At 31.6% G+C, this 60,948-nt stretch overlaps 3 protein-coding genes across 4 annotated transcripts; all 3 read right to left on the bottom strand.

Moving 5' to 3' along the window:
• Window positions 1–23,940: 23,940 nt before the first annotated feature.
• LOC129983678 (N6-adenosine-methyltransferase TMT1A-like) lies at window positions 23,941–26,039 on the bottom strand. The gene is made up of 2 exons (XM_056093255.1): window positions 25,445–26,039; window positions 23,941–24,356 (listed from the first exon to the last, which is right to left on the bottom strand). Exons 1-2 carry the CDS (start codon window positions 25,988–25,990, stop codon window positions 24,120–24,122), a joined length of 783 nt encoding a protein of 260 aa, XP_055949230.1. The 5' UTR covers window positions 25,991–26,039; the 3' UTR covers window positions 23,941–24,119.
• A 5,581-nt stretch (window positions 26,040–31,620) lies between these two features.
• LOC129983681 (N6-adenosine-methyltransferase TMT1A-like) lies at window positions 31,621–38,571 on the bottom strand. Its single transcript, XM_056093264.1, has 3 exons — window positions 38,468–38,571; window positions 33,682–34,214; window positions 31,621–32,711 (listed from the first exon to the last, which is right to left on the bottom strand). Exons 2-3 carry the CDS (start codon window positions 34,198–34,200, stop codon window positions 32,475–32,477), a joined length of 756 nt encoding a protein of 251 aa, XP_055949239.1. The 5' UTR covers window positions 34,201–34,214; window positions 38,468–38,571; the 3' UTR covers window positions 31,621–32,474.
• A 1,791-nt stretch (window positions 38,572–40,362) lies between these two features.
• On the bottom strand, window positions 40,363–51,499 carry LOC129983680 (N6-adenosine-methyltransferase TMT1A-like). Of its 2 annotated transcripts, XM_056093263.1 has the most exons (4): window positions 51,361–51,473; window positions 46,750–46,832; window positions 42,868–43,453; window positions 40,363–40,822 (listed from the first exon to the last, which is right to left on the bottom strand). In XM_056093263.1, the coding sequence occupies exons 3-4, from the start codon at window positions 43,387–43,389 to the stop codon at window positions 40,586–40,588; spliced, it is 759 nt and encodes a 252-aa protein (XP_055949238.1). In that variant the 5' UTR covers window positions 43,390–43,453; window positions 46,750–46,832; window positions 51,361–51,473; the 3' UTR covers window positions 40,363–40,585. The 2 variants fall into 2 exon arrangements, with proteins under 2 accessions (XP_055949238.1, XP_055949237.1); XM_056093262.1 differs by lacking the exon at window positions 46,750–46,832 and having other exon boundaries at window positions 51,361–51,499.
• Window positions 51,500–60,948: the final 9,449 nt, after the last annotated feature.

Below are 60,948 nucleotides of genomic sequence, written 5' to 3' on the forward strand. Positions count from 1 at the left end.
TTAATGAATTTTTTTTAAAAAAATATTTAAATTATTTTTACTAACAATTTATTTCGGACAAAATAAGAATAAAATTTAATCTGTAAGAACATGTTACACGTGCATGTGAAAAATTAGTTTTTATTTATTGTTGCTTTCACGGTGATAAAAGCTCAGATTAATTAACTCTTACCGCAAACTAAACCTAGAAACGTGCAATTTTCAGAATGTGGCTGAATGAAATAAAAGAATTCACAGTCCAAGTCATTAGAAATATTTAATTGAAACTTTCCGGTTGTTCCGGTTGGTCTCCAAAGACGGCTAGTATTAAATAAAGATTGGTGAAATTCGTGGTATGATTGGGATTAGATCATATCTTCCTTTTAGTATAGAGAGTGTACAGTGAATTATAGTGTATAGAATGTAAGGTGTATATTTTCCCTGGGGTGGGGCTAGTGGCGGACAGATAATCATGCATGAAATTATGAAAATGGGATTGGTGGTTGGAGTTGGAAGTATTAAAGTAGTATAAGAATGAAACAATGGAAGTTCTGAAACTCTCACTAGTGTGTTGTAAAGTTTTGTTTAACAGAAAACAATACTCAGAGGATGATATGGTCATAAGATACTGCCTTTAAATTTTCAAAATCCATGTTTTTAATGACTCAAGATAGTTAATTGAAGACTCGAAAGAAAATTCAATATCGCTATATTCATACCCTTTTGTATAAGGATGTTCAGAAGCAAAAAATGCCGCATTTTTATTTTATTAAGAAAGATTACGAAAAAATATAAAGGACACAACAAAGTTCAAGATATTGCATACTCAGTAAGTTTGTTTGCTTAAGTTTTTATATGGCACAAAATTTTTTTTATCTCATAATCATATGCTTATAGTGTTAATTTATTATATTTGAAAAATAGAATATGAAATAAAGAGTGTCCGAGAATTTTAACATTATAAAATTTGAATCATCACATTATAAAATTTGAATAATAGGTAATAACGACACTTTTTCTATACTACATATTTACTAACATGGCTCATAAAGTTATATTTTACAACATTATTATTTCTTTTAATTCTATAGATGGCACTGTGTATGGGCTGATGATAATTTGATGAGAAAACTTTATTTAATCATATCATATGGATTACAAAATAAAGATTTTTTTAAATAATAGATTGCGTGTGTGTATCATGCAATTCACGCTGCTTTTCAATCTATAACTCTTCAAATGTTTGAAATATCTCTTCGACTGTTGTACATAGAAAAAAAAAATCTTACATTGAGATTTATTGACTATAGATATTCTAGTGTGAATAATCAAAGAATTTTATTTCTATTATATGTTACAATTTTTGTTTTAGATGATTTTTCAATTAATCCATGATTTCTCGGACACCTTGTATAAGAAATATTCAGATGACTACATGGTTTTGGCGATAAAAACCATAACAAATACTTATTTTTAAAATATCCAGAAAACTTTCATTTCGAAAATGATGTGAATTTAGACTGTATTATGTGCGTTTTTAAAGAAAATAACATATCACATCGATCACTTCTTTGAAATCGTGAGTGAAAAAAAAAGCTGTAGCAAAGAATGAAAGGCGAAGAACGTCGATTTAAAGTCAAACATTCGCACGTGGTTTGCTCGAGTGTTGCAACATTGAATCTGTTATAAAAAAGCGTGATGTACGGCTAAATAATCAGCGAATCTAATATTTTAAAGTTTGTGTAATCATAATTATCATCTCGGAATTCTGAACAAGTAGCTAACAAAGAGCATTTATAATCCGAAGGGGTCGTGTAGCAACTAAAACCCTTAGATTTTTAGATCTGTTACTTGTTTTGTTTCGTTTAGTTGCCAACTAATTAAAAATTTTCGATGGTTTTTGTTTACAAGCGTCTCTAATTCTTTGTACAGTTGGAAAATACACAGAGGAATATTCTTTGTCTAAATGTAAAAATTCATTAGAATCTTGAATGATTTATTATGCTTTCGTGTGTTTTTTGATCTATTGGTGAGGGCCGCGGTGGCCTGGTGGTAAGGTCTCGGCTCGTGAGCCGTAGGGTTTCAGGTTTGTGACCCGATTCCACCGAAGAACCGTCGTGTAAAGGGGTCTGTTGCACGTTAAATCCGTCAGGCCAAACGTCCTCCCGCTGGTGTGGTGTAGACAGGGGGATGCCAGCTCAGGTGTCGTCCTCGTCATCTGATCGCGGTTCAAAATTACGAGGTCCGTCCCTAAATAGCCCTAGTGTTGCTTTACAACGGGACGTTAATATAACTAAACTTGATCTATTGGTGTATATTCTTTTCCTATGAGGGACTTATGAGAAGGATAATAAGTGTAAAGAAGTCCGTTTGTTCAGTTAGAAAATCGCTTTTTCTTTTAAAACCAAAGGAAATTAAATCTTTAGTCTTAAATCTGGTAGCATAATATTTTAGGCATGATTCATCTGTCTTATAATTGATTGATTGTATTGATTAATTCAATATGTAAAGTATTTATATCACCCAAATTACAGAACGAATACTGGCCTGAAAATATCATGTAATTTGGACGAAAGTGAAGATTTTGATTTGGAATAAAGTCCAAAGTAAGAGATTTTTTCTGATAACTTTGAGACCGGAAAAAAATATGAACAATTTGTGATCATATGTGAAAGTTTATATAAGATCTTATTTTATATTATCTTATTAAGATTATTCAAGACTTTTAGATTATTATTTTAAGACTATTTGATATCAATTTTATTGGATTGGTTTGAAATACATTGGAAAGATTATAACATTTACAATATATGTCGTAATATTGTACATACTTTTTGCACTGCATTGTTATAAATATATTTGAAATTAATTGAGGATCATTTTAAAAATTAAAGAAAAAGCATTATATAGAAATAAAACTGGTATTGAAAAGCTAGTTTTTTTTATTTTTAAGTTCTGTAAAAATAGTTTTTTGTGCTGTAATATGCTCTGAATTATAAAAGAAACCGTTAAAATTTTAATTCGTTTTAACATTTTAATTAATTAAAAATGTTAATTAATTTATGATTATTTAAAAAAGCCAAGTTAAATTCTGATGTAAAATTGAACTATGAGCGAAATTTGATAGCTTCAGTTCCAACAGTATTCTGTAGACATTCAGTTCTTTATGCTGCCATTTTTAGATTACATAATTTACAAAAAAATATGCCAGCATAAAAACATTAACATGCTGAAATATCAATAATTCAATTGAAATTTAATAAATATCCCCAGATTTTTCTATAAATTTGTGCTCGAAAAGTAAAGAGCAAAATAGCATTTATGAGAAGATTAATTTGTTAGAGCAATAAAGAATTTATGAATTTTCCAAAATGAGGAGATAGTCTCTGCAGTTCAAACTTTTCTAGCTTCCCACAAAGAGGATTGAAAATTCTGAGCAATAATTTAAAGAAAAAAAGTGTTCAAATGTCTCATTTGTAGACTCGTAAAGTCAGTTGAATCAAAAGGATTCAAATTCTGCAACTCTGATTACTGGTAGTGTTACAAAATAGAAATCGATCTAACAATTGTTGCAATTGCAAAATCTACAACTACAGGACGTATTGTGGCTTTTGATTACCATGCAATAAAGATAATAAAATATACGCTTTCGAGAAATGTCTTTTTCCTTAAATGTGTACTGTCGACTTGTTATCATTCATACTAATAGACCATCAGACCTCTGACATACTTCTCTAAAATTTGGCATGGCTTTGCTATTATGGATAATTAATTCACACACTGAATTTCAGCCAGCACCTTGTATTTTTGACTTGCAATTGGAGCGAGTTGAAGACTCCTTTGACGAATTTCTTTACAATTTGGTAGAGAAATTTTTGGTACCCTCAATTTTTATTCATTCACTTTGTTATTTTTTGAGTTATTGCATTTTCTGACATAATTTCAAAAATATGTTTTCTTTGCACTCGGAGAAGTAGGTCTAAAATGTAGAGATTTATTCTGGAGGACGAAATTTTGATGACAGCAACAATTCCTGCTTGCATATTTCATATAAAAGAAAGTAAAGGCCGCTTATTTATCGTTCATATAAAAGGCGCAAAAATGTTCCAACATGCTGATTATTCGTTATTTGTTTTGTAGAGTTCTAGAAAAGGACACGTTTGTGAGATAAGCTGTTCAATATTGAATAGTTAGGAACTCTGTCATGCAGAAATTTAAGCCATGGTAAAAACATAGAAGTTAGTGCAACGGAAAATGTTTTCAAAAGCGCAAGGAAATGAATCCCATTTTTATAAGGCAATAACAGAAACGTAAGAAATTTAAAATTTTAACCATGTAGACTGATATTTAGAGTTATCAATTAAAATATTAAAAGATGAATAATTTGTTTATTTTTAAAAGGTTCTGCGACTAAGCTCTTTATAATAATATCCATACAGATTTGAAATCTATGAATCTCTTAAACAAGGGAAATTTAATTATTTTGATAACAGAGATAAAAGTTAAAAAGAAATTTTTAACTTTTTTTGTGCGTGAAAAAATTATTTAAGATAGCAAAACAACTATCCTAGACTGATATATTCATGTGGTGATGTTATAATACATTATATAGATATACAAAATGTCAATAACATTATTTTTGTTGTTAGTAGATTAATACATTACAAACAAATTTCGTTTTTTTTTTAAGAAATGGCGATTTTTACCAATTACCAAATTATCCAGATGGGATATAACTACAATGTATCCGCATAATTGATGGTTTACTGAATTTATATGCTTAAAGTCCTTAAAAAATGCAGAAATAAAACAAAAGGTGAAGTAATTACATGGAATAGATGTTTTTTAGGTCGTTTGAGCGTTACTTTTAAAATATCCCATACTGTAGCGGTTTCATAACTCTACTAATTTCTCTTTTGATGCAATAGATGGCGCTATCTTCTTAATATCAAGGTATATTTCCCATGATCTTTCTTGGGAATCATTATTAGATTGTAATCTAAGTGAGTGTAGTGTATTTTTCGTGTTCCCGTTTGTTTTGTATTGTGAAATGTGGAATTTAGAAAATAAATAAATAAATGTTCCTTGAACTCGTGTATTATTTCCATCTGCCTTATAATGAAGTTATAAAGAATCAATTCCTCTACAATATAAATGAATTTACGTCTGTCACGAAACAAGAATTATAAATTTAAGCGAATACAATACAGCCGAGAGGAGATTGTTTTAATGGCAGCTGGCGATGACTTTGGAGTAATTAGAAAAGAAACTTTCTTTCTTTCAACATACTTTTTTAAACAAAGCCATTCATTGGCAAAACAAAAAAATAAAGGTGTTGAATTCTGTTCGAAGCCTTGAAACATATGTCGATGTATCGGATGCAAATTAAGATGAATGTAGTGCTAAGTGGACCCATTTTCTCGGGAAAATCGCCATTAGATCAATCACGAAATCTCAATCACATCCGTGAACCGAATTCACAATCACAAATTCGTGGACCGAAGAACTCGATGGAATAATCTAAATTCTACTTTAACCCCCATCAGCTAACTCAAGCTTGTATCTTCTAAAGAAACATGTAATGCCAGAAAGTCACGACTTTTTGAACATTTCACGTATTCCTTCTTCTTCTTCTTTTTTTTTTCTTTTCACCTTCTTTCTAGAAAGAAAGAAACGAACAACGCAGCTCTTTCATCACCCAGAGAGTACAGCAAATCGAGATAAAAATCTGAACCTGATTTGGTGGAGGTTTTGTGAGCATTAAAAATTAGATGCCTTATCTTCATTTCGCACTAAATTCCGATGCCTCGGGACCGTGGCTTTCAGGGTCAGTAGCTGTCAAGTTCGAAAATTAAAAAAATAAGCGGAATCGTTTGGCAGTAGGGTTAATAAAACTGGGTTGAGCTGTTTATTTTTTTCTTTCCATCTTGCCTTTTGATTTACTCGCCATTTGTGCAAGAAGAGTGTGTTTGGTCTGAGGGCAGGTCGTAATGATTTCAAGGTTTCCGTTTAGGAATGGGAATTTGCCATGTACATGATTACATCAATCACAAGAATGGGCTGTTATGGTCCGCCCATGAGCGGTCACAGACTAAATTTATTTACCACTTTTTTTTACAGTTATAATGTTTTAATACCTGATAAGATCGTGCATTGAAATGAAGTTGGGGTTTCGTCTTTACCTTGAAATCTGCCTCGATGAGAGATAATAAAGGGTTTAACTGTTTTATGAGGGTTTGGATAATGATTTTTCATAATCGTTTATGTTTTTAGTATATTTTATTTAATTATTGCAGTGTTCTTTTTATCGCTTTTCATGCTTCTGTTTTCAAATTGGGGAGAGTAAGGAATCAAGAATTTCCTAGAGAAAAGATGAAACCTTTTAACTCCCTTTATAAAGATAGAATTAAATTTTTTTTTATCCACTTTACAGAATAAAGCATATAAGATTGAATTTAGCAAATGCATGATTTCGGAAATCCTGATATTAATGCATGATTTTGTCTATTAATCCTCTCTGTGTTAAACTTGCCTTTGATTGACGCTTAGCACTTCACTAGTGCCGCTATAACGACATTGGATTTAATGCATATTTTAGACTTAAAACACATATAATTAAAAAAAATATTCAAACAATATAGATAAGTCTTTACTGAAATCACAGTTACTGATTTTGGTTACTAATTAAAATAATTCCAGTGATCATGAATTTAAAAAATTAAATTATACATGTTTTAAAATAAAAAAAACAAACAATCCAATCTCGATGTAGCTACAACAGTGAATTGCAAAGAGTTAAATATATTTCTCTCTCGATAATTGCTCCTTATTTCTTTTTGGTGATTAAGCTTAAGAGTCAAAATATATGAACTGACTTCTTTTAATTATAATTAACCTTTAAGCTGTGATAAAGCATAAGTAATTTTTAATTCCCTTTGGTTTTCAAAATTCGCTCATGTTTTTTTTTTCATTTAATTTTTAAAAAAAATTGTATTACGAATTTACTACTTAATATGGGTTATTTATAACTTCAATTATTTTTGTAACAGTTTACTTTCCGAATATTGAAATAAGTTTACAACAAAGTTTTGACATAACACTTCAGGCAGAAAAAATGAAATCAGTGTTACGTTTTTTTTTTTGTTGTTGTTCTGTTAGAATATAGTTTGTAGTTATATGATAGTGCGCTCAATTAAACACAAAAATTTTGGATTCATTTTCTTCTGATAATTTTTTAAAGTTTTTTTTCTCATCTGATATTTATTAATAATTAATATAGTGATAATTTATAAATGAATCATAGCTTAATGATAGTCTACTACATTGTTTTTAAATTTTTGGGAATTTTCTTCTAGATAGAACTTTATTTATGATAATAACAATAGCCTCCTGCATTTTGTCCAGTAATCTGGAAAATTAAGGTATCATTATGTTAAATATCCCAAGATTTGTTTTGAATTCTAGTAATATCTTTATTAAGATCTATGTCTAAATATCCAAGCTTTAATTTATCTAAAATTTTATGTAGCTGGAACTCCACTGTCGATAATATAAAGCAGATTAAGTCTTGTATTTTCCTGCATATGACCCACCCAATAAAGAGAAGTTAGGAATATCGTTTGTTAAATCAGTATCAACATATTTGTGATGAACTACAGTAATGCCTTTATTAATATCTGGAACTAAATATTCCCACGCATTTTAAAACGCATTTAAATTCAAAAATCGTACACTTTTAAAGTCAATTTGCATCTACCAGTTGGAAAATAGGTTAAAAAAATTATTTTTTAATTAAGATATCAAATTTGTTGGCGAGTGGTTTTCTTTAGAATATATATATATATATATATATATATATATAAGATGATTAAAAAGTTCCAGAGAAATGGAAGTATCAATCCTTTTCAAATGAATTCTAACAGAGATGTTTGCACAGAAAGGTTAGAAATATTTCCTTATTCTTAATCCTATATAATATATATACAATTACAAATCCTGAGGTAATTGGTAGCATAATTTGAAATTTAACCCTTTCTAGGGCCGTGGGAAGTATGCTTCCCACAAAATTTATCAATCTTTGTATGAAATTCTGTAGGTTGGCATAAGTTCTGACAAATTTTTTTAGTAAGGCAGAAACTTAGATGCTTCAGTTCTTTATCTCAGACAAAATGATGTGTCTTGATTTGTTACTTAATTATTAATTAACCAAATTAAATTGATCTAATAAGCTAAATAAATCCCTTTCCTTATTCTGATTTCAAGCCTAAAAATATTTTAACATGATATGACTAGAAAAAAATGGCCCTTTAAAGGGTTAAATTAGTAGATGTTACCACTAAATATGGCAATTATCACTTTGGATAAAATACCGATTGCAATCTGATGTGTTAGTTACATGGAATAAAATACAAATCAGAGTAATTGATTGCAATTGTTCAATGCTCTGTTTTACATCCAGGAACACTTCTACAAAGAGGGAAATTCCCACGGTTTTACAGCATTGGTCAAATCATTGGAAATTATGCTTAAACATAAATTATAGAAATATGGTTTATTACTCTCATTCTTCGTTTGTAAAAATTGTGGTTTCGCGTCTGATTGCTAAGCTTTACATGCAGGATAACATGCTGAAAGATGGTAATCAGTTACAGCGATCAGTATCTTAACTTATGGGGCAAATCCCTCCAATGTTTATAGACACATTTGGTGTTTTAACACAGTGAGTGTCGTGTCGCCCATATTTGAGTGATAACAAATGCTCTCATTCAGTATTGTATTTTAAGCTAGTAGAATATATTTATGTTTTGTTTATTTTTCATTGTTTTATGCTTCTGTTCAAAATGTGAATCGCTTGTGATTCACGTCAACTATCTAATTAGATATTCTCTTCTGTATTACAATTAAGAGTAGTAGATAATAGTCTGAATCACAGATATGTATCATGGTTATGAATGTGTTGTTGTTGTTGATGATGATGTCGTGTCCGCGTTGCCACTGAAAAGGGGTGCAGTAGCTTCTGAGGGTAAAGACCTCTGAGCACCCGAGGGCAGAAGTCTGACTTCTAGCTCATATGAAGATGACACACACACATTCGCTTGCACAACCCCTTTTTACAGGGAGGGAGGCACATTCACACACCTCACAGATAGAACGCATATGAAGAACAACCATGCCTGAACCGGGATTCGAACCCATGAAGATGCGCTACCCTTATGCTAGGACGCCGACAGCGAATATGTTGAAATTTTAAAATGAATTTTTAATTTATTTTGCTTTTATGACAAAAGAAAGAGGCTGATTTCTGTTCTCTCTGTTCAACCGAACATCTTTTTATTTTCATTCGCTTGCGAATTATTTATTTTTGAAATTTCTCTGGATTTAGTATACAAATTACAACAAAATTGGTATGCCATCACAACGGAAAAACATCATTCTCCGATGTCTTTTGAACTGTATCAAAAATTTCAAAACAATCCATATTTTTCCCTTCAAAATCATGACTCATTCGTAAATATGAAGGCAAACTTATGACCTACGATGAAAAGAAGATCAGAAAATAAGATTTAATGTCACTTAGAGGTGTCATTATATCTCGTTATGTACATCAACAAAGAAATCTGGCTGTGTTCAAACACAGAGGAGAGCGAAATGAAAGCAAAGTTGTCGTGATCTTAGCTCAGGTCACGGTATCACCCTTTAAATACACGTCTGTGAGTGCCCTTCTTTTTTGTTGAATCGTGCATTTAGTGATCTTGATGGTTATCGCAAGCAGTCAAAGAATATAATTCGGACGTTTAAAAGCAAAAGCTGTAGAGGAAGATGTTATCTGGCTACGGCTAAGTTTGGAGGGGCATTTATATAAACACACACAAAAAGACTTTAGAAAGTTTGTGAAATTCAAATATGGCGTTAGATCTGTATGCGATTAAGCAACCTTCAGAAAATTTCAGCTAGTTCTATTTTCTCGGATATAAAGTGGAACAAAGAAAAAGTATAACAATCGTTAAGAATTTGTATTGGATATTTTGAAGAATCTATGAATTTCAGATCTCTCTGATTCCGAAAAACACTTTTTTGGAATTATGTCTGTCTGTGAAAACGATAATTCAACCTTTTTGAGTTAGATGAATAAAATTTGACCTACGTGTATTTGTAAATTTCTATAAAATTTTATAAGGAAACCATTCAAAGAATGTCTGTTTGTCTTGCTGTTGCAATAAATGTGAAATAAAAACTACAAAACGAAAAGAACTAGATGATTAATGTTTGGTATAAACATTTATCACATAAAATATGTAGATCCATATAAAATTTGGAACCTTGTACGTCAAGATGTTGACCGTCTATTGGTCTGTACTTTCTCGTCTATCTAAATGCCATAACTGAAAGACATAATGATTTAAATAAATGAAATTTGGTATGTGATGTCATGACGGTAACTGTAGTTCTATGTCAAATTTTGGTTTCAGTTGGTCTGAAATACGTATTACGTAATTTGTCGATTTTTTTTTAGTTATTTTTGTAACTTCCTCATTTCGCCACTAGGGTCACTGTGACTTGTCCCAAAGTCATTTTACTATAAGAACACGTTACTTATCTGGCTATACGAAACGCTGTTTTGAATTTATAGAGCTAAAAAGTACTTTACCGTTCACTCTGTGTATATAAATATGTAAACCTATTTTAACCATGCGTGGCCGAAGAAATGGCCCTTTTGGAATTTTAACTTCGATCTATTTCACCACGGAGTAATAATTTGTTCAAAGAAAAAGTGATAAGCGATGCTTCAGTCTACATCGTGACACAAGAGCAAAGGAGACGGAAATTTGTCCTTTTAGTGGTTTTGATATGAGATTCAGATAGGGATTTCTTTACCTCATGCCGATTTAGATAAGGGAATCTTAAATAGCTTTAAAATTGTTGTAAGCATTAGGGATTTTTATCTCATCGCTCTGAAGTAGAAACTGTAAAAATTATCAGTTTTCTAAAGCTCGTTTAGAAATTAACATGAACTAATTTAAGATAAAAATTAGGAAATTAATTAGATTTTAAATTAAAAAATATGTATAAGAATTCGAAAGAGAACTTTATAAGAAAACTCTAAAAAAACTTTTGGCATACATTTTTAATCTAGAAAATATTCTAAAAAATATTCTAGAAGATATCCAGATGGTCTAATTGTCTCTATTTTCGTGTTTCGAGGAATAATCACTGAAGACTATCATTCAATTTATGGAAAAAACTAAAGTAAGTATCATTCAAATACACTGGTGTGCGAATGCAGATGTCAGGAGCAAAACATCATAGGCGACATGAGTGTACGCAAGAGGCGTACAGTCGGCGCGCGCAGCTCAAGACTACAAGGAAAGGAAGAACGTTGGCGCAATTGAAGATATTCGCTGCAAGTGTAAGTGAGTTTTTTCGTGAAATATGACTAAAAGAAATCGCCTGGACAACTTCAAACATGGAAGAATGATCGGAAAGCTGGAGGAGGGGCGCAGTTTGACGAGTGTAGCTGAAGAGTTCGGAATCAACAGAAGTGTCTGTTCGTGCTCTTGGAAAGCCTTTCAAACCATAGGTACAGCTGTTAGAAAGGATGGTGGTGACCGATCTAGGAAAACAACTGCAGTGAATGACCGATATATCGTCCTGCAGGCGAAAAGAGCCTAATGCTAGTCAGCAAGTTCAATTGCTCATCAACTATGTACAGCAAGAAGGTGGCAAGTGTCGCGGTTTACTATGGCCAGATGCCTTCACAAAGGTGGCCTGTTAGACCGCCGTCCTGAACGCTGCATCCCATTGAAAGTTGGCCGTCGGCGGCACAGTTTAGATTGGGGTAAGGAGCACAAAAATTGGATATATCATCAATGGAGTCGTGTTCTGTCGTGAAATATGGTTAGGATTTCTCTTAACGGACGAGAGTCTTTTCAGTGTCTCTCAATGCCTGTTGATTTGGAGAGAGGGCGGGACACGGTTTCATCCCAGTAACACCACGGAAAGAGACCGTTATAGTGGTCTTGGAGTTATCGTCTGGGGAGCCATTATGCTGAACGAGAAGACTAAGCTTCATATTTTTGACATAGGTACTGTAATCGGAGATCGCTATTGTAAAAAGGTTATCCTTCCCCGTACGCATCTGTTCCGAGGTGATATTGGACCAGATTTCGTTTTTATCGATGACAATGCACGGCCACACCGAACTGCTGATATGCAGCAACTACTCAAAGTGAAGAAGATATCACTCGAATGGATTGGCTAACGATCTTCTCTGATTTATATCCCATAGAACATGTGTGGGAGGATTTTGGGATGCCTTGTGGCTCAATTACATCCTCCGGAAAGCACCTAGCCACTGAAACAGATGCTGATTGAGGAATGGGCATTCTTACCTCAAAAACTGATGGACAATCTGGTTCTGTGTATCGGGACACGGTGCGAAGCAATCATTGCAATAAGGGGAGGGCATATCCCATATTAAGGAATATCTGCTTGTTGTTTTTCCTCTTGGACAGACAATTATATGTAACGATACTATGAGTTGAATAAAGCCTTTTCTGTTTGATTCCATACTATATGCATAGTATTCAATTTTGCGCAACTATGCTTTAGTCATCGTCAAAAGTACAAAATGCTGTCTCTGATTTCTGAATTTCATGTCCCTCAGATGATTTCTCTCGGAAATATGGCAAAAAACACACATGTTGCTTAAGTTTGCACACTAGTGTAAGATGAGTAGTTCTAGATATCATTCAAGTGCTCTAAACTATATTTGATATATTAGAACTCAATTCTGTTTTAAAAACTATCAATATTTGGTGGAATTTAGTTATACCTTAAAATGAAAGATTTTGATTTTCTTGGTATTCTTTTTGTAACCCTAAGCAGCGTAAGAACACATTCTGTTTCTTCATACAATACTGATTTGATTATTTGTGCGCTATCAACATCCATTTGCATCGACTTTATATACTTTCTGCCACTTATATTCATTTTAGATTTTGGTTTTATTGAGCAAGTTCATTTTCCAGGACAATAACAACTGTTAGCGCTCTCCTGGACATAAATACTTCATAAACCCTTCCTCCCACTTGTAATAATTGTCCCCAGAATCGATGGGCTCTCTTCCAATGATACATAAAATGGCCATTTGGAAAGTTTCTGTGAAACGCGGGAAATAATGGCTCGAGCAGGAGAAGAAAGATTCTAAAGTGAGGTGGATACTATAACGCAATACATTGAAAATACATTCTAATAATGGCCTCCACCGTTTTATGCGGATCACGTTTTCCTATGAGCATCGATCTTTGAGTCAGATGTATTACAGAAAGTTTTGGGCTAACGTGCTTGAATTTGTTTCGTCTGCTACTCTAAATTCTTTTTTTGTGTCTTTATTACAGGCAAATTTATCATTTATCGAATTAAGTAGTATATATATATATATGTGTTGTTGTTTTTGTTACCTAAGCGTAGAAAGGAAAATCGTAAAATTTTTTTACATGAATCTGCTAATGGACCTACACGTTTTAGATTTCATCGAGTTCGAAAAGAAAACATCTTTTTAATAATTCTCTTGAATAATACTTGTGAAATACAAATGACATTATGGACATTATGTTTGCCATTTTAACACAATGTAGATGTATCAAATATTAGATAAAATTCATCAAAATTCTAATATAAACTGCTTAGATAATTAACAGAACATTTTTTCCTTAGTTTTTAACAATAGGAATCAACGTACCTCTGCAAATTTTGCAGATAGAAGCTTGAAACTTTGTCTATGCGAGTCTATTTTGTCTATTGTTTAGATGAGTATAAAATAAATATTTCGCTAACTATTACTTTTGCACTTCGGGAGCCGATTAAAAATGTAAACTTTTTAACTTTTTATTATTAGCCTCCATAGAAAATTTAAAAAAAAACCCTTCATGTCCACATTATAAATCCTCATTAAATATTTCTAGGAATATTGAGGAAAATAAATGCTTGTTCTATTTTTTGGGGGGAGGGGGTAATACCCTGCATATATATTCTATGCTCAATAATTATCTGGATTTATCGTATAAAACGAAAGTTAATGGTCAAAATTTATTGCAAATCCTTTATTACATTATTTTTTTACATCTGCGATCGCAATGAACTTCTGTCAACGTTTTTTCCAATGATCTAAGTATGCCTTAAAGTTGTTTTCGTGAAACACCTTCAGAGTTCGTAGCAAAATTTCTTTTATCATATTAATAGAATCAAAACAGTATCCACGAAGAAAAATTTCAATCATGAAAATAAGAAAAAATCACACGGTGCCATATCAGGTGAATACGGAATTTGTGGAGTCATACTCAATAATAATGGCATTGTGGAAAGAGGCATTATTGTGATGCAAAGCTCACGAGTTATTCCTCCACATTTTTTGTTCGTTTTGATGTTTTTCATATGTGAATCTCTAATTATTAAATGGCGTTCCGAAGTGCCAATTCTCTTATCTGAGCGACAAGCTGTTTAAAAGACGAAGTGGATGGTCTACGAGATAAGGGTTCATTACTTTTAGTTTCTCAATCTACTTTAAGCATTTTATTCCATTCAAATATTATTTGTTTTTGATAAGCAGATATCTTTAAAAGCTTTTAGCAATACTTCAAATGTTATCATCGGAAGAATTGCTTTGTGCAAACAAAATTTAATGCGTATTCTTTATTTAATTTTATTCGGAAAGTTGGAAATTCGACAAAAATGAATTTCGGATCTCATTTAAAACAAATTTATTTTCAGATTTATAGATCTAAATTAATTAATTCTTCATTAATTCCAAATATTTATAAAAGTATTAAACATATTTAATGAAAATTAACAGATGATATCTATTTAAGATATACTTTCCGGATACTTTTTGATCTCAATGTTAGTAAATTTTGAGATAGCCCCTTTACATGAGATAATGACACGGGTACTCTCGATCGCAAAATAAGACAAGTCACTTTGACCTGAGCATCGTGATTTTGTGGGGAGGAATCGTGAAATTCGAAACCAATTGAACAACCGTAGCATTGTTTGAAGAGGTTATTAAAGGTTTCTGTTGCAATTTTTCGGGTTCTGAAGTCAACGGACTTGTTCCGTGAAGAAAATTTAAGTTTTTCGAATTAAAAAACGCTGGAATAAAGGTCTTCTTGAATCATGGGTCGCGAGATAAATGAGAGCAAGTGAAGGAATCTGAGGATCGCCGAGTATTTGGAAGAATAGGCTTATTTTTGTAAATTGCCTGTTGTAGATTAGATTCCCTTTTACAAATGGAATTTGATTGCTAGAAAGAGTTTCCCTTTACCATAATCTTCGTAAAAGAGATAGAGTAAAGTATTCTAATAAGTTATTAATTTACAGTAAATAAATAAAACAATAGCAACAGTTTAAAAATTTTTACAAAAAACAATGTCTCACCCATGTAAATGTGAGATTGAGCTTAAGTGATGTCATTTATGAAGCATTTCACTCCCTATTTATTTAAATAAAACTAAATATTTTTAAGCCGGCGTCCTGGCATAGGAATAGCGCGTCTTCCCCGTTTTCTGGGCGTCTCGGGTTCGAGTTTCGGTTCGGGCATGGTTGTTGTTCTTCTTCTATGTTCTATCTGTGAGGTGTTTGAATGTGCCCCCTTGTAAAAAGGAGTTGTGCAAGCGGATGTGACACATGAGTAGGTAAGTCGTACTCTTGGTCCTAGATGACGCTACTTAAAAAACAAAAGACGCTCACTCGGCTTAAAATCGTTGACATCCTCAGCGTGTTTGTCAACAAGTGCCATTAGACACAACACACACATATATTATTAAAGAAAATACTTCTTTTTATGAAACTCTGTTGCTTTAGAATCACAATCATCCTCCAGCTGGTGTGGTATGGAAGTTTGGAGAAAGGGATGCCAGTTCAGGTGCTGTCTTTGTCAACTGACGGCGGTTAAAAATTATGAGGTCTGTCCCGAAACAGCCTTAGTGTTGCTTTAAAACGAGACGTTAATATAATTGAAATGAACTGAACTAGAACCAAAATCTGGATTCTTTAGGTTCATGTATGTAATAATAAATGGGAAATTTTGAAGAAACTATTAGGAAAATTAAACGAGCAGTATTTTTAAATTTTCTTTGGAGAATTTTGAATTTAACAAAAGCTGCCTTCGTCGTTCAGTTCTTCTTTCATCCGGTTAGTAGCATTAATTTAGTAAAGTCAGCCAACTTTAATATTCAAAATCTTGTAATACCGAATGAGAAACAGAATTGTTTTAAATTATAGTTGCACAATAAACATAGAGTATTTTGATTGGTTAGATGTGTATGCAATGTGATAAAATTAATTAGTCAAAAAAATCAGCAAAATCGATCCAGTTACTGAAGTAGGGAGGGGGGTATCAACTAAATTTTTGTATTACAATATCTAAATTTCAATCATCCCTCTGATTCTGTTTGTAATATTCTGTAAAATATTCTTGATTCTTACATTTCAAAGAAACAAACAAAAAAAATCCATTCTTCTGTCATGAAATGGATGGTCATGTTTTCAGTATTACCTACTATTTTAGACTTCAGCAAACCTTGCATGATCCATCCAAATTTGCCAATCAACGACCAGTAGTATCTTGAAACGGTCGTAGATTGACCTAAAATAAAGAAATGCAGAACTTGTTATTCAGTCAATTTTGATATAAGAAAAGCGAACTTTTGATATTTGTTTATGTATTAAAAATATTTTAGCAAATATGAATAAATGGACGAGAAATTGAAAAACTGTTTTTTGGTTATTTTCTCAACTACACCGTTACTGAAACGAATAACATAAAATATAATCATATATATATATCATTTAGAACTTTTTTTCCCATTTGATAACATATGCCTATCTCTAAATGGTTTAGAAATTATGATTTGAAAAACGATAGAGTAAACATCCTGTATATATAGAAGAAGATATTTTTAAAAATAGCATTTAGAATTTTTTCCCTGTTGGGTAATAGTCTCGAGTATACAGTGTGCTTTAAGTTTTTCTTTGGACATTCATTACATTTGTTACATGAACATTTCCTGTCATTTTCATGCTCATATTTTATATGCGATATTTATCAATCGGATGATAATGTTTGAGGCGTGATGACATCGATTTCTGTCTTCATAAAAACATATTTCTTTAATTTCTGCCATTGATGGGTAGGATAGTGGTAGATATAAATAATAGTGGGCCTTTTTCATAAAGCATACTAACACTTTAAGAAATAATTCTCAGATCTTTTTTCTCTCTCTTTTCTCATAAACTCTCTTTTTTCATAAACCATTCCTGTCCATGCAACAATACCTTTGCTGCATGACCTTGAAAATTTCGATAAATTTTACCCTTTGGAACTCCCAAATTTATTTTTACTCCTTTATCATATTTACAAGGGAATATTTCATCTAAGGCGCATAACTCTTCGTTTGCCTACGTAACAAAACATGCATCCTTTTCCCCACTTACTCATTCATGGGAGAGGCAATTTCTCGGATTTTCTACAGAGAAATTTCGCATTTCGATCAACTCCAGTGGGGTCATTACTTATTTCTTACCCTCAATCTCCGGAAGACCCCCTCTCCCGTTCTTCGCTGGATATTACACGGGGTCATCAAATCCGCCCCCACGAGCCAAATGGCGTGCTAACGGTTCGCCGCGACCATAACCGACCGATCCTAAAGGTGGCCATTACTTCCTGGAACCCCCTGTATCGGGGCGGCGTAACTCAATTAGGGCCCCTATGAGGGTAAATAAAACATGGGGCAAAGGCCCTCTTCTTCTTTCGAACATGCACAGGGCCGTGGGTTGTTAACGCCCCTTGGCTACTCCCGGGCCAGTCGTAAAACTTCCATTACTTAGATAACGTAAAGAAGGGAGGGGGGGTCTACAATATGGGGAAGATATGGCAGGTGTTTGTATCAGTGGTGGTGATGAACGATTTTTGGATTGCTTTCCTCGTGAGGTGATGCTTTAGCTGATAGATAGAATAGGAATAGGATCCCCAGTTGAAGAAAATATTTTTTAAATAATAATAAGATATATTGTGAATTGCATAGGAAATCAGGTTTTTATTCACTTCTATTGAGTTTATCCACAGGATTTATATATATGGAATAAAACTAGCTGGTGATCTACCCAAAAACTTTCAAATATCCTCTCCAAGAAAGATGTTGTTATAGTGAACGCCTTGCATGCCATTGGCGTGCAATAGTTATGAAATGTTAACCTTTGGTGTGAATTTAGCATTTTTGCCGAATATTTGGTGTGATCCTTGGCGAGTATTTTGGCGATTAATACCGCCTATGCGATCAAAAGTATCCAAAAATCGAATTTGGTTTTCAGATGCATTCTTCCTAACTTATTGAAACAAAAATTTGATATCAATCTAAAGAAAATCACAAAATAACGTACTAAATTTGATATATTTGAGTCATTGTATTTTTGAGTTGGATAGATGTCTAAGCTGTAGATGTTAATCATATGTATTGAATTTTATCCAATTACCTCTCTTCGTTTTGTAGTTATCATGTTAAATTATATTCGAACAACTGGACAGACAAATTTCCACTGAATAGATTTTGCTCAAAATTTGAGAGAAATATACAAATTTGGTTTTAAGACCGTGTACTAAATTTCATCCGTCTAGGCCAAAGCGTTTTTGAGTTCTTTGTCACAGACAGACGGACATTTTCCAAAAATGTGTTTTTCGATCTCAGAGAGGTATAAAACGTAGATTCGTCAAATCCACGAGTTCGAATTTTTTTGAAGATTATTAAGTTTTCTCTATACAACCTATACGAGAAAGTAGAACCTGGTGATAGATATGAAGTAACCGAGCTTAGGAAAGATAATTAAATTTTGATCATGTAAAATCTTTTCACTCTACGGTGATGGGGAAGTAACTTTAATGAGGAAAAAAGAAAGCTAAATTGTTTATACTTTACTTGTGAGTTGTTGTATGTGTTGTGACTTTGGGCACTTTACAAGCCCTCTGACAGTTATCTGTCAGCGATTTAAGCCGAGTGAGCGTCTCTTGTTTTTTCAGAAGCGCCAACTAGGCCCAAGAGTACGATTTAGCGTCAGATTTGCTTGCACAACCCCTTTCTACAGGGGGGGGGGGCACATTCACACACCTTGCAGATTCACACACCTCGCAGAAGAACAACCATGCCCCAGCCGGAACTCAAACCCGGGACGCCCAGATCAGTACCCCTATGCCAGGATGCCGGCGTACTTTACTTTTATCTTCAAAGCCTGTCTGAGATGAAGTTCAGGAGTAGGGGACATGGATTAAGATAAATATTTTATTTACATTACGTACAGGACAGTTCAATACGGTTTCCACTTAGGGGTGTTGTCGGAACCAAATTCTCCAGAACAGAGCATGAAGAACAACGAAGTTCTGACCCTAATGAACGGATTACTTTGATAGTAAAAACCAGACTTTGGAATAGCAGCCTGGTTTTTGGAATAGCCAAATTTTCCTGTTGTTGTGAGAGTGTAATCTTTTACCTTTCAATGAAGCATTATATACTCTGGAGCTGATTCCACGAACGTATAACGTATTGCAGGGCAGCAACCAAACCTGGCTAAGACGCTAATTGAATCTCCAACAAAACAATATAATAAAATTTTTAGGGATTAACTTTTAAAGTAGAAAATTCTTAAAATAATTGCCCTCGGGTGTAGTTAAGAAAACTGTTATTCCATATTCAACCTCAGGTTTTTCCATATTCGACCTCAGGTTACTAGTTTCATTTAAAGATACAATGGACGGTGAAAACAAAATTTCTCATTTTCCCAGATATTGCTTTGAAATTTCCATGACAATTTTATTATATCAGTCTTAGACTATAAAAATTTTCATCAAATTTCATTGTTATGATTGCTTATTCATTTGTTCATTATGATTGTTCATTGTTATGAAAAATTCATTGATTTTTATTGGTATTGGTAAAATGGATTTTTGATAAAAAAAATGAAATAAAAATATATTAAGATATTATAAAACTTGAAATTATTTCATGCTCATTAAAACAACATAAATACATTTTTTTACATTTTTTTAAGATAGATATTTTAATTTTACTGAATATTTTTTCATTCCTAACTTTATGGAAAATACAATTTTTACTTCAAAACTTGAATTATTTAATATTTTTGAAATTGTTTCAAAAATCATTCCAATAATATTGATCCAGGTCTTTAATAAAAAATGCCAAGAGTCATAAGTGATTTATTTAAGCAGAATTATATCATCATATGGTTATACATCATAAAAAAATATAGCTCGCATAGGGTATTTTAAATCTTTTGCACTTGATGAAAAACAAAACTGTGTCATACTGCAGCTGTCTAAATGCTAACAAATGGGAATGGCATCCTAATATCAATAAAAAATACCCCTTAAATTTTGAGCAACATCGAATAAAGATATCAAAATAATTCTTTTTGAAAACGATTGTTCGTAATCCAGCTATTGATAAAAGGAAGCTGAAACAATATTTAACATCTTAAATATCGCTTTTTTTTGCTTGGATTTTTGCACTTTCGATTTAAGAGAGCTACAAGTGGATTACAATTGCTTTTTGGATGATTCCTGTAGCTATATTGATTTTAACATTCCCATTTAGGTAATGTTTTGTAATTTAATCTCAAAAATTTAACACGCGCGCGCGCACACACACACACCTTTGAACTATTTAAATAAAATTATTCTAGCTAATTGTGGCCAAAAGAAATTTCCTTTTCGGGTAAATAATAAGAAATTTGGCTACTTTTAAACAGTATATAAACTAATGATTTTATGTTGAAATAGTTATTTCATGGTATCTAAATGCAAACATTTGTTATCTAATAGCGGTGCCTTTTCGTAAAACTGATTTCATAAACCGTATTGCTAATCGTTGCAACTCAAATCATTTACAGTACACTCCCGATTATCCGCGGAATTGGGTGGCGCGGCCGCCGCGGATAACAAAAATCGCGGATAATCCGAAAAAAAGCTAAAAACGGGTATAGCAAAAGAGAAAACAGTCATTCCAACTTTGAAAAATCGTTTTATGTACAATAAAACGTAAAATAAACAGCAGGAAATGTTTAACTAACGCTTAATATTTTAGTATATCACTCAAAACTAACCAAAAATGCATTTTGTTAATGAAAATAGAAAAGTGCTTTGTACTTACGAGAGGCGTCAAGGATACACAGAAAAATTAATACATCTGTACTGTTTTAATACTGTAATGTATTATGTAATTACAAAAGCATAACTGTAAAACTACACCTTTTTGAAGAAATCAGTCATTTGTGTTTGCTTCTTGCTTTGGAAGCATTTTCTCTTTGCTTGGAACAAGAAAAAAAACTTAGTGCGGCAGGCGCGGATAATCGGGAGTCTACTGTATCTTGAGCCTCAAATATTCAATAGAATTGAAATTTTGATATTGATCGAATCTTTCGAATCGAAATTCGATTTGATTTCTTCAAATTCGACAATATTAACGTATTTTATGAAGTAAGGATGGTGAAAAATATGTTCAATTATAAAAATTCACATCACGGTTTACTTTCTCGAATACAAAGTATAAAAACGTATCGTAACCTTCAAAAAATTCGAGCTACAAATTTTGGCGAATTTTCAGACCTTTATGAGTGTGAAAAAATCATTTTTCGAATTCTGTCTGTCTGTCTATGAATGTGATAACTCAAAAACGCGTTGAGCTAGACCGACGAACTTTTGTGCATGGATTAATGACCATATTTATAGATTTCTTATCGAATTTTGAGTGAAATCCATTCAGAAGAAGTCTATCTTGTTGTATCTTTAAAAGCGAAATCGATATCTATCTACCTCTTTACGTTTTGAGTTAAAATTTCGTACATGTATGTAGCATCTTATTTGCAGATTCTCATTAAACTTTAAATTCTAATTGTCAAAGGATTGACCATCTGTCTGCCCGTTCTTTCCCTCCATGTAAATGCAGTAACTCATAAACCCGAGGACTTAAACCAATGAAATTAAATACGTCATCTTGTGACTACAATTGTGATTCCATGTCAAATTTGGTACCTATTGACAGGAGAAATAGATATCCAAAATGCGCATTATCTCGATAAACTTAGTAAAGATTGACGCCAAAGATCTATATTTCGTAGTTATTGCATGCTAACGCCATGCAACGCACTCGTGGCCTTATCTAAGGTCCACAATTTTATGTGGTGAAAGATGGATGAGATGTTTATTTGAAAGCGGAAGAGAAAGTTTCATAGAAACATTTCTTCTGATTTTTTCCAATGCAATAATATACGATGTTGTTATTGGTAAATATAAATAATTTATTTTCTCTTTGCTTCTTCCATAATTTTCTCAAGAATGCCACGTCTTTTGAGATAAAAATGAACATCTCTATTTCACCATTAAGCTAGCTATGCAGCTGCTCTTAATTTTTTTAAAAATCCGACTGATTCAGCAAAAAAAGTAGAGCCTATCTTTGAAAAATTCGATGTATAGGATGCCGGGAGTTTTCTACTACCTGTAGAGGGATAGAATGAACAAAAATGAATGGTATATACAGCGTAAGAATATTATAATCTGCTGATAATTTGGAAGATTAGAAGCCAAGTCTCATTTTACAAATTTCAATTCTTTTTCATAATAAATTTGATTCAATTCCACTTTTCAATTTCTTTCAGGGTTTGTTAACATAAAATTTTCGAGCTTTAATACAGATTGGGTGCAGTTCTTATGTATCAAAAACAGAAACAAATCCATTCAAATTTATCTTACTCGTACTATATCAATTTTTTTTTTTTTAATGACTTATGTTTTTTTAAAACTTAATTTGATAGAAAATGCTCAATTTTTTTTTTTTTTATTTTGAAACATTAAATAAGTAATGCTTGACTTTTTATTTTAAAGTATTTTAGATAAACAAATTCCAGTTTATCTGCATGAGAAATAATCTTTTAATACTTTAATTGTCATGTTTGCGCGTCGTGGAGACATCGATTATCGCTTATAAAACTTAAAATTAAATCATTCAAAAATACTATTATTCGGTATGAAAATTGCACATAATCCAGAAACACTTCAAGAATTACATAGCTTCTAAATTAAGTTGAGTGTACTCTAGTTAAGTGTACTCTAGTATCATTAGTTTTAGGTGACATCTTATTACATAATAATTCGGAACAATTATAGGGTTAAAACAAGCAAAAATCACAAATCAGACAGCAGCCAATATACTAAGAATTTTATTTAAAACAGATTACCTATTACAAAACAATTTCTATGTAATAGATCTTTAGTAGTCTGTTTAATTTATTAAACAAAGTATCTTCCTGTTGCACAGTGCTATGTTATACCTATGGGATTATTTTGCTCTTATTACAAATACAAATATCTTTTCCGGTATCTATATCTAAAATTTTTACTGCAAAATATCAGATTAGTCAATGCAATTCTAACCCTTTCTTTAAAAAGACGAGATGCTATTCTTTAAGCGTGATCACTTGTAATGTTATTGCTATAAAAAAGAACGGTTAAAATTTCAAAATATGACTAATGACAAAAACAAACCGAAATATTAATAACTAATGAAATTAATTTCATTCACTTATAATTCGAGTTTATAGTCGAATAAATAGTAGCTTTAAAGGCCACTAAGCCGAAATAAATAGTTATACGACTGATCATGTACATAAAAAGTTAATGTATTTAAATTTACGGCGAAAACCAAAAATAGATATAGTAAGATTTAATGGCAGAAAATCTTGAGTTAAAGTGACTACATAGCCACATGAATGAGGATGAACTCATTTATGCCATCTTCCGATTATAGGATTGGTCGTAACCTTCAGTAAATTATCAACTTGATTTATAATTGGTTACAATAACATAAAAAATGCTTAAACTAAAGCATTGTTTTAATGCTCGATTGTTTTAATGTAAACATCGGAGAAATCCACTTGAATAATATCTTAACATTCTGTATGTGGTTAGTTAAAGGAATAAATTACGAATATTACCTAAACTAATCATAGAATTAAACTTTTTAAAAGATAATCAATATCACAAATTGAAAAATGGTATAATCGTATTTAGCTGAAGCTTCAAATTATTTGGTAGCTATTCCGATAATCATAGGCCTGACATACAACCACATGTCTTTTGAGTAATGCATTTTAGTCACAACATCCGAAAATCCAGCTCTTCTAATTTCTTCATCTTGGTTTCGGTTTATGTTGCAACCATCAAAATATATAGTCCAAACAGGATTTGCTAATCTTTGGATCAAGGCATTCCAAGTGCCCTTGGGATATATGAGGTGCTCTAAAAAGAGATACTTGCCACCCTGAAAAAGAATGCAAATCATTGGAAATTGAATACTGAGAAAAAAACATTAAGAAAATAAATAGATTGAATGAAATAAATGTTGAAGAGAATGATATAGTAACATTAAACTTTTGTCTGAATTTAAAGAACTCGTAAAATAGTTAAAGAATTCATGGTATAATCCCATATAGAATTCCAGTTTTAACTAGTAATTAACAATTAATGTGTCATTTAAAACAATTTTTTTCAGAAAAATTGTTTTAATTACATTTTTTAAAGAAGTTTTCAATATTTTTATTATAATTTTGATGTCTTATTGAGATAGCTTTATCTGACAAACAATATTTAAGCCATGTTAAAATTGAATTGTAAATAGTTACTTTAAGTATAAACGGATTTGTCTAATTTAATATTTTAAGTAAATTCTTCAATAAAATTATAAAGAGAAGAAATTTATACCAAAAACCTCAGTAATTTTTCTCTAAAATTTAAAAAAAACTCAACTTTGATACTATCCAAAAATTATGCATAAATGATTAGTTACTTCCCTATAATGGCTCTGTCCTCCGTTCCGTTTTACATTTTGCTTTGGCCTGTTAGATGACCAAATCTCCCCCCCCCCCAGAGAGCACATATTAATTATTACTGGACGGCAAATCCTGCAAAGATCATTGCTGCTTTGACTGAATACTACCGGTATGAAATTCCAGCCCACAAAATGACGCGTGGCACCCGTTCATATGGCAAATCCAACGTCATCTACCACCAACTACGATTATTCCTGCTTTGACTGAATGCTACAAGCATGAAATTCCATCCCACAAAATGACGTGTGGCACCTGTGCGACACAACGCGCAACTATTTGCAAGTTTGAATTCAAAATCGTGACGACAGCGGGAGTGATTACTGAACGACCATTTCATTTTTGAAATGGCTCTTCAGTCTCTTATTTTAGCTCGCGACATTGACATTTTAATAAAATATACTTAGGTAAGTGTTTCGCCTAAATTTCATTCCTCTAAATTAATCTTTTGTGACAGGATTTCAATTCTCGTAAGTGCGTTTTTTTAAGAATAGAGCATTTAAAAATGTTGAAATATACTTACAGGTTTCAGTACACGTTTGACTTCTTTCAGAGCTGCTCGAACGTTTTTCACAGAACATAAGACAAAAGTACTCACGACAATATCAAAGGATTCATCGTCAAGCTCGTGCATATCTTCGGCCATACCAATCACAACTTTCTTGTAATTTATATGAGCATTTTTCTGTCGGCTTTGTTCAAAGTACTTTAAGAAAGATTCATTCATGTCCAAGATGGACAAATTTGTATTTTCCGGATAGAATTGTAAATTGGATCCTCCTCCAAAGCCAATCTCCAGAATCTCGAAGTTAGTGTTCTTCTTTCTTTCCGGTAAATGCTCCTTAAGAAAATCGAAGGTGCATTTTCTTATCTTCAACAGTGCAGAACCCAGTATAACTTCAACGATTCTGACGAAAAACCACGAGAACCACATATCCCGACACTTTTTGCTGAACTTAAGAACGGTGACAAGTGGAAGAAGGAAAGAAACTGAGACTGCCCACCATATTATGGTCACTGCCGCGTAAATGATGGTATCCATATTTGAAAATGATGATTGTTGTAGCATTGGAAGCAGAGATCCGACTACCTTATTGACCTAAAAGCAGATATAAAAATCTCTAGATTACAATAAAGTCTTTTAATTAAAAGAAAAATGTACGAAGAACTTCTTACAATATATGAACTGCATTAAAAGCATCAGGAGGACTTTATTTCTATCATTGGGATAATACTGTGAAGCAAGGATTTCTTGCCAATCATTTCAAGAATAAGCTAGAAATTAACATATTCTAAGAATAAATGTGTATCGATATTGTGTGAATCTACTGATTCGAACCTCGGATTCGAATATCAGTAATTATTCACCATCATTCCAATTGTAATTTTTCATATCCATATATTAGCTATAACCGTAATTTGTATCTGTGCAATAACAATATTGGCAATAGCCTTGAATATATAATTCCTCATGTTGATATGAAATAAAAGCCTTTGTATTAAAGTGGTCCGCCTCATCATCGCCTCATACACTATAATATTATAATGTGGAAACATGATGTTTTTTTTTTGGGGGGGGGTTTAAGGCCTCAAAATATACTGGTCCGAAAACTGGCGATTTATTGCTTTTGAGACATCATTTTTCTTTTTGCTTTTCGGGTTATTAGAAAAGGTAAAGGAAGTTTCTCACATTTGGCGACTTATCGCCAAAAATCAACGTATTAACGCCGAATTCAATATTGGTTTCGGTTAGAAGGAGTAGATATTCGTTTTTATCTAGAAATGCAAGATAGAATCAATGAAGAAAGATTGCGAAGAGAAGAAGGTAGTTACGATTAAATATACATTAATCTTCATCGCTACGTTAAAAGAGATCAAGCGAGCCTGACTTTTATTCCTTCTAAAGCAGCTTTCACACGAGGCCAACTATTGGGCATAATAGAGAACCCCTCCTTCCTCAGGAAGATCATGTGACCGTAATGGGACAATGGCAAATAGTTGCCTCGTTTGCACGTTCCAGTCTCTTCGTTTTGCGGTTATCGTGCTAACTTATATTCGAACAGCTGGACAGACAGAGTTCCTCTGAACGGATTTTGCTCACAATTTGATTTTAAGCCTGTTTAACAAATTTCATCTGTCTAGCTCAAATCGTTTTTGAGTTATCGTTGTCGCAGACAGACAGACAGATAGACGGACATTTTTCAAAAATATGTTTTTAGAACTCAGGAAGGTCTAAAACAAAGAAATACGCCAAATTCTTGAGTTCGAATTTTTTTACGATTACTCTACTTTTCTTTTTTCTTTGTATACGAGAAAGTAATAACTGGTGGTACATTTGAAGTAACCGAGCTTAGGGAAGACAGCTAAATTTTGATCATATAAAATATTTTAACTGTGCTATGATGGAGAAGTAATTTTAATGACAAAAAAATAGTGAATTTGCTTGTACTTTACTTTTATCTTCAAAGACTGAGACTAAGTTCAGGAACAGGAGACATGGGTTAACATAAATATTTTATTTATATTATGTAGGCAGTTCAATATGATTTTACCATTTGGAGGGTACTGCCGGATCCAGATTCTCAAGAAATATTTTGACAACTAAGTCCAGACTTTCAAATACGGAAGGTCTTTGATGGCAAAAACCAGACTCTGGTGCACGGAATAGCCAAAATTTTCTGTCATTGTGAGGGCGTACTCTTCTACTTTTCAATGGAGCTTCAACTATATATTCTGGAGCTGATTCCACATATTTAATAACGCTGGCTAAGAGACTAATTGAATCTCCAACAAAGCAATATAATTAAATTTTTGGGAAATAATTTTTAAAGTAGAAATTTTTTTAAATAATTGTCCTAGGTATAGTTAAGAAAACTGTTATACTAGATTGGACCTTAGATTTCCAAATAAGTCTACTAGTTTTATTTAGGAGTACAATGGACGTTTAAACTAAAATTTAACATTTTCTGAGATATTTTTTTTCGAAATTTCCATGACAATGTTATTATATTAATACTAGGCTATAAAAATTTTCAGCAAAATTCATTGGTAAATTTTTGATGCTTTTTGATTAAAAAAAATGAAAATGTTATAAAACTTTAAATTATTCTATGCGCATTAAAATAAAACATAAATCCATTTTTTCTATATTTTTAGATAGGTATTTTAATTGTAAACAATATTTTGCATATTTAACTTTATTGAAAAGAACAATTCTTACTTCAAAACTCGAGTAGAATAAATAAAAAAAAATTAAATAATCATCGCAGTAATATTGATCGATGTCTTCAATAAAAAATTCTAAGATTCATAAATGATTTAATCACGCAAAATTATATCTTTATATGTTTATATAGCATAACAGAATAATTTCAAGGTTTTAATTAAAAATATCCTGCGCATGGATTATTTAAAAACTCCAGCACTTAAATGAAAACGAAACTGTCATACTGCAGCTGTCTAAATATAAACAAGTGGGAGTGGCACTCTAATATCAATTAAAAAAAGCTCTCATACTGATTAAACGAATAAAACCATCAAAATTCTTTTTGAAAATGATTACTCGTAATCTAAAAATTCGTAAAAGATTTTTTTAAAAATATTAATTTTAGTCTATTTTTTCATATTTTCATCGTCTATTGAACCTTTAACCAATAAAGATATTTTTTTGGAATCTTCAGATTCATATCAAAACATACTGTATGATACTAATCTTGACATTTTATGTATTATACCATTTATTCGTCCTTTGTCTCCTCACATGTGATTCAAAACTAACCAGGAAGCTGAAACAATATTTAACTTCTTAAATAGACTTTTTTTTTTTATTTGCTTGCCTTGTAGCGCTTCCAATTTGAGAGAGCTACAAGCGGATTAAAATTGCTTTTTGGATGATTCCTATAACTACACTGATTTTAACATTCCATTTAAATAATGTTTTAAAATTCAAACTGGAAAATTTAAAATAAAACACTCATCTCTGGATTACTTAAATATAATTATTATAGTAAATTGTGGCCAAAAGAAATTTCCTTTTTGAGGAAATAATAAGAAATTTGGTTACTTTTAAACAACATAAGAACAAATGGTCTTGTGTTAAAGTAGTTAGCTGATGGTATCTAAATCTAAACATTTGTTATCTAATTGAAGTTAAGTGTGGCCTTTCTGTAAAACTGATTTCATAAATCTTATTATTTTTGTAGCAACACAAATTATTTATTTTAAGTCCCAAATAATTAATAGAATTAAAATTTTGTTATTCGTCCAATCTAGATTTGAATAGAAATTAGATTCAAAAGATTCAAATTCTGCAATCTTCACGTATTTTATGAAATAAGATTGGTTGAAAATATGTTTAATTCTAAAATTCAAATCAGTTTTTTTTTTACTTTCTTTTTACAATACTTTTTCTAATACTTTGTATATCTTCAAAATATTTAAGCTTCACATTTTGACGAATCTCCACGTTTCAGGTCTTCACATTCGAAAAACTCATTGTTGTCTGTCTGTCTGTGAACACGATAACTCAAAAATGTTTTTAGCTAGACCGAAGACATTTGGTATATTGACTGATGACCAAATTTATAGATTTACAAAATTTCGAATGAAATCCCTTCTGAGGATGTTGTACCTTTAGAAGCAAATTCGATTCTATCTCCCTGTTTATATTTTGAGTTAAAATTTCGTACACTGGTGTGGCATCTAAGTTATAGATTCTCATTCAATTTTGTCAAAGGGTTGATTATCTGTCGGTCTATTCTTTCGCATGGATGTAAACGCAATAACTAATAAACGTGGGAACTTAAATTAATGAAATTCAGTACGTCATTTTGTGACTGCAATTGTTGTTCAGTGTCAAGGTTTAGTTATATTAACGTCCCGTTTGAAGCAACACTTGGGCTATTTTGGGACGGACCTCGTCATTTTGAACTGCGGTCAGATGACGAGGACGGCACCTGAGCTGGCACCCCCCTCTCCACACCACACCACACCAGTGGGAGGACGTTTGATCAGGACGGATTTAAGGTGCAACAGACCCCCCTACACGACGGTTCTTCGGGTCTTGAACCTGAAACCCTCCAGTTCCGAAGCCGAGACTTTACCACCAGGCCACCGCGGCCCACTTGTTCCGTGTCAAATTTTAGTTCCCAGTAATAGGAAAAAAAGGCGTCTAAAATGCATGCCCGATACTCTCAGCAAAATTGCTAGATTGGCGCCAACACTATACGACGCGCTCGCGGCTTTATCCCAGGTAAATATGGTAAAAGAGAGACGAGACCTTTATCGGAGAGTGTGAGATAAAGTTTCGGAGAGAACTTCCGCTAGGCTTCTACAATACAGTTAATATACCGTGTTGTTATTGGTAAATATACACGATTTATTTTCTCTTCGCTTCTTCCGTTAATTCTAAAGAATGCTGCTTTTCTTGATATAAAAATAAACATTTTTTTTCACTTTTGAGCCAGTTATACAGCTATTCTTAAATTTTTTACTTTCTAGCATACGTAGTATAGAAAAAGTATCGCAATCGTCAAAAATTTGAACTCGAGACATTGACGGAACTCCACGTTTTACTTGAGACCAAATTTGGAGATAATTCTGTGCAGAGGAAGTCCGTCTGTCCAGCTTTTCAAATATAAGTTAACAGGATAACTACAGAACAAAGAGGTTAGATAGATAAGATTTGGTACACACATTTAACATTAATAATGTACTCATCTGTCAAAATTTGGGACAAAACTAACAAAGATTGACCGTCTGTCGGTCTACACTTTCAGAAAAAAAATAATTCATAAAAGCAATGACTCAAATATATCAAATTTGGTATGTGAAGTTTATAATTCCAAATTTTGTATCAATCGATGGTGAAAACGTGTCTCGCGTACACATTCAATTTTCGGATGGTATTAACGCCATGCCAGGCATTAATCGCCAAAAAACTCGCCAAGGATGACACGATAAATGCAGTAAAAAGGTTAAATTCGCGCCAAAAGTTAATGTTTCATAATTATTTGTATGCCAGTGCCATGGAAGGCGTTCTCTCGCATGACAAGTTTATTAGAGAGTATGCGAGAGTGTTTTGTGGGGACCACTTCCACTTGTTATCTGATTTGGAGCAGCGAAAAAAGTATAATCTACCCCTGAAAACTTCGATTTATAGGTTTGCCGGGAGTTTTCTAAAACCTTTAGAGAAATAGATTGAGCAAAAGTAAATGGTATACACCACGTAAGAATAATATAATTGTGGATCATTTGGGAAATTTAGAATCCAAATTTCATTTTTCAAGTTTCGTTTCATCAATTTCAATTTTTTTCGTAATAAATGTGATCTATCAAACATTTTTATGACTTGTAATTTTTTTTTATGCATTGAAATATTAACATTTTTGTTTTAACATGTTTTGGATAAGTAAATGCCAGTTTATCTGTATGAGAAATAACCTGTTAATAAATTTAATTATCATGTTTGAGTCAATGAGGACACCAATTGAAATCGTACCGAATCGTACCATTTTTGAATGCAGTACTTCGGTATGAAAATTACACAAAATCCACAAACACTTCAACAATTAAATGGATTCTAAATGAAATCAACATACAATATTTTCTCGAAATGCAAGGTTCATCTGTCTTATATAATTTAAAAAATTCAAAACAATTATAGGGTTTAAAGAAGCAAAAATTAATGACAACACATAGTAACTGATACGATAAGAATTTTTATTCAAAGCAGATTACATATTACGAAACAATTTCTATATAAAATCTTTTTTAAGCTGCTTAATTTATTAAACGAAATATCTTTCTGTTGAACAATGTTATGTTATATCTTTGGAATTATTTGCAATTATTGCAAATACAAATATCTTTTCCGATTACTATATCTTATATTTTTCCAGCAAATGATCATAGATTAGTCAATATTATTATAACCCTTTCTTTAAAAAGGCAAGATTTTATTCTCTTTAAAAGCATGGCCAGCCATAATAAAAGCATTAAAATTTCAAAATATGACTAATGTGAAAAACAAACCGAAATATTAATAACTAATGAAATTAATTTCAGTCACTTAGAGTTCCAGTTTACAGGAGAATAAATAGTAAATTTTAAAGCCAATAAGCCAAGATAAATAGTTATAAGACTGATATTCATGTATATAAAAAGACGATGCATTTAAATTGAAAGCTAAAAACAAGAGTAGATAGTGCAAGATTAAATTGCAGAATTTTTTAAAGTTATTCCTACTTTATAATAACCACATAAGTGTATATGAATTCATTTATGTCATCTGCTGATTATGGAGTCATTCGTAACTTTCAGTGAATTATCAACTAATTAACTTATAATTAACTACAATAACATAAATTATGGTTAAACTGAAGCTTGATTATTGTAATGTAAAAATCGGAACAATATCTTAAATTTTCCTAGAGTGGTTAATGAATAGTTTAAATAATATTCGTAATTTCTTCTAATCATAGAATTAACTTTTTAAAAATAATCAATATCACAAACTGAAAAATAGTATAATCACATTTAGCTGAGGCTTCAAATTATTTGGTAGCAATTCCGATAATCATTGGTCTGATATACATCCACATGTCTTTTGGATAATGCATTTTAGTCACAACATCCGAAAATCCAGCTCTTCTCATTTCTTCATCATGGTTTCGGTTTATGTTGCAGCCATTAAAATATAAATTCCAGATTGGATTTGTTAATCTTTGGATCATGGCATTCCAAGTGCCCTTGGGATATACGAGGTGTTCTAAAAAGAAGAACTTGCCACCCTGAAAAAGAATGCAAATCATTTGAAATTGAACACTGCGAAAAAAAACACAGATTAAAATAAATCAAGTGAAATAAATGCTGAAGAGAAAGATATTATAACACTGAACTTGTCTAAATTCGAAGAACTCGTAAAATAATTAAAGAATGTCATATAATTCCCATATAGAATTCCAGTTTTAACTAGTAATTAACAATTAATGCGTCATTTAAAATAAACATTTTCAGAAAAATTGTTTAAATTACATTTTTCAAAGAGGCTCTAATGATTGTTTTAAATATTATTTTTCTTCATAATTTTGATGCCTCATTGAAATGGCTTTATCGGATATAAATTATATTTAAACTATTTTAAAATTTTACGAATAGTTACTTGAAATATAAACGGATTTGTTTTATTTAATATTTTAAATAAGTTCTTTAATAAAAGTATAAAGAGAAGAAATTTATACCCAAAAAAATCAGTAATTTCTCTAAAATTAAAAAAAACTCAACTTTGATACTGACCAAAAATTGTGCATAAATAATTAGTTACCTCCCTATAACACCCTGTCCTCCCTTACTCTTTACATTATTGCCTTGGCCTGTTAGAAGACCAGATTTTCCACCAGATTATTATTGGACGACAAATCCAGCGTCATCTATAACCAACAACGATCATTGCTGCTTTGACCAAATGCCGCCGGTGTGAAATTCTATCCCACAAAATGACGTGTGGACCTGTGCGACACAACGCGCAACTGTTTGCTAGTTTGCATTCAAAATCGTGATGACAGCGGGAGTGATCACTGAACGTCCATTTCATTTTTGAAATGGCTCTTCAGTCTCATATTTTACCTCGTGACATTGACATTTTAATAAAACAAATATATTTATATAAAGGTTTTGCCTAAATTTCGTTCCTCTAAATTCATTTTTTTTGTAAGTGCATTTTTTAGAGTAGAGCATTTAAAAATGTTGAAATATACTTACAGGTTTCAGTACACGTTTAACTTCTTTCAGAGCTGCTCGAACGCTTTTCACAGAACACAAGACAAAAGTACTCACAACAATATCAAAGGATTCATCGTCAAGCTCGTGCATATCTTCGGCCATACCAATCACAACTTTCTTGTAATTTATATGAGGATTTTTCTGTCGGCTTTCTTCAAAGTACTTTAAGAAAGATTCGTTCATGTCCAAGATGGACAAATTTGTATTTTCCGGATAGAATTGTAAATTGGATCCTCCTCCAAAGCCTATCTCCAGAATTTCGAAGTTAGTGTTCTTCTTTCTTTCCGGTAAATGATCCTTAAGAAAATCGAAGGCAGATTTTCTTATCTTCAACAATTTTGAACCCAGTATAACTTCAATGATTCTGACGAAAACCCAAGAGAACCACATGTACCGATACTTTTTGCTGAACTTAAGAACGATAACAAATGGAAGAAGGAGAGAAACTGATAGTGACCACCATATTATGGTCATTGCTGGGTAAAGGATGGCATCCATACTACCTTATTGACCTAAAAGCAAATACAAAAGTTTTTAGACTACAATAAAGTCTTCTAATTTAAAAAAAAATGTACGAATAACTTCAAACAATACATGAGCTGCATTAAAAGCATCGGGAGCATTTCATTTCAATTCCATTGGGATAATACAGCGAAGCAGGGTTATCTTGCTGATCATTTCAATAATTAGAAATTAACATATTCTAAGAATAAATGTGTATTGATATAATGGGGGGCTACGGATACGAACTTCGGATTCGAATCTCAGTGATTATCCACTAACATTCCGACTGTAACTTTTCCTGTTCATAGATTAGCTGTAATTGTAATTTGATTCAATTACAGTTATAAAAGCTAATATTGTTGATAACTTTGAGTATGTAATTTTTTATGTTGACATGAATTAAAAGCTTTGTCTTCCCCTTGATTTGGCCGTCTCGGGTTCGAGTCCTGGTCCGTTCATGGTTGCTCTCTACCCTGTGTACTATCTATGAGGTGTGTGAAAGAATCCCCCGGATTGTACAAGTGAATGTGTGTGTCATCTTCATATGAGCTAGAAGTCAGACTTCTACCCTCGGGTGCTCAGGGGTCTTGGCCCACAGAATCTACTGCTCACTCGGCTTAAATCGCTGACTGTTCGTCAACGGGCTTATAAAGTGCCATAAGTAACAACAATAAGTAAAAGATTTTGTTTTAGTTTTAAAGTGGTCCGACTCATCATCATCTCATACACTATAATATATTATTGTGTGAGAACCTGATGTTGTTTTGGTTTGGAGTTTTTGAAGCCTCAAAATGCACAGTCAGAAATTTGGCGATTTAATGCTTTCTCGACATCAATGTTTAGCTTTTAGGGTTATTAGAAAATGATAAGGAAAGTTGTCACATTGGGCCATTCATCGCCAACAAAAAGTTACAACTTATCGTAAATGGATCCGATTCTTTTGACTGGACAGCGCGTCAGAATTGTGCCCGTCTCCAAAAACTTGCCTAAAGTTGCCATCATAGGAGGATACCAGAAATGATGGGAAAAGGCTTTTAGAGGTTTCAATAAAAAATCATTATGTTTGTATTTAGTAAGAAATCGCTCGAAATAGATCAACTTTGATGACTGTTCAGTAATCTTAAGCTTAGTTGTAATCGTTGATTTCCTTACCGAAAATGATTTTATCTTCCAAAAATTAGTCTTTGTACTTTCATTAAACTTAAAATTAACTTTTTAATGATATCAATTACCTTTTAATTTCCTATCTGTATAGTTTTCACTTACTTTTTAATAATATTTTTAATTTAATTTGATACTCTATCAGAAATAATCTTGTTAAATGTTGTGCAGTCATCCATTAAAATATTCAATTACGTGTTTTTACCAATCATTTTGTAGGTTTTTTCACACCCATTTTCATTTCATAATCTATACACTTTTTAATCTGCAGTAAACTAATTCAATTAATTCATGTGTTGCAATCTCGGATTTCTGTTGGATTGATATTACTTGACTTACAAAAAAATAATGTTTTCTCATGATAACTTGAAATTTGCGATAGCATGTTTCAATATATAATAATAATAATAATAATTATTATTATTGTTGTTACATTTGTTTCTATTTAACCTTACTAATGAATTTGAAAATATAGCATGTTTATTGTTGTATTGACAAATTGTAATTGATTTTTATTTCGCAAATATATATTTTTATTATTTAAGCTCTGTTTTGTGCTTTTCATTGATAAATTAATTCTGAGATTTATGTCAATATTATCACTTTTAAACTGAAATTGTTCATTGCGTTTTTATTTGGTGTTCATTTTAGAAGGGAATGTTAATCAAGCTAAACTGACTATTAAAAATATGTTATGAAATTTACTATTAGTAAGAAAGAATCAACCTGTATTAATGGAATCGGATATTTTGCAAATAACAGCCTTGTCATAATACGTTTAATATGCATTTGGTTGTAGAACATGTTCTACAGTCAGATATTCAATTACATTGATTTTTTCACAAAATGCTCGATTGCTTTAAATCTCATTTACTGTCTTAGAAAGTCTTAAGTGAGGAATTATCTCATTAATTAAATAAATATCAAAAAATAATATCCATGTCAATTCCGTTAACCAAGATAAGTCATTCACATTAAATTCTGATATGTTTGAGCACTATTTAACCCTTTCTAGGGCCGTGGGATGTATGCTTCCCACTAAATTTATCAATCTTTGTATGAAATTATGTAGGTTGGCACAAGTTCTGACAAATTTTTTTAGTAAGTCAGAAACTTAGCAGCTTCAGTTCTTTATCTCAGACAAAATGATGTGTCTTGATTTGTTACTTAATTATTAATTAATCAAATTAATTAATTAATCAAATTAATTAATTAATCAAATTAAATTATCTAATAAGCTAAATGAATCCCTTTTCTTATTCTAATTTCAAACCTAAAAATATTTTAACATAACTAGAAAAAAATGGCCCTTTAAAGGGTTAACACGTTTGTTGCCATGATGGACGCCTGTGATTCGGACCACTATCTAATAAGATACTAACTTATTTGCTCTTTTAATTGTAGTAGAGAAGAAAATATATATATGAATATGAATCACTGGTGATTCATCAATCATATATGAATCACTGGTGATTCACGTGCTGAGCAACGTGTTAAAACAAGGAGATATAAACTAAACGTAGGCTTGTTCTACTCGCATCAAATTCTTCAATGACTGGGAACTTTTGCTGTTACAGGAATATAAGTGACACAAAAATCAACGTATTAACGCCGAATTCAATATTGGTTTCGGTTAGAAGGAGTAGATATTCGTTTTTATCTAGAAATGTAAGATAGAACCAGTGTAGCTAAGATTTCGAAGAGAAGGTCAACAAATTGATTTTGTCTACAGAAACATTTTCTATAGATGTTTTCTACAGTTCAAGAACGAGGGTGGAAGCGAAACCACAGAAAGACCCGGGTAATTTTTTGTTCTGGGCTAGATTAGAAGATATAGCCATGGGAATCTGATTTTATTTATGCTAAACTTATTTTATAATAAATATATAAATGTCTTAATTTCAATGAAATGTTGTGGAAGTTATTATGCTTCATTTTTGTTTTATGAAATTTGTGGAGTTATCTAAATTTCAAATTGTCATATTCAGATTCTGGTCATATCTAAAACGGAATGCAAAATAGAATATCTCCAAAGCAGAATTTGAAATAACACCTTCCTTTTTTCGAGGCTCAGTTCTACAAACTGAATATCAAAACGCACTGATCAAATGATTTGAAAGTCAAATAGTCTTTTAAGTCTCATTTTGGGTAAAGGCGACAAAAAATACATTTTTCCAAAATGTTATTTTTTCGACATAAAATCCACTAAAATCAATTTTGTGCAATAACATTTTTGCGAGTTTCCTTGATAATGGCTTTAAAATCTGGCTTGCTTTTTATTTAATGAAAGAACTACCAATGTTAAATACATACTCATTTGTATACTAGTTTGTATTTGCATTTGTAGGGTATCCAGTTAGAGCTTTTAATTCTAATCTGAATCATAATCGGAATAAAATAGATCCCATTATAAAGGCTGCTGAACAATAATTTCACATGAAAAATATAATTCAAGTTTTTCAATTAAATGTCTGAAAGCGATGTATAAATGAATGTAAATACGTATTGATGTCCATCATAGCATAGATGATCTATAAAATACTATAAACTTTGAATTGTTAAAGCCGTCATGTTGACGGGTCTTGGTATAAATAGATAGAAGCCATACTGATTATGGAAGTTAAATGGCCGAGTGAAAATGGAATAGGAATATTTAATTACTCATATATTTCATTAAAAGCCGTCATAAAGTTCTAGAAAAATACATAAACGATATCAAAATTTTTAAACATGAAATTATAAAAACATCAAAATAATGGTCTTGGTAGTTCAAGTGTTATTGAAATTTTTTTAAAAAAATATCTTCCAGAGGATTGCATATCTTAGAATGAATCGAAAAGTACATTCTCAACATGTGACATGTATTTGTGTCAAAATTAGTAGCTATAGTTCAAACTGTATGTTTGAATTATAGCTACTAATTATGGCGTTCATTTTTTAAGTTAGCAACAACACACACACACACAAACGCACATGCTCTTTCACAGTTATTGGAGACGTAAAAAAGTGTATCAGAAATAAGAAAAAAATCTTGAGTGGAAACAGGAGTTGCATAGATTTGCACATTTAATAGCAAATATAATAAATAAAAAAGTCTTACTTTGTTTCTATCCAAATGCAACCGTGAGAATTTGTAAAGTTGCTCCAACCTACTTGGAATTCAGTCAACAATAAATCGAAAAATTCGAAGGGGAAATATATACATTTAAGTTAAAGGTTAAATAAACTGAACTTGTGATAAGACAGCCCACATGATAATTTCGCATTCAGACATTTTCGTAATCAGCAAATTTTGCAAACAAATGCGTATGTAGCAAATTTGCATTCTGGGAAATATAAATTAAAACTGAATTATTTGCTTATCCTGTTGCAAAACCTATGAAACCTATGAAATAGATAAGGTTTCATGAATCCAATAGGTGTTACAATTTATTTGTTTACTCGAAAAGCAAAGTTTGGACTTTTGTATTTATATTGGATACATTCACTGATAGAAACAGCTTTCTGAAAACCTTGAGGTCCTGTATCTCCTACCGCACTTAGTAACACTATAACGTCTAATTTCTGTCTCTTGAAGGTTACAATATGTTCTTTGAAGAATACTGATATGTGTTTGACTACTGCTAATATAATGAGCTGTGAATTATATGACATCCTGTATACTGGTAAAAAAGTGTCCAAAAACTCAAAAACAAAACATGACGAGTTTACCAAGTCCATCAATATAGTCTTACTTTATTTAAATACCATTGGTACTCTGGTACACCAAAGTTTAAGTGACCTGCTTTTCAGTTTTGACTTTTTGTATCGGGCTTTATGAAAAATCCTCCGAGTTCTAATAACACTTCTTGAAATATTACGTTTTTTTTAATCTATAAATTCATATATTATTTTATTAATATTTACCTGATTTAAATTTTTAAATATATCTTTCGGATATAATTTCTTTCCCTGTAACTAAGTTCCAAAATTAATGCAAGATTTGAATTTGCCACCATTCGTGCAGTAAAGTGTTGGCAACCCTATTAAAAAACATTTGACAGTTGATAGTAAAAATGTAGCGTTACACGATAAAACGCAAGATTTGAATGAAATAAAAACAGTTTTTTTTTCTTTAAATTACAATATTTTTAGTGAATTGTAAAATACCCATGTATGGAATAACACATAGGGCAGCTGTCCCCCATGGATTTGCTAGCGTATACGCATTCTTTTGTCGAAATTTCCCATGACCATTTTGCATACATGTGGCTGAATTTCGTTGATGCAGTGTTGAATTGACTCCTTCAATACACGCGTGATTGTTGGCATAGACCTTTGACTTCGAATAACCCCATAAAAAGAAATCAAATGGTGTTAAATCACGCCGTCTAGAAAGCCAATTTTTAAATTTTCGAACTGTGGCCGCCAGATTTTCATTATTTCTGAAATATTGTTCAACAATAAAAACCCGTTGTTCTATCGTGTAACGCTAAATTGTGACTAATCCTAAACTATCAGCTGTCAAATGGTTTTTTAATAGGGCTTTCAACACTTTACTGCACGAATGGTGGCAAATTCAAATCTTGCGCTCATTTTGGGAGACTCTTTGCATAGCATATGATCAGATGATTGCATATTGGTAATAATCCCACTGGGGAGGGGTGGTACCATGAGTTCTTATAAGAGAAAATACCTTAAAAGTTCATTTCTCTGGTGTTTTATTATCAATTACTCATTATCGAGTTACTTCTATTCGGCTGCCAGAACATACAATTTACAGAAGGGATTGGGTTCTGGCTGCTGGTAATGCAGGTTTACAATCATGACTGTTATGTTTCCACCTCCAATTTCTACTTATGCAGTCTTGATGGTAATTCCAATGGCTAGATAAGTAAATCACGGTAATTCAGTTCTTGGTAAAGTGATATTAGGTATTTTGAAATTTAATATTTCATCGAAAGGAAATCGAAATTTATCAAAAAATTATCAATAGAAAAAAAAAGAACGAGTGGAGCTATTATAAAAAGTTTTATTCTCAATTTCATAAAACTAAGTCATTTTTCTTTGAGGGGATTTTATTTCAATAATTGCTTTATGTACGACTGATTAGTAACATAAATAACAAAATAATGTTTTTATTGTTGATGAACAATATCATTTTTATAAAAATCAGAGACATGAGGTAACAAATAATGCAATCATATTATGCATATGAAGCATCGTGATTATCATAAAGTTACTTGGTTGCTACTCCAATAATTTGAGGTCTGACATATATCCATATGCGTTCAAGATCTTTCCTTTGAATATCAAGATCTGAAAATCCAGCTTTTCTTATTTCCTCATCAAGTTTTCGATTTATATTGCAGCCATCAAAGTATATCTTCCAAAGAGGATTCAATAACCTCTGTAGAGTTGCATTCCAAGAAGAGCTAGGATACATGATGTGTTCCCAAAACAGAAACTTTCCACCCTGGTAAAGAAAAGACATACAAAACATTTGAAATAGCGGAGAGAAAAAATAAAAAATATCAACCGAAACTAAAGTATTAAATGTAATAGGATATTGAAGAAAAAAAATTTAACATAAATTTAAACATTTATATAAAGTCATAGATGTTATAAAAGAAATAACTTTGAAAAAATGAGTAAAATCATTAGAAATAAAACAATGAAAGAAGAAATAGGTCGAAAGTAAAGTTTACAATAGTGATGATGATGATGTCGTGTCCCGTTACCACGGAAAGGGGGTACAGTAGCTTCTGAGGATAATGACCCCTGAGCACCCGAGAGCAGAAGTCTGACTTTTAGCTCATATGAAGATGACACACACACACACATTCGCTTGCACAACCCCTTTTTACAGGGGGGCACATTCACACATCTCACAGATAGCACAAGATGAAGAACAACCATGTCCGACCCGGGATTCGAACCCGGGACGCCCAGATCACGGGGAAGATGCGCTACCCTTATGCCAGGACGCCGGCTAAAATATTGATAAATGCTAAAAATTAAATTAAATTAAAACATCTATCTATATTCCTAAATCTTATTGTATAAAGCTAGAAATAACTATATCTATTCCTAATCTTATAGAATAAAGCTAGAAATAACTATATCTATTCCTAATCTTATAGAATAAAGCTGTAAATAACTATCTATATCCCTACATCTTATAGAATAAAGCTATAAATAACTATCTATATCCCTATATCTTATAGAATAAAGCTAGAAATAACTATCTATATTCCCAAATCTTACAGAATAAAGCAAGAAATAGCTATTTATATTCCTAAATATTATATAATAAATTTAGAAATGTTTTCCATTGACTTTATGGTATAATCTGACTTAAGAGTTCCAGTAGTATTTTGCAGTCAACATTTATTAAACCTCTTCAACCAAATAACCTTTAAAGTATCCTGAAAATTTTTTGAAGCATTTAAAATTAAATTTTGAATGTTCATTCTTTTTTATTAATCTTAATATTTTCTAATGATAATTTTGAAACTTATTTAATAATATTGTTATGCCAGCTTGTTGGTCTTCAAGTCGCGTAAAAATTCCAATTTACTAATTTATTGGAATTATTAGCATTATTTTATTTACTTAAAAAACATTAAAACATTCATCGGGTAAAAAATTCTGCTAACTTTGAAGAAAAAGTTGTTCAAATTTGTCAGTGGCAGCTAAACTACAGCATAAACTACAGTCTTTGTAAAATTATAGTCTTTGTAAAAAATTCTTTAATACACTTTCCATCTTTACAAAAATTTCTTTACTACAATTTTCAAATGATCATCTTTGCAAAAAATTCTTTACTGCAATTACCAAAATTTCATCTTTGCAAAAAATTCTTTACTGCAATTTTCAAATGATCATCTTTGCAAAAAATTCTTTACTATATTTTCCAAATGATTATCTTTGCAAAAATATCTTTGCTACAATTTTCAAATGATCATCTTTGAAAGAAATTCTTTACCACAATTTAAAAATAATCATCTCTGTAAAAAATTCTTTACTGCAATTTCCAAATGATCCTCTTTGAAAAAAATTCTTTACTACAATTTAATTACTTTATTACAAATTATCATCTTTGCAAAAAATTGTTTAGTACAATTTAAAAATTATCGTCTTTGCAAAAAATTCTTTACTGAAATTTCTAAAGGATTCTTTTTGAAAAAAATTCTTTACTACTATTTAAAAATTATCATCTTTGCAAAAAATTGTTTAGTACATTTTAAAAATTATCGTCTTTGCAAAAAATTCTTTAGTATAATTTAAAAATTATCGTCTTTGCAAAAAATTCTTTATTACAATTTCCAAATGTTCCTCTTTTCAAAAAATTCTTTACTACAATTTAAAAATTATCATCTTTGCAAAAAATTCTTCAGTAAAATTTAAAAATTATCGTCTTTTCAAAAAATTCTTTATTACAATTTCCAAATGTTCATCTTTACAACATTTTTTTTACTACAATTACGAAATGTGTCAGATAGGTGGAAGAATACTTACAGGCTTCAGTACACGCTTAACTTCTTTCAAAACTGTTTGAACATCCTTTACTGAGCACAAGACCAAAGTACACACCAGAACATCAAATGATTCATCAGCAACTTCGTGCATATCTTCGGCCCAAGCAATTATTATGTTCTTCAAATTAACTTGAGGATATTTCTGTCGGTTTTCCTCGAAGTATTTTATGAACGACTCATTTGAATCCAATACAGTTAAATTCGCATTCTCTGGATAGAATTGGAGATTATCTCCTCCTCCGACGCCAATCTCTAGGATTTCTAAAGGAGTTTTCCGCTTCTTGTCTCCTAAATGTTCCTTCAAAAGATCAAATGCTTTTTCCCTCTGTTTATCAACTAAAGTTTTAAACAGAGGCCCACTGACCCTAACAAGAAGCCAAGAGAACCACTTGTCACGACAAGTTTGGCTGAATTTAAGAACGATTAATAATGGAAACAGCCAAGAAAGCGAGAGTGCCCAGATTACTATGGTCACTGTCGTGTAAAGGATGATTTCCCTCATGGCTGAAGCTTGTTTTTGTTGAGATGTTTAGAATATTTTCAAATGATCTGATAGCATTTGTGACCTGAAAGGATATAGAAATATACAATTACAATACAATAATACTTATAAATTATAAATATCTGGAAGATGAAGCTTCGCTAGGCAGTTTTTTTGTAAAATCATATTTTTTCGGAGAATATATTTAGATACGACTCACATACTGATTACATCTGAATATTTTTCAGTCTTACGTATATATGAACTGTTCATTTAAATAAGAAAAAATCATGTATGTACTTAGTTAAACATGTTATTCGAAGCAATTTGCTACAGAACAATATTCATTTCACAGTTTATCCGTATTATTACTTACTACCCGCCTTTGGTGACCAGCCGGTTCGCCAATCTGAATGCTGGTTAAAATTTAAATAATTAAATGTTTTATGTAATTCCTACTTTAATAGCTTCTTCATCAAAATATTTTAAAACTTAAAATTTTGATAGTCATATAATTCATTCATAATATTATAAAGGTTTTCAGTCATAATGTAATATGTATCTCTCTAATTTTTTTGTTATCACCTATAGAATTTATGCTTTAAATTAAAGTGGAAATGATTAATCTGCAATTAATATAATAAGAAGAATACAACCTAAAAATAATTTAAATCAAGTCCGCATCCGTTTAAATGCGGATGCGTGAATTTTCAACGCCAGCTGATAACGCAAATGCGTGAATTTTTCTACGCCAGTTGGGGTAACGCTATGCAGATTAGAAATTTTTAATTTTCTTTATTCTGTTTTATTTTAATTCAAAAGTACTTCAGAATGAATCTGAACGATCTATTAATTAACGATGTTCAATTTTAAATGCTTCAGTCATTAAGAAAATAAACAGAATCGTTTGAAATAATCGGTCGAAAGATATTAAGCCTAACCTTATTAGCGTGAGAAAAAAAACTGAAGCCTTACTCATTTTGCGGTGGGGAAATGAAGACTTTTTGGCGGGAAAGTTAGTTTTGAATTAATAATTAAAATTCTAATTAAAAATTTTAAAAAAGGGAACCTAGGTGCACATTCCCGACTTCCAGGGTATATAAGTACCAAATTTGGTAACTGTAGGTCAAACGATCTGGCCTGTAGAGCGCCAACACACACACACACACATTGAGCTTTATATAAGTATAAATATTGTTGAAATTACACTTCGTTTGACCAGGGTGAAATCGGGTCCGAAATGGCTCTATATGACATTGTCAGCATGAAAGCATATACAAAAAGGCTCTAATACTAGTTTGTTATACAATTTAAAAAATGTGTTTTTGTATGTGTGTGTGTGTGAAATGGCATTTTTTCAGGAAAGACACCTGTATAGATAAACTTAAAAAGCAAATAAATAAATAAAATATCAATACAATATGAAGTTAGAAAATGAAGTAAATAACGATGAAGATAATCTTTATTATTAATAAAGGAGAAAAAATGTATTTCTTTTTTTTTTGTTGGTGTTCTAGAGGATAGATTATTTTATTTAGAGTTACCAAATTTGGTACACATATATTTCGAAGGAGAGGGAATTATATTTTAGAATTTTAAGTAAATAAAAATTAAAAGAGATTTTATGCTTTTTCACGATAACTCGTAAAAATATTCTTGAACAAAAATTATTTTCACACTAATTTAAAATTTAAAAAAGATCCTTTAATAGATTTAATTTAATTTTGTTGCAAATTATTTCTGAGTTTCAGTTGTTTTTTTTTGAAAAAAATATTCAATAATATTTAATAGAAGATTTCATTTTTGCAATGAAAATCCAACCGTTTTCAGTATTTTCTCAAATATCTAATCTCGTAAGTTTCTTAAACTGTTTCAAGTTAAAGATGAAAAGTTCGCTTGTTATCAGCGCAGCTTACATAAGAAATCAGAAAGCGGAATTGCATTTCAGCAAGATAGTGTACAATTTGAAATGGATTACATGTAACTGAAATTTCTGTTGACATTATGATGCCATGTGAATTCGATTGCATTAGGAAGGTTCTGTACACAATACCAAGAACAGGTGCAAGATTGTTAAAATAACAGAGAACTAATATGTCACATTTTGATGCTAAAAGCTTATTTGTTGAAGAAATTATTTATATAAAAATGCATTCAGGAGACTTCATTGAGATAAAAAGAAATAGTCTTCCCACATAGCTAGATTATAGCATAAGGCCACGATAATAAAAGCTAAAAAATTTGTTGAATTGATAAAAAATATAGCACACTAATCAAAGAGGCAAATATACATAGAATAATAAATTCGAAAGTTATTAAATTTACAAAATAAAGAAATCTTTCCTAAAGAAATTCGTATTGTGTTATTTGTATTTTTGTATAGTCAATAACATATAATTGCTTGATACAAAACCAACATAACGTAACAATTTTATAAGAGGAGTTAGTTTTGAATTTTATTCTCATTTGACTGATTTAAATCTAATTAGTGAACCTCTTTTTAGACAATTCTGAATTTTTTGTTAGCCTTTCATTTTATAACCTTAGAAACTCAGGGAAAAAAATTGTTTTTTTGTTGATTTTTTTCTTTAAAAAATCTTAAATTTTAACTTTTTTTATAGAGAGAAGTTAAAATATTAAAGTAAGTGGGTGTCCTTAAAGATGTAAACTATTTCATTCATTGGATTTAATTGGAATTATTGAAAATTTAAAAAATATTTTGCTAATGAATGATTAATAGGCCTCTAATTTAGGTTAAGTAAAAAGATTTAAACAGAAAAGAAACATTAATTTTTTTTGCTTTTATATTGTTTTCCGCGACTATTATTTGAAACAAAAAGGTTTTATATAGATTTAAACACGATATCTATCGAAATCATCCATAAAGAGATTCTTTATATTCTGTAATTTCATATCTTAGTTAACAGCATTCGGGTATTTTGTAAATAAATCAAATTACTTTATTCATAAACGAAAATAGCTTGATTTAAGTAGAAGACATAAACTGATGAAATGGACATCCTTAATTATGAGCCTTAATTAATTAATTATCCTTAATTAATTATCATCAATAAGTAGATAATAATGGTAAAACAAAAAAAACGTGGCATTCAGATTATTTTTTGAGTTACTACTAAATATTAAAAACAATTAAAACACAGTAATATCATAGCCTTTTAGAACTATAAAAAACATTAAATTAACCAAGCTGTTACGTTTTAAATTTGATAGGAAATTTCGCAAAAAATCAAATAAATCTTTGGCTTTTTATGGCAAATGCCTTGATTTATTTTTCATATAAATCCAATAATTCCTTAATCTAACAAAGCTATATTTCTTATCTTAAATTGTTTGTAAAAAAAATTGAAAGTTTGTACTAACCTGGCTTGGACCTCAAATTGAGCAATAAACGAACAGAATAAAAAGGAGAAGATAAAAGTTAACTCAAAGTTCACATTGCATATCTATAACAAGATAAATGATAAGATTAGACGCTCTTAAGGTAACAGAAATCTGGTTTTAATGTTCGAAGAATGTAGAAAATTTATCTGAAAAATTATAAATTACAGAAATATTCTTTCAAATTCTTATGTAACATATTTTAAACCATGAATCACACTAAAAATATGTAATAACTATTTCCAAATTGTTTAGAATAAATACTTGATTTAAACTCATCAATTTAATCTAATTCTTAAACCAGAATTTTTCTGCAGATCTGCCAATGGCAAGGTTAATATAAAAGATAAATAAACGTGAGAGTTGTTTCGAGTCATTCTGGTAAATTCTCTTTTAAAATTGATATTCCCTCTCCTTTCTTCGCTGGTGTGGTGTGGAGAGGGGGATGCCAGCTCAGGTGTCGTCCTCGTCATCTGACCGCGGTTCAAAATTACGAGGTCCTGTCCCAAAATAGCCCTAGTGTTTCTTCAAACGGGACGTTAATATAACCAATCAATCAATCAAACTCTCTCCTTTCTGTTTAAATCATGGAACTTGGGTAGGCCGTGAATTCCACAATACTCAATTTTTTATTTTCAAAATAACGCATATCTCATATCTCGACTAGTGAAGCCAAAATTTCATATTATACTGCAAATGTAGTAACAGGATCACTTACCAAATTTAATTTATTTAAGTCAACATGTTTTCCAGTTACCGTATTTGCATACAAAATTATAGACCGACGGACAATCAAGCTTTTGACAGGTTTAGTCTAAAATTTGACACAAATCTGTAATTTAAAATCTAAAAGTATATGCTAAATTTAATTTTTCAAAGTAATTACGTTTTTGAATTATCGGGTTTATATGCAAATAAAAGTATAAATTGACAGATTCAAAATTTTATGAGGAGTAACTAACACTTTAGATGCTAATTCTATGCATCAAATTTTATCCATCTGGATATTTAAGTTTGGTATTTATCGTGTTTATTTTGTACTAAGACATCCAGCAAACTTTCTTTGAATGGATTTCGTTCATTATTTGATATCTGCAAATGTGATTTTAAGGCGACATACCAAATTTAATCCGTTTAATCCAAAATATTTTTGGATTTTCATTGGATAGACAGACATAATATTAAAATGTGTCTTTCAGTTGCAGGCAGCTCTGAAATATGAAGATTCGTGAAATTTTCAAGGTCCCATTTGTTAACGATTCTAGTATTTTCTCTTTGTAACTTCGAAAACGAAAAAGTAAAAATTAATTTGTGATATTATCCAATTTTTTTCTCGCACATGTAATATAGAGAAATTACAGTAATCGTCAAAAGAAAAAAAAAAAATGGATCTCCCTAAGTTCAAAAACAAGTTTTTGGAAAATGTCCGTCCATCCGTCTGTCTATTTGTGACAAAGATAACTCAAAAACACTGTGAGCTAGACGGCTGACATTTGGTATATGGTCTTTACACAAATTTGTATATTTCTATCAAATTTTGAGTAAAATCTATTCAAAGGAACTTCGTCTGCCCGGCTGCTCCCATATAAGCTAACACGATGAGTATAAATTGAAGAGAACTACACAGATACGATTCTGTGCAGAGATTTAACATCTTAGAGACCTGTCAAATTTTGAGCCAAATCCAACAACGGGTTGACAGTCTGTCGGTCTGTACTTTCAGAAACATGCAAACGCGATCATTCAAAAACGCAGTGACTTAAATATATCAAATTTGGTATGGGATTTTGTGACTACAAGTGCAATTTTGTGTCAAATTTTTGTTCCAATTGGTTAATAAAAGCGTATCTAAAGCATAAATTCGATTTTTGATGCTATTAACGGGATGCCAGCGATTAATCGACAAAATACTCGCCGAGGATGACTCGACAGAATTCAGTAAAAATGTTAAATTCACACCAAAAGTAAATATTTCATAACTGTTGTACTCCACTGTCATAAAAGGCGTTCTCTGGTGTGATAAGTTCAGTAGAGAATATACGCGAAAGTTTTGGTGTTGCTATTCCCGCTGGTTTCGTATTATTTCACATTTAGGTAATTTAGTGTTTAGTTCCGTCATAGTGAGAAGAAAATGAAACAGGCCATTTCAGACGACAAAACAGTAAATAAGAAAATGTTGAATTCTTCAAAAATTTTTATTCTTCAGGCTTTAACGAAACGGTTCAGTTTTTAGCGTTTTTATTTCTTACCAAATCATGATGAATACAGCACAGTAAACAATGCGTGAAAGCAGGAAGCATTTATGAAAATCTGTAGTGAGTGTATATAGTTTTAGAAAAGCATATATATATAATTTATATAGTTTATGTATAGAGTGTAAATAGATTTTTGCTGCGTCAGAGTTAAGAAAAAAAATTTTCTTAACTCAATAGTTAAAGTTATAATAAAATCGGAGTTCGAGAGATTAGAAAATTATTTTTAGAAGACTAATTATTTAGAAACTATTACATATATGTGTGAAATACGAAGGACGAATGTCTGTCCGCCTATTTTTAAACAGAATTGTAGATAATATGATAAAGTGAGACCAACTGGATACAACAATTTAATTTTAAATTCGTTTTTTTATGTACATTAAGTATCAATTCGTAAAGATTACTTGATGAAATGTAGCGATTAGACAACTTTTAAAAGTTCACTGATTTATCGATATTTCAAACTTATTTTAAAAAATTTCGACCTATATCGTTTCTATAGATTAGTCAAGCTTCTATTATCTCAATTTGTTTTTCTTTCTTTAAAAAATTGAAATGATAAAGTCCTAAGTGTGATTTATCTCGCTTTACTATATCACTATTTTCATTCATAGATATGAAATAGGTTTCTTTATTTACTATCTTAATACCAGCCTTATTTACAGTTCAGACGATATGGAAATATCGACGCTACTTATGAATACTTGAAATAGCTATACAAAACATCTAAAATTTATGCTACTAAAAATGATGCAATGATCCTTCTGTTACAGCTTGTAATATTCTTTCTTTAGGATCGTTTGCTCTTATAAAAATGACATAACCTTATTTTAAAAAAATTATACCAAAATTGTGGTGAATTTTCACATATTGGACGTCTTTATACCCAAAAAAATCAATTTTTGGAATTTTATCTACTTTTTAAGATAAAATTGCTATGAGCTAGAAGAAAGAAAATCAGTGCGTAATTTTTACACCAAAATTATAGATGTACAATTTTGAATAAAGCCTGCTCAGATAAAGTTTGTAAATCTGTCTTTTTGAGAGTCTAAATTTCGGTAGCTTTAAAAAGCAATGAGCTAAGTGGGTGAAATGTTGCATAGGAATTTATCATTAAAATTGTAGCTATGCGTTAAAACTTCCCCAAAAACCTTTCAAAACTTGGTCTTTTGATATGTATTCATGAATATATGTGGCTATTTAGAATTGAAACAGACTAGAAAAATGAATTTCGGCAAGCGATCTTGATACCATGTTTGTATTTGCATATCAAATGTGGGATCAAGTATGCTGAAGCAAGGAAATTCAAATGTATCAAACATTTGCTCGATTCTTTTCTTATACGGGAGTACGTAATTGAAAACGCGATCTACTATGTAGGTACGGAACTTGTTTAGGAAGGGACAACTTTGCTTCTTCAGTATGGGACTGAGAAGTGAAATAAATGGATTCTATACATTACGTATACTATGGAATCGATACTATTCATTATGTATGTGTTATTTACTATTAAAGTTTCTTACTATACGTTTCAACTTGGCAGCCGTCGAGTGAGGTGAGCTCTCGAGAGCTCCGGGATTTCACTCGCCGGTGGCTAAATTTTCGCCACTTTTAAGTGATTTTATTCTAAACTTTAAAACTTTTCAATTGCAATTTTAATGGTGTTTCTTGATTTTTGTTTGTGTTGTTCGTGAACATCAACTTTATTTGTGTGTGTTTATCTGTGTTCGTGGAATGTTACTATGAACGTATTTCTGCCTGGAAAGAGAACTACATAGCAACAAACTGTAAGTTGTTTCGTTCACTGCTATTATTTTCGGAATTTATCTATCTATTGACTGTATTTGCCTATTGTGACTGCCTGAAATACGTTGGAAACGTCCACTCTCAAAGCAACAGCAATGAACAAGCGGATGCAAAATTTTAATGAAATTGCTATTTGTTATTCCGAATCAGTGTTGAATAATGTCTTTTATCTACACATAAATACCTGAAAATTGCTTTACTGATGATACAACAAGAAGATATTGTGTTATCTACAGGCTTAAAGAACATCTATCCAACCAAAATACCGACAGTTTTAAATACTACGTACAACTATCTGTATTTAATTAATAGCTTATTGCAACTGATTACTTCTAAATAATTAATCAACCTAATATTTGTTGCAAGTAATCCAAGTAAGCACAGACATCATCCTTAACTACGACACGCAACACCCACCGGAACCAGTGTCTCACTTAAGCTGACATAACATTTCTAAAAGTTAGTGTAAAGTTTTAAGAATCTGCACAAATATCCTTAATTATCATTCGGAAGTGTATTGAAGCTGAAATACCTTGCTTTTTCTAAGATTTGAGAACTTTCAACAGCTCCGTGGCCTAATTTCAACTTCAATAACGCCTTTCCTGCCTTTGTTTACCTTTGGAAGCGGGGTTACGCCTCTTGGCTGATCTTCTTCTTCCGCTGACGTTGCCAGATGACTCCATCTGTTTGTACTTACCGACCATCGCACTAGAGCTTAGAAACTAACCCGCTCTTTCGGAGGATAATTCTTGTGATTTTTGGTCTCTTTGTGTCTTTTTCAGATCAACATCCAGTCTTCAACTTGTGCTCCATCATCGAATATTTATACCTATGGATTATTGGATGCAAACTCGATCATCCTAGAGCCGTTCTTCTCCTTCAGCCCTAATTCAATCTGATGCTGTCTGAGTGTGTTTTATTCTTTCTGTGATTGGTGCTCACTCGGATCATCGAACCTCATTTTTCGTGGAACTTCTTCAACAGAAACTATCTATTTTGGAGTATTTTCTCCCAACATTATTGAAGCTCCGAACTCTCTTTAGCAAGGGATCTTGCTTCTTGTCACAGTGACTTTTGCGCCTCGGGAATTCCTTTCTTGAAATTCAAGAACTTTCAGTCTACTGGCGCATCAACTGGTAAATCTCTTTGCCAACCCTGCCCTTTTATTTGTTTGTTGGTTCGTCGTTTTAACGTGTTTAAATTGTTATAACGTATGTGATTATTTTATTTTTACTTTTGTATGTAAAATTTTGCTGTACGACTAATATTCGACCTTTAGGTTGATCCTCTTTGATTTTAACAGTTATGGTGATTGTTCATTGATTCTTCTTAGTGCATTAGTCATAATTCGAATCTTTTGATTTTATATGTAGATATTTGTTTTTATTACATCAGATTCCTTTTACTCTGTGGTGAATAGCATATAAGCCACTTAACAGCCCTGTTACCCGAGCAATTGTTTTGGTATCATGGTCATGTTACTGGACTGCGAACCACAAGGTCCCAGGTTCCATCCTCGCGCATCCCAATCGATTAAATTATTTTTTTATTACAAAAATAAATTATTTATTTTAGCATTTAAAACAGAATATTTACATCCTACGAGCTCCTGACCGCGTGTCGACGATTAGAGTGACGAGAGTATCGTACGATTTTGTTTCCGATTAAGATTACGATAGTTCCCGTTAGTCACCAATTTAGCCGATTGGGATGCGCGAGGATAGAATCTGGGACCTTGTGGTTCGCAGTCCAGTAACATGACCATGATACCAAAACAATTGCTCGGGTATCAGGGCTGTTAACTGGCTTATATGCTATTCACCACAACTCTATGGGTTTTTATTCGGACAGATTTTGGATCCTTTAATCCTTTCTTCCTGTTGGGTTCCTTCCATCGTTTTGGCTTCCTTTTTACTTAAATTGTCCTATATTCAATATGTCTTCCAGCGAGGTCATGTTAGACATCCCAGACCCAGAGCCGTCTTCCTTGCCAAGCTTTGATCCACGGTTATCAGATTTTTCAGATCCATCGCCGACTACCTCTCCAAAAAACAACTAGAGTGACCCAAACCATGCTATTGTCTTCCCTCCACTAATTATCTGCCTAAAGCAGAGTTCTTCGCTGCTACCATCTTGCCAATTTTTTCTGTAGAACAAAAAACAGGAGTCCAAACTAATACGGCTAGTCCCGGGGAAGCATCCAGCAACACCAAGCTGCCTTCTGATCCCATCTCCGAACGTGGCACCAGGGTTACCCGATTAAGGGCTCGAAACGAGGGAGGTGCTGTTTCACAAAAAACAACGAAAATCATTGAAGAACTAGATAGCCACTCGGACTGGGATGACAAGCTCCCATATTCATGGCCTGATCATAAAGCGGAGGTTGCCATCGAGGTTTTGGTCAAACGGCTAAAAGTTTCAATCCTTCCTCTCCGCGGATTACAGATTAACCTAAATCATTGTGAGGCTGCGCACTGTGCAGTTTTCCAATCGCTAGGGATTTGGAACTTGATTTTATTGAGGTCAAGGACCCTCGACTACTCAAAGGGGAACCCCAAAAGACTTTGGATGTCGGACCTGTACCTCCAACGACAAGAAAGCTATTATTTACATTTTTAATAAAAATTTAAATGTACATTTTAAGTTCAGCACCACCAATACAGTGTGTGCTGAATTATATTTTAATGATTTTATTTTAAATATAATGAACTGTTATTTTCCTCCACACGACAACATCGACGAAACCTTAAAAGAATTGGAGGATTTTAATTTTTTAAACACTTTTTATCTTGTCTTTGGAGATTTTAACTGTAAAGCCAGAAAATGGGGCTATGACTCGGACAGTTATAGGGGCAGAAGAATGACAGAGTTCATAGCCTTTAACAATTTAAACATTTGTAATATCAAAGAATATGGTCCGATATTCCAATCTACCATCCATACTGGGTTACCAGACCTAACATTAATCAGCTCCGCGATTAGTCACTACATCAAAAACTGGGGTGTCCTGGACGACACCGAATCCCATAGCGATCATAAATACATTTATTTTAAACTAGATATCTAAACCGTTCCAGGAACTAATTTTTACCTTAATTCTAAATGGCCTTAAAAAATTTTTAACATCTATAAAGAAAAATTTAAACCTTTTTAAAGATAAACTAAAATCGATAGACAATATCGCCGATTTAAACATTTTTATAAATGATTTTACTAATTTTGTTCAAAAAGCAGGTTTTAAAACAATTAAGAAGAAACCTACAAATATGGCCAACAATTTCAGTTTCTGATGCGAAAAACTCGGGGTGTTCAGAAATAAGGTGAATAAATTGTACAAGATTTACCGCACTCACATTAAGATTAAATTCACGGAGGACCTCATTCTGGCCTCGAGTACCAACTAGGGATTGCAATACCGGACCAAAATTTCAATACCGGTATTCGGTATTTTTTAAATCTTAATACCGGGATACCGGTTTTAATACCGGTATTAGAAATTTTAGAAAAACAAAGAAAACACAGGTGTTTGTTTGTTTTATTTGCCAGTTTTGTTAGAGAGAGTAAATATCACAAAAAACAATTTGTAACTAATACATTATAACAGTATATAATCACAAAAAAGTAAAGGAACATCTTATTTAATCACAAAAAAAGTGTAAATATCACTATTCAGTCTGTGGTACTATTACAAATTTTTGAAATGTGATGTTATAAAAACATAATGTATCAATTGTACATTAAGACTGAAAAGTAATTTCGTGTAAAAATTACCAGCTATCGAAAACTCTCTTTCGACATCTACGCTAGCTGGTAGTACTGTTAGCAATGCGCGATATATTTTTTTCAAGTATTTACCTCTAAATCCCTCATCTTAAAATAAATCGATTTCTCGTCGGATGGTTTTGGATATAGCTGATTTCTGTATTGAAATTTGGTTCGTTGAATTTTTTTTTATTTATCGCTAATTCTAATTTTTGTTCAAGAGACAATTCCTTTTCACTATCGACAATAGAGACATCATACTCTTCGATAATTGAACCGAATTCTTCTGAATGTGGATAGGTTTGTGGGTAAAAAATTTTAAGAAAATTTACTCTAATCTTAATCAGATTTGAACTGGTTATTTTCTTCTTTTTCATTTTCATTTTTAAAATCCTTATAATTATGTAAATACCATAAGACATTTTCTATTTCGGCATGCCTTTCTTCTGTGCGATTTTTCAATGTAATATATAATTCTTTAGATAGTAATGTGTTCTGTTCTTTCAATGACTGCAACATGAAATTTATTGTTGCATTAGCTGTTATTAGAATCTCTCCGACATAATGCCTCAATAGTCAGTTTTATTGGAAGTAGAGCTGATATAGTTCTGGATATTAAGTCGAATTCACTATCTGAAAAAATAATTTACAGGTTTAAGTCGATTATTGCTTTTTGGATTGGATTTCTCAGTTTCAAAAATCGTTCCATCATTAGGAGTAAACTGTTCCAACGTGTTTTAGAATCTAATATTAACATATATTCTGTTTTATTTTCAGTTAGTATATTTTTTAGTAATATATCCTTTTTTATAGGGGAACGTTAAAATATCTTAACAATTTTTCGAACTTTATAAATTATAGGAAGCAATTCTTGATAGATTAATATTTTATCGTCATTAGCAATATCTTCTTCAACAATTACATTGTCATTTTCTTCATTGTCAATATCACTCTCACTTTTACTCTCTTTAAAGTTGGAATCCGAAGTTTCTATATCCACAGTATTTGGATTCTTCTGTTCTTTATTTTTTTGGTATAATACATCTATTACTCCTAATTGAATTCCATGTGCATAGCACAACTGCTGATTTGCACCAATTAACTTTCCAACTTTTTTCATAATTGTTGCTCCATCAGTCGTTATGGATACAATATTTTCTTTCAGGGATAATCCATGTTTCGCTAATTTAGAGTTAAGAAATTAATTAAGCCATTAATTAGCTAATTAATTTCGCCCATTAAGGAGACATAAAAACAAAAATATCTACTATTTTGCTATGTTCGCGATCCCTGAACCATATAGTGGAGACCATTTTAAAAATTTCTAGTAAATACCGAAAAACCGGTATTTAAACTTGTGAATACCGGTATTACAAAATTGTACAAATGGCTCAAAATACCGGTATTCGGTATTCCGGTATACCGGTATTGCAATCCCTAGTACCAACTACCGAAAGGAAAGAGCCGGGTCCAGACAAGATTGATTATCGCATGTGGAGAGCTATTTTTAACCTTGACAAAGCTTTCATATTAGATCTATTTAATAAATGTTTTTATTTTAACACTTTCCAGACTGCCTGAGATGCGACAGGGTTTTCTTTTTATTAAAAAATGGCAAATACCTTATCCTCTGGTCCTCATACTGACCAGTTTGTCTTTTATCTACCCTGGAGAAAATTCTTGAAAGGTTATTTTTAAAAAGACTTAACAATTGGCTGCATCGCGGCAATATTATTCTTATTAATCAATATGGTTTTAGTGAGTGCCGCAGCTGCGACCTGGCCATTCATAATCTAGTTAAGGTAATACAATCAAGGGTACAGTGAGAGCACTTGGCCCTCGTCTCCCTGGATATGAAATCTGCATTTGAAAATATGTACTGGTCGGTTCTCTTTGACATCTTGGGTTCTCTCCGGATACCTAAATTTTATTGAAACTTTTTATTACTTAATTGAACGTAAAATATCTTATCAATGAAATTATAAATTTGACTAGATAGTGCTACAGAGGTTGTCCCCAGGGGTCGGTAATTGCCCCTACACTATGGAATATTTACATTAATGAAATCTTAAATTTAAATTCTCCTGGAGCTTATATTCAGGCTTTTGCCGACGACCTGGCGCCTGTCGTTGGTGGGCGTACCTCAAATCTTTTATCGAATAATGTAAACAATACCCTAGCCACCATCCACCAAAAACTTTCTAGCCTGAAATTAAAACTCTATTGACAAGTGCCGGGCCATAGTCTTCAGGAGCTTCATGTCTAGTAAGTACTCTAAAAAGGATAACACTACCCTGAGTAAAAGACCTACTTACCGAATAGACGGGGCCGCTATTTAGATCACGGATAGCTTGAAGCTACTGGCAATTTTTATTGGCAACAAACTTACTTGGACCGCCACATATCAACCTTAACTTAAAAAGTCCTGAAACTAACCTCTAACTTCAATCGAGTAATTAAACCTAACTGGAGCCTGGATAACCATATTATTAAATTTTGGTATCATACAGTGATAGAAAAGGCCTTGCTCTACGGAGCAAATATCTGGGGCGGGGCCCTAATAAAATCTCAAATCTCCAAGCTCCATTCCATTCAGAAAATTTTCCTTCTCTGTTTTACCCGGGCATACAGGACGACATCCACCAATCTTTTAAACATCGTTACTGGTATTCCCCCCTGCACGCCGTGGCCATATCAGAATACATAAGGTTTCAGATCAGGTCCGTTGGCTCACGTGATTTTAATAACTTCCTGGATAATACCCCCTTGTACAAGCACATTTTAATCAAAAATTTACCGGCTACTCAGAGGATGGTTAAATTAAATGAAACCATCCCTGGTGCGGCCTTTGATATATACACCGACGGATCCAGAGAAAATTCCACTGGATTCGTCGTGTGCATTTTTAAAAATATCTAAAATTTTAAAACTTTTACCTTCAAATTAGAATCTTTTAACTCTGTTTTTCAAGAGGAGCTGATCGCCATTGACTATGCGACCAGCTGGACTGTCTGTGAGAATACCACCGCTAATAATTATACGGACAGCCTTTCCTCAATTGCCGCTTTGGAGAGCCATGGTACCAGATCTAATTTTGTAACTAACATTAAAAGAAACATCCTTACAGCTAAAAATTTGGTCGGCCTGCAGTGGGTCAAGACCCACAATGGAATTCAAAGTAATGAAGTGGCCGACCAATTTGCAAAAGAAGCCACGGCGTCTGGGGGTAATCACTTCATTCCGGTCCCTTACTCTTTTTTTAAGCGCAAGCTCAAAGCTTTTATCCTGGTGGAGTGGAACCCATATTGGCTTAATTACGACTCTGGGATTAGAGCTAGAGAATACCTGGGCACGGTGAATGTCAAGTCTCTTGTTAATAATAAAACCCTAATTTATTTATCGAGTGGGCATGGTCCATTCCCAACTTCTCTTCATCGTTTTAAAAAACTGGGCTCCCCCTTGATATCTGTAACAATCTTGGGGACGCGGATCATTATATTTATAACTGTCAGTATACTAAAGAATATCATTTGATCAGGCCCGCATCTCCTCATGGGAGAACCTGGTTTAAATATTTAACTAAGAACAAAATTTTTATCTGTAAGCTGGTCGAGACCTTCAGGGTCAGTGCTAAAATCTGTGAGGGGTTAACCCCACATGTGGACAACGTGTTGCCTGAATAATTACCTCTTTTAAATGCGTTCTTTTATTGCTATACTATCTTTATATATTTGACTTTAAATTTTGACTAATTTGCAAACAGCCCGGGTACACCACTAATTACCTTCTTCTACTTTATAAATTACCTAGTCTTTAGGTTTAATTACTTGGGAAGCTTCTCTCTTCTGATCCTACAGTTGATTAAAATAATTTTCTACTTTGTAAAAGTCGTAAAAGAAAGATTTCTACTAATAATAAAGATGTATGTGTGTGCGTTTTGGAGTTTTACAAGCCATATTATTTAATTTCCAACTACCAATTTTGGCACATATATACATTGGTGGGTGAGAATATGAGAGTGATAATTTTGAAATTTTAATTAGAGTTGTAATTAATTAAAACTCAAGTGAAATTTTGACGTTTTATTACGATTACTTGCAAAAATATTATTGAAAAAAAAATGCATTTTACAACATTTAAAAAAATTTAAGAAATTATCTTTCTAAAGATAACGAATTTAATCATTCTGCAAATTATTTCTAAATTTTAACAATTTTTAAAAGAATTGTTTTTGCTTAATTTCCAACAATAGTTTAAAGTTTTGCCCTAATATTTAAACCACTTTCACTATTTCATCAAATATTTTATCGTGTCATTTTTTTTTTACTGTTAAAAACTAAAAAAGGATTGTGTTTAGTATCTTCGTAGTTTACAAGACGAATATAAGTATAAAGTTAAAATATCGTAAAATCCATGATAGATCAGCCACTTTTACATTTTTAACAGTTTAATGATGTCATGGGACTGGTCTCCATTAGAATGTTTCATGTATACAATGAAGAGAGCATAAGCAAGACAATTAAAATAAAACATCTTTAATGTCCGATATTATTATTTTACGATATTATGTACATGAATTTATATCTTAACGATTTAATAGAAATTAATCATAACGAAAATATCCGGCGAAACAACTGGTAATCAAAGGCGACTAGTCTATGATAATATGAATAACACTTGAACTGGGAATTAAAACTTTTCTTTTATTGAAAATCGACAAAATCAGAAGAAAACTAATTTTGTTATGATGAAATAATTTATGATAACTGATGAGTTCATTTTGTTGCAACTCCAATTACTTGGGGTCTGACATACAACCAAAGATCCTTGGGATAAATCTTTTGAGTCTCGATGTCTGAAAATCCAGATTTTCTTATTTCCTCATCATCCTTATTCTTCAAGTTGCAACCATTAAAAGCTATCTTCCAGAGAGGGTTGATTAAAGTCTGCAGTAAGGCTTTCCAAGTGGAACTGGGGTAGGTGGTATGTAAAACAAATAGGAATTTACCTCCCTGAAAGATAAATATCATTTGAAACAATACATTGAAAAGAACTGTCAAATACTAGAATAAATCAGCATTTGCACTCAATTTTTATAATTTATTTGATGATATAAACCCCTTGATGCATGACTTTTTAACGAGGAAACTATTTTTGTATAAAATATTGTAATATACAAAAACCTTTCATCGTTTGAAATGTTTTAAATTAAAGTTAGAATATCTATTAAGGCATAGGTTTTAAAAATTGCGTTTAACTTATTATTTTTTTATTAATAATAATTAATAATATTTGCCATATTAGAGCTGCACATTTTGCTCACAAATGCTGAAGTATAAGAAATATTTAAAGAACATTTGTTGAGAGACAATTAATTAAATAGCAATTTTTTTTGAATAAAACCTTCAAAATAAAAACTAAATTCGTAATCTTTCAGTAAATAATTATCTGAATTAATAGTTGATTTATTGATATTAGAGATTATTAATGGTTTGCTTCTAAAGTTTTTTCTTAGAATTTTGCTCACGTGCTCTGACAACGACTCTTCGTATTTATTTTTCTTGTTGAAAATCAAAATATTTGATTTGCTCACAAAAGATTTACTTTCTTATTTTTCATCTGAATTCTAACGGTTCACGGATGTTTTCTTCAAATCATCGTTAAATAACGACATTAAAACAATCAAAACAAATAAAAAACATGTATTTACATAGACATACCTTAACAAAGACATACCTATATATTTCATTATTCAAAATCATTAAACTTTTTTTTAAAAAGTTAACAAAAATTGATGGAAAAATTATGCAGAAATTAAACTGAAATAGTTGAAAAAGGAAAATTTTGAATTTTAAGATGGTGTGAAAATAATTTTTCTGGGATCATTTTCACTCGAAATTTTATGGGAAAAGGAAACATTTTTCATTAATTTTTAACTAATTGAATATTTAATCAATTTTTGTATTGATAGTATTCTTTTTTAGCCTTAAAAAACAAGTATGCAAAGTTGGAATCAATTTGACCAATTGCTTAGGATGTGGAGTAGAGAGAATATGTACATACATAGTCAAATGACTTTTAATTATATTAAGTTTATAATATACAAAAACATAGCATCATCTAAAATCGTCTATCATATTTTTTTAACTAAAATTTAAATATCAGTTGAATCAGATTATATTTAAGAATCCATATTTGCTCATTTTCTCCTTACCTTTTTACTATTTGTTATATTAGTACTGTAAAATTTACCTCACAAAAGCTGAAGTATCAAAAACATTATCTTTGTTTCAGCGACTGATATAAGCTTAGTTTCAAACCTGTCTAAATCACTACCATAAGATCAATAAAAGCATTG

This window comes from Argiope bruennichi, chromosome 9 (assembly GCF_947563725.1).
Source record: "Argiope bruennichi chromosome 9, qqArgBrue1.1, whole genome shotgun sequence".
NCBI classification, from domain to species: Eukaryota; Metazoa; Arthropoda; class Arachnida; order Araneae; family Araneidae; genus Argiope; species Argiope bruennichi.

Excerpts from the sequence above, each read along its gene's own strand:
- LOC129983681 (XM_056093264.1), bottom strand. The coding sequence starts at position 34,200 with ATGGATGCCATCCTTTACCCAGCAATGACCATAATATGGTGGTCACTA. Across the intron at positions 32,712-33,681 it reads TTAAACGTGTACTGAAACCT|GGTGGCAAGTTCTTCTTTTT; the intron begins GTAAGTATATTT and ends ATTCTTTTTCAG.
- LOC129983678 (XM_056093255.1), bottom strand. The coding sequence starts at position 25,990 with ATGCTACAACAATCATCATTTTCAAATATGGATACCATCATTTACGCG. Across the intron at positions 24,357-25,444 it reads TCAAACGTGTACTGAAACCT|GGTGGCAAGTATCTCTTTTT; the intron begins GTAAGTATATTT and ends ATTCTTTTTCAG.
- LOC129983680 (XM_056093262.1), bottom strand. The coding sequence starts at position 43,389 with ATGAGGGAAATCATCCTTTACACGACAGTGACCATAGTAATCTGGGCA. Across the intron at positions 40,823-42,867 it reads TTAAGCGTGTACTGAAGCCT|GGTGGAAAGTTTCTGTTTTG; the intron begins GTAAGTATTCTT and ends TTTCTTTACCAG.